Source organism: Oncorhynchus masou, chromosome 22, assembly GCF_036934945.1.
Source record: "Oncorhynchus masou masou isolate Uvic2021 chromosome 22, UVic_Omas_1.1, whole genome shotgun sequence".
Lineage (NCBI taxonomy): Eukaryota > Metazoa > Chordata > Actinopteri > Salmoniformes > Salmonidae > Oncorhynchus > Oncorhynchus masou.
Genome location: NC_088233.1, coordinates 59,682,579 through 59,754,667, shown reverse-complemented (window position 1 = coordinate 59,754,667; position 72,089 = coordinate 59,682,579). Strand labels below are relative to the sequence as shown.

The window sequence follows — 72,089 nt, the reverse complement described above, 5'->3', positions numbered from 1 at the left end:
GCCTAACCAATTTGATTAAACCACAGCCATGTACTCGGTTCCTTCATTGTCAAAGACAACTCTATCAAATGCAGCTAAAACATCGCTCTTTCCTTGGCTCTAATGTTTATGTTAGTGATAGGTCCTTGACTGCAACTAGATGATGCATTACCTCTCTTGACTGCTTCATTATTCACAGACATAGCCTACATTGGCATTGGCATCTGAGGTAAAGTTGTGACTGGCTCCAACTGCAAGGTACGAGCGAGAGTGAGTCGAAGGGGGATCGTTTATTTTGTATTGATTTGATTTTTTTTTAAATGCCCCCTGTCGATCCTGTCCCATCTCAAGCTTGACTAGAACTTTAGTCCCATTCCTGCCAGAGTCCCACAGGGCCGCAGTAGCCACGTTCACGCATCAACCTCTAATTGGGAGACCAGCAACAGGTAACCCTCACTAACTCTTGTTTCAACCCACGTCCTTGCTCGAGGCATACTGTAGACCAAATGGTTCAGTTCTAGACAATCTTGTGCCTATACCAATTCAAAGCAATCCCATGGTATTTTCTAATAACGGGTTACCTTGTATTAGAGACTCCATCTGACCTGAAATCCCGCAGCTGCGGTTTTGGATTTGTTCATGTAAATGCCAGAAGTTTGATTTCAAATAAGGATTTTATTGAAATTCTGGCTTCTCTATCCAATGTGGATATTCTGGTAATTTCTGAATCTTGGTTGAATATTCTGTGCTGGACTCTGACGTGTCTCTGTCTGGTTATAATGTTTACAGATCAGACAGAATTGGCAGAAGTGGGGGTGTTGCCATGTTTACAAAGGACAATTGAAGTGTTTCTGTATCTCTTGCTACCTCTATCCCTAAGAAGTTTGATTGTCTCATTGTTAATGTGAGCCTTGGTCATGATAACCAGCTGACACTAATAGAAGAGTATCACCATCCCTCTGCTACCTCATGTGCTTTTAGCAATTTTTTCTGAATTGCTATCTAAGCGAGGTTAATCTGAACTACTAATTATGGGGGATTTTAATATTGATTGGAGGACGCCAGTGCCAGAGACGGTGAAGGATATTTGTTCTGAGCAAAACCTACCTCAGTTGATAACCAAGCCTCCATGCCTGAATCCTAATCTACCCTGAATGATCTTATTTTGACGAATACACTAGATAAATATGTTGCTAGTGGAGTTTTCACACTGGATTGTTGTGACCATTGCCCAGTTGTCTGTGTCAGAGATGTGAGAATGCATAAATCTATATGTTTAAGAAGAACTTTAAAAACTTTTGTGAACAAGCTTTTTTACATTATCTTTATTTTAATTACATTTATTTCAGTTATCCCTGAACATGATTTACCATGATGATCAAGCTTTTTTGCAAATGTCTATTGTAGATAATCATGCCTCCTTCAAAACTCTGAGAGAATAAGGTACTGTAGATCGAATGCCTGGTTACCTTCTGACTTATCCGTACTCATTCATAAGAGAAATGTTGCCTGGGACAAGGCCAGAAACACAGGCTTAGGTCCGGAATGGCAATCTTTTAGGCATTAGAGGAATCAATGTGTAAAACTAATCAGAAAGGCAAAATCTGATTAATATGTAACCACTCTTTCTAATTGTAAGGGGAGTCTGTCTAAATTCTGGAAAACTGTACAATCTCTGAAGGATTGCACTTCCTCCTCTCTGCCTCAACACTTAATTCAGACTCATCATTGATGCATTTTAGCTTCATTTAATTTAAATGGGCCACCTTTTGGAAATATCGTCTAACTCTACTTTCTCTAAGAATTTTCCAGATTGACTTGGAATATAGTCGTTAAGTTTTTGCATTTTGGCAATTCACAGAAACAATCCTTGATGTCCTTAATGCCTTTCTTGAGAGAGGCTGGTAATGCATACAATGATGCAATTTTCTTCCTGTAAAACCTGTCATTTAACCTTTATTTAATCAGGGAGTCCTGCTGAGACCATGGTCTGTGTGTGTTAATATGTGGTCTTTCCCACTTTACTGAGTTGGTAACACTTTATAATAACTTACACGAATAATCCATTATAAATACTTACAGAGGTTTACCCTCCCATCACCCATCCAATACATTTTAAGTTGGAGCTCATTTACTGCATTTATATACAATTTTAAAAACTCTAAAATGCTATTTGGAAAACAGCAAAAACAAGCAAAAATTACCCCAGCCATGATGTCACGTTCTGACCTTTATTTCCATTGTTTTGTTTTTATTTAGTATGGTGAGGGCGTGAGTTGGGGTGGGCAGTCTATGTTTGTGTTTCTATGTTTTTCCATTTCTGTGTTTGGCCTGATATGGTTCTCAATCAGAGGCAGCTGTTTATCGTTGCCCCCGATTGAGAACCATATTTAGGTAGCCTGGGTTTCACTGTTGGTTTGTGGGTGTTTGTTTCCGTTTGAGTGGTTTTCTCCACACGGTACTGGTTCGGTTTGGTTATTTCACATATTCGTTTATTGTTTTTGTATTTCATAGTGATCAGTGCTTTTCTTATTAAAATTGTCATGAACACTCACCACGCCGCATCTTGGTCCGATCCTTGCTCCACCTCTTCAGATGAAGAGGAGGAAATCTGCCGTTATCACATTGGTTGCTGAAGCTTCATTCACATGGCTGATTAGCTATGCAATTAGCCGCTACACATTATCTCACATTAAAAACAATAATAGAATACATACAGAGGGATCTATTAGCAGAAAAAATATATATTAACAAAGTTGTCAGGGTTTTTGCTGCTGGTCATTTGAGTGAAGTGCAGGAGAGCAGAGATAGGTGATCAGGTGACTTTATTTGCCAAGAGCAATAACAGACAGGCACAAACAGCTACAACTCAAGCCAAACGGCAAAAGTGACAAGCGCAGAACACCGTCACGAATACAACCATAAGTTTCACCAAAATTTCCCCAATAGGGTACAGGCAATGCCCAGGGTGAAAAACCCAGACTGGGGCGATACAATAAACACAAAACAAAACAATTCCACACAAAGGCATGGGGGGAATAGAGGAATATATATTGTATATGCAGTGTGATTAGGGAATGTAAACCAGGTGTGCGGGAAACAAGACAAAACAAATGGAACAAATGAACAATGGAGAGGCGATGGCTAGTAGTGTCACGGCTTTCATTGTGGGAAGGAGGAGCGGACCAAAATGCAGCGTAGTTTTGATTCATTTTATTAAATACGGAAACTATACACGATAAACTAACAAAATAACAAACCTACGAAAACAGCCCTATCTGGTGCAAAACACAGAGACAGGAACAATCACCCACAAACACACAGTGAAACCCAGGCTACCTAAATAAGGTTCCCAATCAGAGACAATGACTAACACCTGCCCCTGATTGAGAACCATATCAGGCCAAACACAGAAATAGACAAACAAGACATCCAACATAGAATGCCCACTCAGATCACACCCTGACCAATCAAAACATACAAAGTAAACTATGGCCAGGGCTTGACAAGTAGACCGGTGACGTTGACTACCGAACGCTGCCCGAACAAGGAGAGGAGCCAACTTTGGCGGAAGTCGTGACAAAAGGGAACAAATGAGTTTGCTTCACCGAACAATATTTTTTGCTGTTTTACAGCTAGTTTCCTGCAATTCTACAAATGTTGCAATGGCTCATGCCATGATATCTGAGTGAGAGTCACTAGCTAAATCTATAAAGCCATATTTACTACAAGTTTAGATTCTGTAGCTAGCGAGATTAACTAGACTAAGGCCTGGTGAATCTAGATCTTAGTGTAGTTAATCTAGCCAGCTACAGATCAAGGTAACTGGCGATAGCCGACACCCTCATAGCTGATGGTTTGATGGTGTCGGAGGTGTAAATGCATTGGAGCTGTCAAATCGGTGAGCAGCTGCTCTTGATCATTGTCACGAAGCCACACTCATCCCACTCATGTTAGAAGGTCCCACTAGTTCAGAACGAGAAAGTGTAGGCTATATAGAAATAATTATGCTTAAATTTAAATTATTAAATAAAATAATTTGGAGTTTTATCAGCCTAATCGAGGCGATGTAGATTATATCCCACATTCCAATGTTCAAACTTGGCTCTTAATGTGATTCCATGCAGCCAATGGCAATGTCCGCTTTAGGTATAATGTCAATTACTAAGCATCATTTACATTTACATTTAAGTCATTTAGCAGACGCTCTTATCCAGAGCGACTTACAAGTTAATTTTTACCTTTATTTAACCAGGCAAGTCAGTTAAGAACACATTCTTATTTTTCAATGACGGCCTGGGAACAGTGGGTTAACTGCCTGTTCAGGGGCAGAACGACAGATTTGTACCTTGTCGGCTCGGGGGTTTGAACTCACAACCTTCCGGTTACTAGTCCAACGCTCTAACCACTAGGCTACCCTGCCGCCCCATAAGTTTAAGCATCATTATTTCTATATAGCCTACACTTCCTTGGTATGAAATTCCCCTTCTCCTTTCGTCTGGTAAGGCTCCTCCTGCTACCTGGTGCCACTCAGAAAAACAATATGGTTTTCACTTTAGCCAGCATGTTTGAGGCAGAGGAGGCAGGTGAAGGGAGAAAGAGGGAGGAAGGGCTCATTGTAATTGCTACAATGGAATGGACAAACAGTACCAAACACATGCAAAAGTCTACCTCACTGGTTTAAGACATATTTCAAAAGTCTGATGATACTGGGTTTGTGCTAGCATGGAACTGTGATTATACCACAATGGGAGTGGGTTGGTACTGGGATGATACTGGCAAAATCCTGGATGTGTCCTTTCATTTCAGGTTCTGCAGGCAGCAAAGATATTACTCCAGCAGCAACAGAAGAAGAGTGGTTTGAACTCTGCAAAGAGCCACACTAAACCACAGCCCCTACAGGTGCGTATTAAATCAAATTAAAACCAAAATCAAATGTTATTCGTCACATGCACCGAATACAGCAGGACCTTACAACCTTACAGTGAAATGCTTATTTTCAAGCCTTTAACCTACAATGCCGTTTTAAGAAAAATAATTGTAAAGAAAGTATTTACTAAAATAAACGGAAGTAAAAATTAAAAATGTGTCACGAACCTCACCGAAGATGGTGCCTCTTCCTCTTCGGGCGGTGCTCGGCGGTCGTCGTCGCCGGCCTATTAGCTGCCATCGATTCCCTTTCCGTTTGTTTTGGTTATTGGGTAATTGGGTACACCTGTTTTGTGTTAGGGTTTGTTTGTAGGCTATTTAAGGGCACTAGGCCCGCTGGGTATTTGTGCGGGCTTGTTTCTTGTTACTCTGTTTGGATGGTGTTATTTTGTTCGTGTCTTTAGGCTGGGGTTGGAGCCGTGCTGTCTCAGCGCTCGGGCACGCCACCGAAGCTCCGTCCCTGTGCTTTCTTTTCTAAGAAGCTGGGTCCGGCGGGAGCGGAACTTTGATGTGGGGGACCGGGAGTTACTAGCTATGGCAAAGGCCCTGAAGGTGTGGAGACACTGGCTAGAGGGGGCTAAACACCCTTTCCTCATCTGGACTAACCACCGTAATCTGGAGTATATTCGAGCAGCGAGGAGACTGAATCCGCGTCAGGCTAGGTGGGCCATGTTCTTTACACGTTTTAGATTCACGATCTCTTATATACCAGGTTCCCTCAACACTAAAGCCGACGCGCTGTCCTGTCTCTATGACACCGAGGACCGGTCCATCGAACCCACTCCCATCCTTCCAGCCTCTCGGCTGGTGGCCCCAGTGGTATGGGAGGTGGACGAGGACATCGAGCGGGCGTTGAGGGTTGAACCTGCGCCTACACAGTGTCCGACCGGTCAAAGTTACGTACCGCTTGGTGTCTGTGATAAATTGATTCGGTGGGCTCACACACTACCGTCTGCGGGTCATTCGGGGATTGATAGGACAGTGCGGGGTCTTAGGGGGAAATACTGGTGGCCCACCTTAGCTAGGGATGTGAGGCTCTATGTCTCTTCCTGTTCGGGATGCGCCCAGAGTAAGGCTCCTAGGCACCTTCCTAGAGGGAAGTTACAGCCCCTCCCGATTCCACAACGGCCATGGTCCCATCTCTCGGTAGATTTCCTTACTGATCTTCCCCCATCTCAGGGGAACACTACCGTTCTGGTCGTTGTGGATCGGTTCTCTAAGTCATGCCGTCTCCTCCCATTGCCTGGTCTCCCTACGGCCCTACAGACTGCAGAGGCTCTATTTATCCACGTCTTCCGGCACTATGGGGTTCCAGAGGATATCGTCTCCGATCGGGGTCCCCAGTTCACGTCCCGGATTTGGAAGGCGTTTATGGAGCGTCTGGGGATCTCGGTTAGCCTTACCTCTGGTTATCACCCCGAAAGTAAGGTTTCTGAGGTCGTATTGCCAGGACCGGCCAGGAGAATGGGCGAGGTACGTCCCGTGGGCAGAGTTGGCCCAGAACTCACTTCGACATTCATCCACGAATATGTCGCCATTTGAATGCGTACTGGATTACCAGCCGGTCCTGGCTCCGTGGCATCAGAGGCAAACCGAAGCTCCTGCGGTGGAGGAGTGGGTACAGAGCTCTAGAGAGACCTGGCAGGCAGTCCAGGATTCTCTCAGGCAGGCCAGTGAACGGCAGAAGAGAGACGCTGACCGCCACCGCAGTGAGGCCCCGGTGTTCGCACCAGGGGACAGGGTCTGGCTCTCGACCCGAAACCTGCCCCTCCGCCTGCCCTGCCGGAAGCTGGGGCCGCAGTGTGTGGGGCCATTTAAAGTCCTGAGGAGGATAAACGAGGTGTGTTATAGATCGCAACTTCCTTCTTATTATCGCATTAACCCCTCGTTTCATGTGTCTCGCAGGCCGGTGGTAGCTGGTCCCCTACAAGACAGTGAGGTACTGGAGGTCCCTCCACCCCCTCTGGACATCGAGGGATCCCCGGCGTACACAGTACGAGCGATTCTGGACTCAAGACGCCGGGTGAGGGGCCTGCAGTACCTCGTGGACTGGGAGGGGTACGGTCCGGAGGAGAGGTGCTGGGTACCGGGGAGGGACATTTTAGATCCTTCCCTCTTGAGGGATTTCCACCGCCTCCACCCGGATCGCCCCGCGCCTCGTCCTCCAGGTCGTCCTCGAGGCCAGGGTCGGCGCGCTGCAGGAGCCGCGCGTCGGGGGGGTAGTGTCACGAACCTCACCGAAGATGGTGCCCCTTCCACTTCGGGCGGTGCTCGGCTGTCGTCGTTGCCGGCCTATTAGCTGCCATCGATTCCCTTTCCGTTTGTTTTGGTTATTGGGTAATTGGGTACACCTGTTTTGTGTTAGGGTTTGTGTGTAGGCTATAGGCCCGCTGGGTATTTGTGCGGGTTTGTTTCTTGTTACTCTGTTTGGATGGTGTTATTTTGTTCGTGTCTTTATTCTCCGGACTATTTTGTCCTGTTGTTTTGGACTGAGAACTTGTACACACCCTGTGTGTTGGCATGACCGGTTTTGTTGCGCCGGTGAATAAAATTGACAAACGACTGAACCCCGCTCTCTGCGCCTGATTCCACCCACCACTCCTAGTTTATCGTAACAAAATGTCAAATATAAAATTAAAAAATATGAAAAGTAGACATTTAAATTATTTAATTATACTGAAATTATATTATTATTATACCAAATATTAGTTTTTATTTTATTTAACGTTTATTTTAACAGGGAAGACATTTTGAGACACTGCACTGTATAATACAACAAAAAATACACATTATACTATATTGTCACAACCTAAACTTAGTATTGTTTGTTTTCCTTGTTATTTTGGTTAGGTCAGGGTGTGACATGGGTGATGTACAGTGGGGCAAAAAAGTATTTAGTCAGCCACCAATTGTGCAAGTTCTCCCACTTAAAAAGATGAGAGGCCAGTAATTTTCATCAACTATGACAGACAAAATGAGAAAAAAAATCCAGAAAATCACATTGTAGGATTTTTCATGAATTTATTTGCAAATTATGGTGGAAAATAAGTATTTGGTCAATAACAAAAGTTTATTTTCCACCATAATTTGCAAATAAATTAATTAAAAATCCTACAATGTGATTTTCTGGAATTTCTTCTCTCATTTTGTCATCATAGTTGAAGTGTACATATGATGAAAATTACAGGCCTCTCATCTTCTTAAGTGGGAGAACTTGCACAATTGGTGGCTGACTAAATACTTTTTTGCCCCACTGAATGTGTTTTTTGTTTTGTCTGTTTATTTTTTTTACCTTTATTTAACCAGGCAAGTCAGTTAAGAACAAATTCTTATTTTCATTGATGGCCTAGGAACAGTGGGTTAACTGCCTGTTCAGGGGCTGTTTCCTTTCTAGGTAAATTGCATGTCTATGGTTGCCTAGATTGGTTCTCAATTAGAGGCTGCTGTCTATCATTGTCTCTGATTGGGAACCATATTTAGGCAGCCATATTCTGTGGGTATTTTGTTGGTGATTGTCTATGTTAGTTGTTTGTGTTCTCTCAATGTAATTGTCTAGGTAAATATATAATATATTTATATATGTTTTTAAATATTTTCCTTCTTTATTATTTTCCCTCTTTGTAGCACCTGACCACGCGACTGAACAATAGTCCAGTAAACTAATCGACAACGATACTTGCGCTAACACTTCCAGCTTATACGTACTACATACATTTCACGGACAGTATATTTTACATGAGTCATTCTTTGTTCGTTTTTAGTCCGAGTCCTCAGCTACCCTCAACCCCTCGCATCTCTGAAGACCATAGAAAAGTTTTGATTCTGGCGGCGCTTTATTTATCAGTTCATACACCATGTGCTATCGAATCGGTACATCAAAAATCTCCTCCCAACTTCAAATTTTTGGCCCTTATCCCTTGTGTAGTCTTAACATTATGTATACTCCCCTTACTGTATACTCCCCTAAAAATGACCCGCCTTCAACAAACCCCTAAAATGAAGCAGCTTAATTGAATTTTAAACCCCAAATCTATTTTGCATGAAGAAACAACCTGTCATTCATCACAAACTTTGTGAATATCTAAGTTTTCCCTCTTCACAATACAGAAAGACTGCATTTAATCAGTGGAAACCACTCATTTTTATTACAACACCTGTCATAATTGTGTTCTTTACTAAAGTACAGGTTTATTAGTATTGCTAAAGGTACTGCAAAGGTGTAAACATACTTTTTTGTAGCAAGCGATAACACTTGTATAGCCTAAGAAAGGAGCAGAAATGTGCAGAAATTTGTTTTGCATGCATTTTATTGAAGGGAAACATTGTCTTGAACTTTTTTGGCAACATAGTGATATTTCTTATATAAGGTACAATGAGGAATTCAACTACAAAATTCTAGTCTTCTCCCATATTTTTAAACATTGTCCCCATCCAAAAGGTGTGTAAACAACAACAATAAATAAGAAAAAAGTAAGATAATAGATAAAAAACAAAAACGGGATGAACATAAATCAAGCAACTCTAATTAGCACATGTACGACAGTATGCAAGTGTGTGTGCATGGACTTTGCAGATTTATTTCTCACATGTGCAGCACATAGTATTTATTTTACACTCCTTCTTTGGCGGACAGATTTGGAATCCTGTCCTCTTGCCTGCCCCAGCTGCAGCCTCAAGTGGATCAGGACAAGATTCAGCCCCCTGAACAGCTTTCACAAGAGCTGCAGAGGCTGCTGTGCGGGGGAGGCGCTCCCTTCTTTGAATGTGTGGGGTTACAATTGCCTTTCCCAGCTGCTTCAGGAACACCCTCCTCTTGTTCCACTTATCAGGCATCCAGGTAGGATTAATCTTGTTCCATATCACGAAGGCATTGTATGAGGACACATCAATGATGTCATGTAAGATGACCAGGGGCTAGCAGGCAGTCATCCTCCTGCAGCTGTAAGTGCCAATCACCTTGTCCAGGTTGTCCACGTCTCCTTTGTTGTGGTAGTAGTCCAGGATGATGGCTGGCTTTCTGTCCTCATGATCACTGATCTCAGCCGTTTTGTTTTGTGCAGTGTGCTCAGGAGGACCACATTCTTGTTCCTCTTTGGGAGGTAAGAAACTAGAGTGGTGGTGGGGTTGAAGGCAAACTTTGATGAAAAGGCCTCTCTCCCCCTTGTCGCGCAGAGGGGCACCTTTTATATTTACCATCTGGGTCCTGTTTCAGTAAAAGTGAAATCAGACCTTCTTGCTCGGTATCAGATAGTCTACCATTGTTTTAGGAGTGGTTCAAAATTCTTTAATTTGCGTCTATAATTTCCTCCTCTGTAATTAGGCCTTTTCATGAGTCTTTCTACATAGCTGTTCATTTTACACTATTAATATAAGAAAAATCCTTACAATTAACTTCAGTTAGTGGACATGGAGGAGACTGAAATGAAAACATATACTTAAGGCACTATGCTTCACCTTTCAAAATATTGTTTAAGGAATCATGGACTCTGTCATTAGTAACAAGGTTCTGTATATTATTTTTGGTAATAATTATATGTTGAAAATTAAAAACGTTTTTTCTGTATTTTTCACCATATTCCATCCAGTTCACTTTATTCCACTTGATCGTTCCTCCATTATTATTATTGTTTCATCTAACTTATTCTGTGCCTCTGTTAGTTTTTATTGCAATCTATCTGAACTCTTTTGACTTCAATAGTTTTTGTTTAAATATGAGTGTTGACTTGTATGGCCTCTAAAGGCACATTTTAAAGTGTCCCATACAATAAGGGGATCTGTTGTACCTACAGTGCCTTGCGAAAGTATTCGGCCCCCTTGAACTTTGCGACCTTTTGCCACATTTCAGGCTTCAAACATAAAGATATAAAACTGTATTTTTTTGTGAAGAATCAACAACAAGTGGGACACAATTATGAAGTGGAACAACATTTATTGGATATTTCAAACTTTTTTAACAAATCAAAAACTGAAAATTGGGCGTGCAAAATTATTCAGCCCCTATCACATCCAGTGGAACAATTTGTAAGTCGCTCTGGATAAGAGCGTCTGCTAAATGACTTAAATGTAAATGTAAAGTTGGGTTGTCATTCCAGTGACTGGCTGACCTGAACACATGGATCCTAGGGCCTTTAGCCCATCTTTTAAAACAGAGCACATAGTGCCACCTATAGTACAGAACCAGATCTGCAGCCAACATAATTTTGAATAGCTTCGCCTCGGGTATAGTGTATCGAGTGATTTAAAAAAACATATACACACACAGGCACACACACAAGCACAAACTCAAATATTTAACAGTTGTTCAATCCCCGAGGCCAACTCAACAGAAGACTTGATGTGTTAATGCGTATACAGTTATGCTGTTTAAGAAGGCATGCCAAATTGCAAAATTGAACAGGAATGGAAAGATTTGATTAACCAATATCTCGTCCTAGTTGATGGAGCTTGGATACCCCCCAACACCCACACACGTTGGTCCCTCATTGTGACAAATTTTTACAAGTACCTGTGTGCAGTCAGACCGTTTGACTATTCTGTACCGCCAGGGCCACAATAATTGTTGCCAGCACTGCCGTTACCTTGGTATGGGACTCCACCAGAATTCCTAACAGCTAGGTACAAGGTTATCAAGGTTCTCATTAGCAGCTTTAAGATAATCCTTGTATATTATGCTCACTCATCTGGGGACTTTGGCTTTTGGCCCAGGCAGGCTCAGACTCTCGAGGGGGCGGTGCTGCTTTAGTGGGTCTCTGACCGCATCCACCTTTCTGTCATTGCTGCACAAGTTTAAATTACCAAGGGATTCCTGCATAGCTATAGAATCGGACTGTAGTTTTGACACAGACAGATCAACAGTCGGGGCATTAGCATACACAATAGTCTCATCCGCATATAGGTTAACCATTTTTAACATAATGACCAATAGTTTTAATACAAATAGTGACGAGAACAGGTCCCAAAATTGACCCCTGTGGTACACCTTCATGTACTTCAAGAAACTCCCATGAAACCATGATCAGGCCTATAGAAGACAACTTATTCAATAAAATAGCATGATCAACAGTATCAAAAGATTTTGACAGGTCCTCAAACAAAGCAGTACATTTTGTTTTGTCTAAAGCATTGTCAAGATCATTAACAGCTAAAGTGGTTCCTGTAATAGTTGCTGTAATAGTGCTATGCCCAGGCCTTAAATTTAAAAAAATGACATTTACCAGATAAAGAGCAAAGTTGTACATTTACCAAGGATTCAAGAATTTTAGCTAGACAAGGAAGCCTTGAAATGGGGCGATAGTTATGAAGATCACTACTATCCCCGCACTTATGGAGTGGCAGCACAAGAGGTGATTTCCATACTTTCAGAATATTTCATGATATCAATGTTAAATAAAATTATTATTAGTCAACAATGATTATTATTTCATCATACCAGAATCATAGTTTGCATCATTTGTGTGTTTTCTTAACAAAAAAGTACATTTTAAGTGTGTTTGCATTACCAAAATATTGACAGTGTACATTTTTGTTTGATATTCTGTTTTGCAGTCTTTTATTTGATGTTTTCTTGCAATTGAAACACTGATAAAATATTTATTTCCAATTGGCATAAGATCTGTCGAGGTGTAGTTTGTCCTCAGATTGCATAAGACATACATTTAATTTAGTCATGTCAGTTGTTTAGGTTCCTGATACAAAATAAGATAAAACATGCTGCTGTTTATTCTTTATCACTGTGGCCATTCACCGGTGTCATTGGGCACTGGTCAGTTAGTATTCAGTGTGTATTTGTCTCGAATAATGTCCATAAATTCCCATTAGGAGTGACATCATGCATGTAATTATGTTGTTAATTAACCGGTGAACACAGCTCCTTCTCATTCTAGGGTCACCTTTAGAAATAGACGCAACCTATTGTTATGCAGTCATATAGTCAGACATTTATGAATATGTCTGTTATCTTGTGCGCTACCCCTGTGTCTTCAAAATTCCATACTATTCCATATGGTTTATAGGTGCAAATTCAAATGAAATAAAATATAAAATAAAATTGTATTGTCACATGCGCCGAATACAACAGTGAAATGCTTACTTACAACCAATAATGTAGTTTTAAGAAAAAAAGTGTACTAAAAAAACAGTAGCAGCAGAGTAAAAATGGGGGGGACAATGCAAATAGTCCAGGTAGCCATTTTATTAGCTGTTCAGGTGTCTTATGGCTTGGTGGTAGAAGCTGTTAAGAAGCCTTTTGGGCCTAGATATGGTTCTCCGGTACCGCTTGCCATGCGGTAGCAGAGAAAACAGTCTATGACTAGGGTTACAGGAGTCTTTGGCTATTTTTTGGGGCTTCCTCTGACACTGCCTGTTATAGAGGTCCTGGATGGCAGGAAGTTTGGCCCAAGTGATGTACTGGGCCGTATGCACTACCCTCTGTAGTGCCTTGCGGTCGGAGGCCGAGCAGTTGCCATAGAACTTTTTGAGGATATGAGGACCCATGCCAAATCTTTTCAGTCTCTTGAGGGGCATTGTCGTGCCCTCTTCACGACTGCCTTGGTGTGTTTGGACCATGATAATTTGTTGGTGATGTGGACACCAAGGACTGCTTTAGTTTTTGCTTGTATGCAGGATAATGTTATGAGTTATGGTCAGATTTGCCAAATGGAGGGCGAGGGAGAGCTTTGTACGCATCTCTGTGTGTGGAGTAAAGGTGGTCTAGAGGTTTTTTCCCTCAGGTTGCACATTTAACATGCTGGTAGAAAATAGCTCAAACGGATTTAAGTTTCCCTGCATTAAAGTCCCTGGCCACTATGAACGCCGCCTCTGGATGAGCATTCTCTTGTTTGCTTATACAGCTCATTGAGAGCTGTCTTAGTGCCAGCATCAGTTTGAGGTGGTAAATAGTCAGCTACGAAAGATATAGGTGAAAACTCTCTTGATAAATAGTGTGGAGTACCACTTTTCATGAGATAAGAAACATTGAGACTTCCTTAATATTCAATTTTGTGCACCAGCTGTTATTTACAAATAGACACAGACCACCACCCCTAGTCTTAACGGAGGCAGCTGTTCTAGCTTGCCGATGCACTGAAAACCCAGCCAGCTGTATGTTATCATTCAGCCACGGCTTGGTGAAACATAAGATATTACAGTTTTTAATGTCCCATAGGTAAGATTGTCTTGATCGGAGCTCAACCATTTTGTTATCCAATGATTGCACGTTGGCTAATAGGACTGATGGTACAGGGGGATTACTCACTCGCCGTCGGATCCTTACATGGCACCTCGAGCTATCTCCGTCTCTTCTTCATGCAAATGAATGGGATTTGGTCCTTGTCTGGTGTCTGAAGTAAATACTTTGCGTCCGACTCATTAAAGAAAAAGTCTTTGTCCAGTACAAGGTAAGCAATCGCTGTCCTGATATCAAGAAGCTCTTTCCAGTCATAAGGGATGGTGGCAGAAACAATATGTATCAAATAAGTTACAAATAATGCGAAAAAACATAGAATACACATAATAGCACAATTTATTAGGAACCCGTAAACAACAGCCTTCTCCTCCGGCGCCATCATATGCATTTTGAGTGTAAAGTAGTGCATTATACAGGGAAAGGTGGTATTTTCTGTCAAAATGAGTGGACAATATAATGAATATATGCATGTGGAAAGTCCACAAGAGCATGGTACTATGTTTTCAATTCTAGTCAAGGTAGTGCAATATATAGGGCAACCTTGTTACTGGAAAGCTAGTCCTGTAGGTTTTCGCTCCAACCCTAATCTAGCAGACATGATTCTAATAATTATCTGGTTGATAAGCTGAATCAGGTAACTTACAACTGGGGTTGGAGAGAAAACATACAGGTGGGTAGCTCTCCAGGAAAAGGGTTAGAGACCCCTGATATAGGAAATAGGGCATTTGTAGGTGCTGCAAATTAGTCCGAGCCAGGAAGTGCTGCTGGTTTTGTGTTCTACCTGATAATTAATTGCACTGACCTGCTGTCCCAGGTCTAAATCAGTCCTTTATTAGTGGGGAAGAAAACATATTTGCCGTGGAACTGGCTTTGAGGTCCAGTTTTTAATTTGCCTGGAATAGGGTGTAATTTCCTATGCAACACTTTTACACTGAATACGCTCTCTCTCCTCACCTGTGTGTAAGACAGGGGTCATGGAACGCATGGCGCAAATTAGTCTGAGTCATCAAGGAGCATGTATTGTTTGACGGGATTAGCCAAAGTGATTAATTATCCTGAGGTGAATTACTTCATGAATGTGTATTGTGTGACTTAAAGAAGTTATGGCACAAGTTATTGAAGTCTTTGTTTATGTAAAACTGTTGTTTAGGATGTTATATGTCCATGAGAAATTACATATTTATGGTAGAACTGTGTTATAAGGCTGTCATAGTGGAACATTCCTACTTGAAGGAAGGGAGTTCCTAGAAAGAGTACTAGGTGCTAAGTTGATTTTGCCTGAGGGAGAGCAGTCGAGGCAGTACGAAGTTTATGGGCCAATTAGTCCAGCACCTGTTAATATTGTAAATAAAAGCCTCTAAGAGAGGTAAGCACCAGAACATCCTGTCTCCTCATTGTCTGATCCGCCGCTTCTTCTTCACACAGGTCTCAATGACTATGATGAGTCCTCAGCAGATGCAGCAGCTTCTGTCCCCGGGTCAGCTCCAGGCTCTGCTCCAGCAACAGCAGCACGCTATCCTGCTCCAGCAGGTACAGCACGATCCAATCCAAATTACTATACTATACTATATTATACTACAAAGGTTTTCAAACCTTTTCTTGCCCAGGGACCAACGCCCAGGCAATTTGGCGACCCAGGGACCCCCATCATGTGTTTTTTTCAAAGGTCTTGTCTTATTGTCCGGTGAATGGTAATGGCAAAGACAAGTAATCAACATTTTAAACTGAATATATTTGGTTTTCATTATTTTGACCTCCCCACACTATAATTGGAAGAAGTGTAAAGTCTAACAGCCTGTTGCTAGAAAGGTAACTCGGGCTGTGACGATTATGTAATTTGGGGTAACGATTAATTGTCATGCAAATGCCCACAATTGTCATAATTGTCATTTTTGTTGAAAAAAGTTGAGCTTGTAATGCATCTTTGAAAATTTGCTAATTAGACACTCCTGTCTCATAAACCAATGGTTTGGACCGCTTACAACTTTTGGAAATGAAGCTTCTCCTCCCAACTGTGCCACTCTGCTTGTAAAATGAATACCAACTTCACCCACTTGAAAAACTGAAATTGGGTAAACTATATCTACTTGATTATAAAGTTGAATCCACCTGTCTCCTAAACGAATATTATAATATCAGCCCAAACACATCTTCACTAATAGCAGCTGTTTAGCTTGTTAAGCAAGGTTAGTATTTTTATTTGTATTTATTATAGGCAGCTAGGCTTCCTGGAGTCCGGCAAAATTAAGGCATTTACTTATACAATTTTAAAAACATTACAATACATTCATAACAGATTTCACAACACACTAAGTGTGTGCCCTCTGGCCTCTACTTGAGGATTTCATTCCTATGCTGTTTGTAACTACCCTGGTTAGCAATGTGTATGTCCAACTGAAGAGTTTTTGCCAAAACGCTATACACTGAGTGCACAAAACATTATGAACCCCTGCTCCTTCCATGACATAGACTAACCAGGTGAATCCAGGTGAAAGTTAGTCAATGTATATGACGGGGAGGAGACAGGTTAATAAAGAAGGATTTTTAAGCCTTGAGACAATTGAGACATGGATTATGTTTGCCATTCAGAGGGTGAATGGGCAATACTAAAGATTTAAGTGCATTTGAACATGGTATGGTAGGTGATAGGCACACTGGTTTGTGTCAAGAACTGCAACACTGCTGGGTTTTGCGACACTCAGTTTCCCTGTGTCTATCAAGAATGGTCCACCACCCAAAGGATATCCAGCCAACTTGACACAACAGTGGGAAGCATTGGAGTCAACATGGGCCAGCATCCCAGTGGAACACTTTTGACACCTTGTAGAATCCATGCCCCGATGAATGGAGGCTGTTCTGAGGGCAAACGGGGGTACAGCTCAATATTAGGAAGGTATTCCTAATGTTTTGTATACTCAGTGTATATCAATTTTCGGAAATATTGGTAAAAAAGCCTTTATTTGTTTAAATAACTTATGAAAGAGATTGGTGTGTTTTTTAAGTATCAAATCATGGCATGGGGCTGTTCAATGAAAGATATATTTGTTTGAAATCTATCACTTGATGGTTAAATTTCAGAGAGACAAATGTTTTTAGCAAAACACTATATATATCTGCCTCACTCTCAAAGAAATACATAGTTCTGCTGGGTTTTACACAGTCAAATGTATCAAATAACTACATTTGTATATGTAGTTGGGCTCCCGAGTGGTGCAGCGGTCTAAGGCACTGCATCTCAGTGTTAGAGGCGTCACTTGGGAGGCCGATAGGGCAGCGCACAATTGGCCGGTGTAGGTCATCAGTTTAAATAAAAATTTGTTTTTAACTGACTTTCCTAGTTAAATAAAATACCTAAATAAAGAACTGTACAAATAATACATTTGTGATGGCAACATGTTTTTTTAATCAATCAATACAGAAATGAGATATGTACATAAAACATGTATATTTGACATTTTAGTAATTTAGCAGATGCTCTTATCCAGTGTTACTTAGTGCATTAGTGCATTAATCTTAAAATAGCTAGGTGGGACAACCACATATCACAGTCAAATATAGAGTAAATGATTGTATGTATTGTATTTATTTATTTTTAATCTGAGCACATATTTTACACACACATGAAGGTACCCATGAGTAATGCTATTTCTTGTTAAAAAAATACATTTAACATTTCAGAAATAAACTCAAGTCAAGGCGGCAGGGTAGCCTCGTGGTTAGAGCATTGGACTAGTAACCGGAAGGTTGCAAGTTCAAACCCCCGAGCTGACAAGTTACAAATCTGTTGTTCTGCCTCTGAACAGGCAGTTAACCCACTGTTCCTAGGCCGTCATTGAAAATAAGAATTTGTTCTTAACTGACTTTCCTGGTAAAATAAAAAGAAAGCTTTCCAGTAGCCAGGCAGCATCACTTCAGGTGCTTTTTGAAAGCCTAATTCAGATACCCCAGTGAGTGCAATTATCTCACTGGGATAAGTGTAATTTGCTCAATATTCAGAGTTGAGAAATAAAGTTGATGTCATTAGAAATATGATATTCCCCTCTTTTATACTGTAGGTAAGTAATAAAAATATATTTTTCTGTTGTTGCTAGTGATATTCATAAAAACATTGCAATAAAATAAATCCACTTTTTATAATATATATATATTTTCTCGGACCCCCTGCAGTACCTCCGCAGACCCCCAATTGAGCACCCCTGCTATACTATATGATATTATAATGTAATGTCCATGTCCCAGGCTGTAGTCCCCACCTGCTTTAAGGAAACTACCATCATCCCAGTGCCCAAGAAAAAAAATGACATGCCCAAGTGACTATCGCCCCACCTCGCTCACCTCGGTCATCATGAAGTGCTTCGAGAGGTTGGTCATGGCCAACATCAAGGCCAGGATGCCAGGCACACTGGACCCAGTCTAATTTGCCTACCGCACCAACAGATCCATGGAAGATGCCATTTCCATCTCTATTAATTCGCTATTGACAAGAGGAACAACTACTGTATATGAGCATGCTGTTCGGCATTCAACACTATTGTTTCCTCCAAGCTCGGGGCGGCAGGTAGCCTAGTGGTTAGAGCATTGGAACAAGGCAGTTAACCCACTGTTCCTAGGCTGTCATTGAAAATAAGAATTTGTTCTTAACTGACTTGCCTGGTAAAAAAAATAAAAAATAATACGCTCATCACCAAGCTTAGAGCCCTGGGTCTGGACATCACCCTCTGCAACTGGATCCTGGACCTCCTGAAGGGCAGACCACAGGCTATGAGGATTGGCACTTCCTCCACACTGACTCTTAACACAGTCCTCTGTTGTACTCCCTGTTCACCCACGACTGCGAGGCTTTGCACGACACCATGCTTGTAGGCCTGATAACCAACAATGACGAGGGAGTGAACGCAGCATCATCAAGGATCCCACACACCACTGCCATGAGCTGTTCTCTCCTTTACCGTGGGGCAGATGGTATCAAAGCATAAGGTCTGATAAGAGGCTTTGAGAAAGTTCCTATATACAAACCATCATGCTCTGATGCTCCACACATTAGCACACATGCACTCATTCATACATATACATTGATGCTGCACACACATCACAACTGCTGCTAACAGAGTCTTATTATAATGCTCAGTTTATGCACTGCCCCCTATTCCCCCTTTCTCCAATACACATGTAAATATTGGACTATAAATGGTGCCTTCCTGTATTATACTTATGCGAAAATGTTTATTCGATTCTACTAAGCCATTTACTTTATGTTCGTATTCTTATATTTTATTATTTCTTATTGTTGTGGCATTGTTGAGAGGTAACCTACAAGTAGGTAGGTGTTGCAGTACTTGGAACTTGTCTCGCATAATCTATCCAAGTAAAATGTTATAGTTATTTTGTGTGTTTCTATGCTGATGGACAATGTAGCCAAGATGTGGTGTCTATATATGAGTTCAGAGTCACTCGGACTACAGCACCTGCTTCAAACTCCAAGTGACACAACTTCTATGGATGTGTGAATATGAGCACTGTAAACATAGACGCTGAACCCTTAGCATGTCTCACTCACTCTCTCACTCAGCTCTCTAGGCAGCAGCTAGTGTTCCAGCAGATCCTCCAGCAGGAGCTGTTCAAAGTGCAAAGACCAGGCGTGGCCTCCCACACCTTGTTTCCAGGTAAATCCTCTCTACTCTAGCTAACTCCAAGTTTACTTAGTGCAGGGGTTCCCCAAACTTTTTTGGTCCATGACCATATGTTGATATTTAAGAAAAAATTGAGACCACAACAAAAAATGTTGATGAAATCAACAGCCAACGTATACCTTTTTATTTGGGGCTATGAGAGTCTATAACAAATCAGTCTGACAGTACTTTCAATCAGAAGAAAGTATGGTTTGAAGGGTAACGTTTTACTTTGACCTCATAGCCATAACGCATTCAATACATATCTATAAGCATTTCATTAACGTGCTATAACAGATCCCAACTGCATTATTAAAGGTTCATGAAATATTTACAAAGCATATCTATTGCGTATTCATGTCATGCTATGCAAGAGCTCATATTTAGGTATCTTGATACATGTAGTGTCATCATTATGGCTGTTCTCAAAAGTGTGTTTTTTAAAATTATGTTGATACCAGCCCCATTTCCCCCACCGGCCATTTTACCACTACTACTACTCCCCGAAGTCAATTGTGGATGAAGATCTGCACAAGGTTACATCTTCAGGACAAACTTTACAGATCAAATCGCAAAGTTAAGGATCATATCAAAACTCTTTTCTAAGTCATTACCAGCCCTCCTCCTCATCACAAATTAGTTGGTCATACTAGTCTAAAGTAAAATCTATTTTCCCATTCATAAAGCATTTATAAACATTACTCACATATCAAAAAAAATATGGACACAACACAGAATGTTAATACAATATTAACTTTTCCTTACAATTTTCCAGATGTAACATAGGTAGTGTTGAGGACTTCACCAAAGACTCCTAACTACTATTGACATTTTGGGGTTTTATTTTCTTACAGCTAGCTAAGCCCCTGGCACAATGTCAACACTTGTTTTAACTCTGTCAATAAACATTACAAAATGTAATACAACTCATGAGGCATTTAGTTAGTGATGTTTTTTCACTATCTCCATTGTGCATTTGCACATTGTGACAGTTATTTAAAACGGGACAAATTAAGGGACTGGTATGGTAGAAACACACATTTGAGAACAGCAATTATGATGACACTACACTATCATTGAAATAATGCAGCTATTAGGAAGCCTAAATATGAGGTCTTTCATAGCATGACATGAATGCACTATGCTATGGATATATTTCATTAACCTATAATAATGCGTTTCGGACCTGTTATTAGATGTTCATGAAAATCTTATAGATGTGTAATGCATGCGTTTTTGATGTAGTCAAAGTAAAAAATCATTACCTCAGAATATCATCCGGCATTTGTGTATGAACTTCTGTGTAGAAATGAACACAATCATTGTTTTCAATTATGATGTTTTCTTTCCCCCAATCTGATTTGGTGCTGTCCACTCTGTTCTAGCATTATAGAGGGAAACAGCATATATTCCCGAGAGTCCTAGCTTTCAGGAAAGGGGTCATACTAGTGTATAGCTCCAACCGATCAAAAGTTAGAGCCACATTTGTCATTTAGTGGATATCGGAGGTTACTCACAGTACCCGAGTTTAATGAACCAAGCAGTCCATTTACATTTTTTCCAGAGTTTCTTTCGCGGCCCCATTTTCAAATCAGGCGACCCAAAATATTCTCATCAAGCATACTCTTATATCTGACCTTACTTTCACGGCTCAGAAAGACTCAAGTAAAGCTATACCCCTACCTACACATACTCTCTCCCTGAAGCTATAACCTTTAACCCCAGTGTTGCAAGGTAATATTGTACATGTATGTCTATGTGTTTCAGCTGGCTTGAGTACTATTGAGCTCCAGCAGATATGGAAGGAGCTAACCAACAGCACAATCGAAGATAAAAGCACAAAGGATAGCTGTCCAGACCGTATCATCACTCTGTCCCCTACTGAACCCGTAACCACAGCCAAAGCATCAATGTCAAACACCCACAACTTCCCTACCAACGGCCAATCTCTTAGTTCCAGCCCAAGAGAAGGGTAAAGCCTTCTCCATAACACTTTACAATAAAGGTATATGAATTAGAATCCTTAGGGCACATGTGTCAAGCATAGCCCAGCCGGCCAAATCCGGCCCATAACACATTTCTCTCCGGCCTGCGCAATTATATGGGTTGTCAATTAATTATGGCCATTTACCATATAGCCAGCAATAGTCTCCTCAAAAATCACAGCAAGCACTGCCGATGTGCTGCACGCCAAATGGCAGTGCATTGCCACACACACATGCCAGCTATCCAGTGCACTGTGTCATATCATCACTAATGGCACTGACGAAATCTTCTACCAGACCGAAGTTTAAAGGTGTTGTAGGGTAAGTGTCCATGCCAAATTTCGATTCCAACAGTAGCCTACAGCAAATATAATCTTGGTTGTCAAAAAGTTAGAAGATACAGTAAAGGACTAACAGTAAAGGACTAAATTACTATACTACTAAAGGAAAATAGGACACCCAAGTGAGTATAAATGAGTCAACAGTTGAGTCATTTACTTTATGACATTACAGCCTGATGTGCTCACATCTGTGAATTCAACATCAATTGTGCTGCATTCACGTGTCCTGTTTACATCGAGCAGTAGTGCAGTCCACATGCCACAGTCCTAGCTAGGCTACTAAAATGTTGCACTCCGGCTTTGGTTTTTAAAGCATGACAATGAATAACCAAAAACTAAACCTGCAACAAAACACCATGCAACGAAAAAATATCTAGGCCTATTACAGCAACATTTGAGCAGTAACCTAGGCTGGCTAGTCAATGACAAGACATTTTGAGTGCACCATACAGAAATGCTGCAGTCAACCACACCAGTGATCAATGCAGTGCAATTTTTTTTCTTAATGTTACACCAACCTAGCAACATTTGTTATTTGGAGTTAAATACTTTTTGATTAGGGTCGCAGCACTTTATGCAAGTATAGCAGCAAAGGCTGGACAAATAGTATTGATATTCTTTTATTAAAATATGTTAAAATTGTAATATGTTAAAATTTATTCATACAACAGGTGGGTCTAATACTGAATAATGATTGGTTAAAATCACATTGCAGCCGATGTCTATTCCACAAGAAACCAAAGGCTAAATCTATGACGTTAAAAATGCCTATTTACTATGTTACATCTGACAGTGCAATCCACTGTCTCACTTAATAAACTTGATCTCCACTATAAAAAGCATCTAGACATTATCTCACATTTCTTTTAGACTATTTAGTTTTCATGATCATCCTATTGTCAGGCTGTGGGTAACTGGTGGTGAATGGAATCAGGCGCAGGAGAGCAGAGATGAGTGTACAAGGTGATTTATTCTACGAAAAGTCCCAGTATAAAACAAATACTATAAAGGTGCGTGAAAATACCGGTCACTCGTAAATAACGGGCGTAATAATGAACCTGGCAAACAATACCAGCCAACAAGTAAAGCATCGACCAAGCACCTTGAGCACCAGGGACACGTGCTCGGCACGTGTAGCGGAGTATATCAGAATGTTGTCGATATACACCACTACACCCTGCACGTGCAGGTCCCGGAAAATCTCCTCTACAAAGGCCTGGAAGACTGATGGAGCATTCATCAACCCGTACGGCATGACGAGGTATTCATAGTGCCCTGAGGTGGTACTAAATCCCGTCTTACACTCGTCCCCCTCCCGGATACGCACCAATTTTGTGAAGAAGCACATCCCGTACATTGACTCGATCGCACTGGCGATGAGAGGCAGCGGGTAACTGTACCTCACAGTGATTTGGTTGATGCCTCGATAGTCAAAACACAGACGCAGACCTCCATCCTTCATTTTAACAAAAAATAATCTAGAGGAGGCAGGTGAAGTGGAGGGCCGAATGTACCCCTGCTCCACGGATTCCATAGCCGCCGTCTCCTCTTGCGACAGGGGATACACATGACACCTGGGAAGATCTGCGTCTACCAGGAGATTTATTGCACAATCCCCCCGTCGATGGGTTGGTAATTGAGTCGCCTTCTTTTTACAGAAGGTCGAGAGCCAAATCGGCGTATTCAGAGGGATGCGCACTGTGGAGACCTGGTCTGGACTTTCCACCATAGTAGCACCAACGGAAACCCCTAAACACCTCCCCCAGCACTTTCGTGACCACCTGTGAGAGCCCTCTGTTGCCACGAAATAGTGGGGTCATGACAGGCCAACCAGGGTAGGCCCAGCACCACGGGAAACGCAGGAGAATCAATAAGGAAGAGACTGATTCTCTCCTTGTGACCCTGCTGCGTAACCATGCCCAGTGGAGCGGTGGCCTCCCAAATTACCCTGACCCTAACGGTCGACTATCTAGGGCGTGCACAGGGAAAGGCATATCCATAGGAACAACGGGGATCCCTAAACTATGGGCAAATGATCTGTCAATAAAATTCCCAGCTACGTCTGAATCTACGAGCGCTGGGAATGTGGGGAAAACTCAGGAAAATTAATAAACAAAAACATGTGAGCAACAGGGGGCTCTGGGTGAGCCTGGTGCCGACTCACCTGGGGTGACACGAGAGTGCCCTGCCTGCTGCCTCGACTCCTAGAGGAACCTCCCCACAGCACCGACCGGCAATGTGCCCTCTGCGGCCACAGATGGTGCATGGATCGGCCCCTCCTCCGGTCGCCCTATTTGCAGCACCTCCCAGCTCTGTAATGGTGCATGGAATCAGGTGCAGGAGAGCAGAGATGAGTGTACAAGGTAATTTATTCTACGAATAGCACCAGTATAAAACAAATACTTAAGGTGTGTGAAAATACCGGTCACTCGTAAATAACGGGCGTGATAACGAACCCGGCAAACAATACCAGCCAACAAGTAACCACCTGAACATTATATACAAACACGCACACAAACATGGGGGAAACAGAGGGTTAAATAATGAAAATGTAATTGGGGAATAGAAACCAGGTGTTTAGATAACAAAGACAAAACAAATGGAAAATGAAAAGTGGATCGGCGATAGCTAGAAAGCTGGTGATGTCGACCACCGAACGCCACCCGAACAAGGAGAGGGACTGACTTTGGTGAAAGTTGTGACACCTATATACATAAGTGGACATTATAAAGGGCCATATTTTTTTTAATTAAACAATGACCAGTTTGGGTAGCAGTTGTATGCAATAATACAAAATTAATACATGTCTGGCAAACATATTCGTTGTATTTTTTCAATTTGGCCCTTGAGCTGATTGATTTTGACACCCCTGCCTTAGGGTAAAGTAGTACCACTTTCTCTGTGCAGCCTACAGAAAAAATAAATGTAAAACAGTCTGTTTTTAAACATCAATTAAACTGTTAGCCACAGACAGCTTCACTTCCCCAAGTCGTTTGTTCCCAATTTTAGTAAGAGTCCCACTGGGACAACTTATTTTGTTTGTTTGTTGTTTTGCTTTAGGTTTTTTTTATCAGCAAAATCTGTAGTAAAGTTTATAGTAAAGCACTGTAGCAGCTTGTTCAAAATCAAAAGCAAGGTGATTTTCATTTTTATTTTAACCCCTTTCTCTTTGTTCCTCAGACAGTAAAATAACATTTTTTTTCCTGTATTTTTTTTTATATGATGGTGATGCTCTTCTGTATGTGTAACCCTTAAACCCCCCTCCTCTACCTACAGCTTGCTGGATGTGGATCAAACAATCACACACTTCCTCTATGGATATGGTGTGTGTATTTGGCCGGGCTGTGAGACTGTTTGTGAAAACGTCAGCCAGTTTATCAAGTAAGTTTTCCTATGGAGAGTGTATGTATAGTGTATAAAGCAGTTTCTGCGTGTGTGTATCACCCCAGTAACTCATGTGAGCGTTCACAGGCACCTAAGTATTGAGCACATGCTGGATAAAAGGAGCACAGCCCAGTGCAGAGTCCAGATGCAGGTGGTGCAGCAGTTAGACCTCCAGGTAGGTAGGTAGTGTGTGTGTGTGTGTGTGTGTGTGTGTGTGTGTGTGTGTGTGTGTGTGTGTGTGTGTGTGTGTGTGTGTGTGTGTGTGTGTGTGTGTGTGTGTGTGTGTGTGTGAGAGAGAGAGAGACTGTGGTGACGGCGTACCTCAGCTCAAACTACTTTGGGGTTTCTTCACCTCTTCTTGCTCCCTCCATCCCTTGGTACCTCTCTCTCTTCCCCCCCCCCCTCTCTCTCTCCTCTTCTTGCACTCTCTCCTCCTCCTCTCTCCTCGATCCGCCTCTCCTCTATCAGCTCTCTAAAGAACGGGAGCGTCTCCAAGCTATGATGGCCCACTTACAACTGCCAACTTTGCAACCACAGTCCCCTTCCAAACCTGTAAGTATACAGACAGACCACCGCTACAGTGTCTCACAGAAAATGACCTATTCAGTCAACATGTATAACGTGCTTTGAAGAATGATGAGTTGTGAACAACAGATTCTAAATAGTATGGTTCTTTAGAAATAATGCCATACCATAAAAGTTCCATCAGAAATCCAAGTGTAAGTGTAGGTGACACTACACATGAGCATGAGCAGGCAAATTATATTTCTGGAGTCCTTTGGTATATTGCTCTAGCTATAATATGCATCCCAAATAAAATAAAATAAAATGTTATTGGTCACATACACATGGTTAGCAGATGTTAATGTGAGTGTAGCAAAATGCTTGTGCTTTTTGTTCCGACCATGCAGTAATATCTGACGAGTAATCTAACAATTTCACAACAACTACCTTATACACAGTGTAAAGGAATGAATAAGAATATGTACAAATATATGGATGAGCGATGGCCGAACGGCATAGGCAAGATGCAGTAGATGGTATAGAGTACAGTATATACATTTGAGATGAGTAATGTAGGGTATGTAAACATTATATAAAGTGGCATTGTTTAAAGTGACTAGTGATACATTTATTACGTCCAATTTTTTATTCTTAAAGTGGCTAGAGATTTGAGTCAGTATGTTGGCAGCAGCCACTCAATGTAGTGATGTTCTGTTTAACAGTCTGATGGCCTTGAGATAGAAGCTGAGCACAACTTGACACCTGTGGGAAGCATTGGAGTAAACATGGGCCAGCTGCCTTGCGGAACGCTTTTGACACCTTGTAGAGTCCTTGCCCCAAAAAATTGAGAATGTTCTGAGGGCAAAAGTGGGTGTTTTAGATTAAACTGTCTTCAAAGTATTGACTCGGGACGTCAGGTTTGATATGAAAGCTTCTTTTAGTAATAATCCTTGTTCACGTTACGATTAACAACTTTAGATTCTACAGAGCAATGCAAACAAGATGCTAGCAGAAAGTCAGCTTAATCAACTTTGCACCTGCACATAACTGGCGCGTTCTCTCTCTCATTCCTGTCGCAAGGCATTCTGGAACTTGCAGTCAAAAGCGTAATTCAATACTAACCAATACAATTACATATGTAAATAACTGTATAGAAATATCTTTAGATACAGCTCAATAATTAACTTAAACATTATCTCTGTAACACATTAAAGTTACAACAGGGTGCAACTCAATAATAGGAAGGTGTTCCTAATGTTTTGTACACTCAGTTGATATGAGTCCAGATCTATAATAAGTTAGGTTATATCTGATTTTAAAAGGTGCAGCATGGGATGAAAGCAATAATAGTTCTGACCCTTTGGCCTGGAGTGAATGAGGGAAACCATTGTAGTCCTTGTGAATCTCTCAGCAGCCTATAAGGGGAGTCAGACGTCTCTTATCAGGTTCGTGGGCCTAGAGAACACTAACAGAAGCTATTATAAAGATATGATATGTAAGCAATTGTTGAGCAAAAGGTGCTTGTGTGTGTGTGTATGAAAATCTAAGGTGACTTTTGACCTCTCCCAACCCCATCAAGAATGTTTTCGAATGGACTCAATAGGTTACCCACATTCAATTGGTATTGCTTTTTCTTGAGATTACTGTCCTTCATTACATTTCTTTATTAGGATTTCACAGCGAAAGTAGAGGCCATAAGTATCTTGGTCAAAAATAATGTCATTGATTGGCCTATAGCTGGTGTAGTTATAAGCAGTCTCACTTAAAACCTCATATCCGCTGCCCCATTTGACCTAGAGACTTGAAACGTTGTATGTAGGTGTCTTTACTCATGCTGAACCAATTTGGCCATAAGGTCCGAGAGGATAAATTTTCCTCCATATTGGACATTTTGGAAAGCATTTGCAAAAAATATTTTCATTATCCATTAGTCCAATTAACACAGGTATGGTAGATCTCTTAACTTAGTTTGAAAAAATATAAGGGATTGGTTCAGAGATGGCTGTTATTGATATATCAGGAAATTTGATTTTACATGTCACGTTAAATCCTTTGTTAATCCAATCGATAATGGTCTATCAACTTGAAACTTTTTATGGTAATCAATGACATGATGAACGATGTTAAGTTTGGCATTGATATCATACAAAATAAGGTAACTAAAACAGTGCTCCTTTGAAAATAACATTGATGCATTCAATGATGTCCACACTATACCAGTAGATGCACATATACTAATACTTCTTCTCATGAGCCATAGGACAAAATGACACCAAATTTGAAATGTAAGCCCATCAGTGAAGGTTCCTCAGAGGAGGAAGGGGAGGACCATCCTCAGTGAATTTATTTAAAAATTGTAAAAAGTTAAACTTTTTAGATAAAACTATGCTAAATATATTAATGTCACCCAATCATTGGTTAAAACACACTGTTGTGTAATCACAGTAGCCTCAACAGCACTCTGTAGGGTAGCACCATGGTGCAGCTGGAGGACACCTAGCTTCCGTCCTCTGGGTACATTGACTTCAGTACAAAACCTATGAGGTTCATGGTTCTAACCCCTTTCCACAGAATTACACAGTAATTATGACAACTTCTGGAGGATATCTGCCAAACTATCAGAGCTCTTGCAGCATGAACTGACACGTTGTCCACCCAATCAAAGGATCAGATAAGGATCAGAAAACAGCTTACTGAGTATACACTGCAACGTTAATGCATGTTTGTAGCGGGTTTACTTTGACGTTAATTTAGCTGAAATGGTGACAACTGCAGTGCATTCAGAAAGTATTCAGAACCCTTGACGGCCTTACTAAAAATTAATTAAATTGTTCCCCACCACCTCATCAATCTACACACAATACCCCTTAATGACAAACAAAAACAGTTTTAGAAATGTTTGGAAATGTATTACAAATAATAAACTGTAAAATCACATTTACATAAGTATTCAGACCCTTTACTCAGTACTTTGTTGAAGCACCTTCGGCAGCGATTACAGCCTCGAGTCTCTTGGATATGAAGATACAAGCTTGGCACACCTGTATTTGGGGAGTTTCTCCCACTCTTCTCTCTTCTCAAACTGCACAGCTATTTTCAGGTTTCTCCAGAGATGTTGGATCAGGCTCAATTCCGGGCTCTGGCTGGGCCTCTCAAGGTCTTTCAGAGACTTTTCCCGAAGCCACTTCTGTATTGTCTTGGCTGTGTGCTTAGGGTCATTGTCCTCTTGGAAGGTGAACCTTTGCCCGAATCTGAGGTCCTGAGCGCTCTGGAGCAGGTTTTCATCAAGGATCTCTCTACTTTGCTCCATTCATATTTTGCTTGAGCCTGACTTCCAGTCCCTGCTGCTGAAAAACATGACACTGCTACAACCATGCTTCACTGTAGGAATGGTGCCAGGTTTCCTCCAGACATGACACTGGGCAGTCAAGCCAAAGAGTCCAATCTTGGTTTCAGCAGACCAGAGAATCCTGTTTCTCATGGTCTAAGAGTCCTTCAGGTGCCTTCTGGCAAACTCCAAGCAGGCTGTCATGTGCCTTTTACTGAGGAGTGCCTTCCGTCTCTCCACTCTACCATAAGGCCTGATTGGTGGAGTGTTGCAGAGATGGTTGTCCTTCTGGATGGTTATCCCATCTCCTTTGGTTATCTCATTTTTGGTACCCTTCCCCAGATCTGTACCTTGACACAATCCTGTCTCAGAGCTCTACGGGCAATTCCTTTGACCTCATGGCTTGGTTTTTGCTCTGACATGCACTGTCAGATATGGAACCTTATATAGACAGGTGTGTGCCTTTAACACAAGTGGACTCCAATCAAGTTGTAGAAACATCTCAAGGATGATCAACGGAAACAGGATGTACCTGAGCTCAATTTCGTGTCTCAGAGCAAAGGGTCTTAATACTTATGTAAATAAGGTATTTATTTTTTCTATACATTTCTCAAAATTTCAAAAAAACTGTTTCCACTTTCATTATGGGGCATTGTGTGTAGATGGATGGGATTTTTAAAAATCCATTATAGAATAAGGCTGTAACCTATCACAATGTGGAAAAAGTCAAGGGGTCTGAATAATTTCTGAATGCACTGTATGTAGGTTGTGTGTAGCGGTTATGATATGGTTTGGCTTGTAAAGGTTTTTTGTCTAGTCACATGCAGCTGATGTGTTGTACATTGAAGTCCACAAACAAAGGGGAGAGAGCATAGACGCAAGAAGGAATACAACGTTTATGCTGTGAAAGTGAACTGTGTTTACAGATGATCAGTGGTGTATTTATTCCGCTGATTCTGGTGAAAAACATTTCTTAAACGGATGCAAATGGAACGAAACGGAGGTTTCCATTTGTCCAATAAACACTCTTGTTTGCAACTGTTGGACTAACGATTACACACAAGATCAGCTAGATGCAGGCAAGAGTGTGCAATGTAGTATTGAGTCAATATTGTCTGTACATGTGTCACCAAAAAAATGTATCTTGATCTGTGTGCACCTACAATGTAAACTTTCATTCATAGGCTCGGTTGTAGCAACCTCGTGATGGGTATAGGGAAAATTAGAGTATCATGTTGAAGCCTAAACCTATCGATGTTACACACTGGATGAATGGAATTTGTATGACAGTCATCCAATATGCTATAATATAAATAATGCCATGCTCAGGAGAAAATAAAATCACCCTCCCTCATCAACTTCTTTGGGATAGGGGGCAGCATTTTCACTTTTGGATAAATAGCGTGCCCAATTTCAACTTCCTGCTACTCATCCCCAGAATATAGGATATGCATATTATTATTAGTGTAGCGACCCACACAGACAGTGTGTTATGTGTTAGGCTAGTAGGTGGTTGTGTTATACTTACCAGTACCCAGTGTTCGCGGGGTCCGACATGCCAATCAACCTGCTATCTGCCAATCACGGGAATGTCTGGAATGTTCTGATGCCGGGCATCCTGGCGGTTGGCAGAGTGGCGTGGAGGGGGGTTGGGCAGGGGGATGGAGCATTGGAAGTTAAGACCAGGTTTAGCCTTTGTTCTCTCTCTTACGTCTGGCCTTCACAAGAGAAGGTCATGGTTGGCTTGTGGGGTATCTTTAGTTTATTTGGCGTGGGCTACGGCCAAACAGTAGCCTGTGTAAAATTGGGTTAATAAACCGTCAATTTGTAAACTCAACCCTCTGTCTGGACAATTGTTCCTTTATGATCTAGTCAGGTCATTACAGTAGATAATATTAGTAGATAATAATTAGTAGAAAACACTCTGAAGTTTCTAAAACTGTTTGAATCATGTCTGTGAGTATAACAGAACTTATGTAGCAGGCAAAACCCAGAGGACAAACCATTCAGATTTCTTTTTTTTTAGGTCAATGAGGTTTCATTGGGAAACTCGGTTTCTAAGGGACTTGTTCTCAGTTCCTTCCACTTCCACTGGATGTCACCAGTCTTTAGAAATTGGTTGAAGATATGCCATGTAATGAAGAAGTACAGCCATCTTGAATGAGTGTCATTTGAAGTGTACTTTTTGAGAGAGGCGCATGACTCGAAAAATAACGTCAGTTTGTTGTCTTCCTGTATTGAACACAGATAGTCCCTTCTTCAATTTGATTGATTATTAACGTTTAAAAATACCCAAAGTTGTATTACAAAAGTAGTTTGAAATGTTTTGGCAAAGTTTACAGGTAACTTTTGAGATATTTTGTAGTGACGTTGCGCAAATTGGAAGCTGTTTTTTTCTGGATCAAACGAGCCAAATAAATTGACATTTTGGATATATATCGATGGAATTCATCAAACTAAACAACCATTGTGATGTTAATGGGACATATTGGAGTGCCAAGAAAAGAAGCTCATCAAAGGTAAGACATGATTTATATTTTATTTCTGCGTTTTGTGTTGTGCCTGCAGGGTTGAAAAATGCTACTCTCTGTTTAATGTTGTGCTATCCACAGATAATAGCATCTTATGCCTTTTTAAAATCTGACATGTTGGCTGGATTCACAACAAGTTTGATTTGATTTTTATGGTGTATTTTTTTTAAATTTGGCGCTCTGCATTTTCCCTGGCTATTGGCCAAGTGGGACGCGACTGTCCCGCCTATCCCAGAGAGGCTAAACAGCATGAAGCCTATAGAACACTTCTTAAAAACTTCATAGGGATAGGCATCCCATCTAAGGGATAGTTGTAAATCATGCAACACCTTGTGTCGCAATCGCAGATTTTAGAGAAACAACGGAATTCATCAAACTAAACTAATATTTGTGATGTTTATGGGACATATGGGACATATTGGAGTGCCAATATGTCATACAAGTGTACATATAAGTATCTTATATCAGCTGAAAGCTTAAATTCTTGTTACTCTTGGAACTACCCATCCCGGATCCGGGAGAATTGTCATCAACTACATAGCGCCATGGTCAAAAAATATTACTAGAAAATATTCATATTCATGAAATCACAAGTGAAATATAGTGAAACACAGCTTAGCCTTTTGTTAATCACCCTGTCATCTCAGATTTTGAAATTATGCTTTACAGCCAAAGCAAGACAAGCGTTTGTGTAAGTGTATCGATAGCCTAGCATAGCATTATGTCCAGCTAGCAGCAGGAAGCTTGGTCACGAAAATCAGAAAAGCAATCAAATTAATCGTTTACCTTTGATGAGCTTCGGATGTTTTCACTCACGAGACTCACGAGACTCCCGTGAGTCTCTCGAGACTCCCAGTCCTCACGAGACTCCCAGTCCTTTTGTTCTATAAAAAAAAGCTATCAAATTAATTGTTTACCTTTGATGAGCTTCGGATGTTTTCACTCACGAGACTCCCAGTGAGACAGCAAAAAAAATATTATTTTTATACCCAAAATACGTTTGTTGGTCACGTTATGTTGAGAAATCCACCAGAAATAGCGGTCACAACAACGCCCCAAAAAAATCCAAATTATGTCCATAATATCGACTGAAACATGGCAAACGTTTTTCATAATCAATCCTCAATGTGTTTTTCAAATATCTATTCGATAATATATCAACCGAGACAATTGGCTTTTCAGTAGGAGCGAGAGGAAAAATGGCTACCTCTGTCTTTTACGCAAGAATCACTGAGAGCTCTCAGCTGGCCAGTTACGCAATGTAGTCGTTTTAGGCTCATTCTTCAACATGAAGGCGTGAAACTACGTCAAATGCTGTAGACACCTTAGGGAATACGTAGAAAAAGGAATCTAGTTGATATCCCTTTCAATGGCCAATAGGGATGCATAGAAACACAACGGTTTCAAAACATGAGTCACTTCCTGATTGGATTTTTCTTAGGCTTTCGCCTGCAATATCAGTTCTTTTATACTCACAGACAATATTTTTACAGTTTTGGAAATGTTAGAGTGTTTTCTATCCTAAGCTGTCAATTATATGCATATTCTAGCATCTGGTCCTGAGAAATAGGCCGTTTACTTTGGGAAACTTATTTTTCCAAAAATGAAAATAGTGCCCCCTAGCTTCAAGAGGGTAATTACTGCACTGTCCACTTTATAGTAGCTAGTACTGTGAAAGAAATGCCATGCTATTGTTTAAGGAGAGTTCCTAACAACAAAACACTTTTTTCACCGTGATAGGTTTGATAAATTTACCGCTGAAGGTGAAATGTGTACTTACATTCTGAAATCTTGCTCTGATTTATCATCCAAAGGGTCCCAGAGATAACATGAAGTGTTGTTTTAGATTTTTTTTTAAATCATTTTTCATATCCTAAAAAGGTCCATATATCATGCACGATTGATTTTGTATTTCCACTCGTTCAATTTGTAAAGAAAGGAATCTGTGAAAATCTAAACCTAAACTTTGTTTCAACCAGTCAAATCATGTTCGTATTTATTCCTCAGAGATCCTAGAACGTAACCAGACTTCACTATATCAGTACGGGTGTAGTATATCCTATAGGACACCAAATTTGGTCAGAGAGCGACACCTTCGTGGCACACCGATGACGTGGGCGGTCTTCACTTAATTGGGGTCCCTTTAGCGGGATCATTTTCATCAACAACCGCTGAATTGCAGTGCGCTAAATTCAAATTAAATTACTAAAAATATATAATTTTCATGAAATCACAAGTGCAGTATTGCAAAACCCAGTTTAGCTTGTTGTTAATCCACCTGGCGTGTCAGATTTCAATGAGCTTTTCGGCGAAAGCATAACAAGCATTTATACCATAACATCTCTCTCAGTAGACAAAATATTACAAACACTAGCAGCCAAGTAGATTGGTCAAGAAAGTCAGAAAAGCAATATATTAAATCACTTATTTTTTAAGATCTTCTCATGTTTGCACTCACGAGACTCCCAGTTACACAATAAATGTTCCTTTTGTTCCATAAAGATTTATATCCAAAATACCTCCATGTGTTTGGCGCGTTATGTTCAGAAATCCACAGGCTCGAGCAGTCATGACATCGCAGACGAAAATGCCAAATAGTATCCGTAATGTCCACAGAAACATGTCAAACGTTTTTTTATAATCAATACTCACGTTGTTTTTAAAATATATAATCGATAATATATCAACCGGGACTGTCGCTTTTTCAATAGGAGAGGGAGAGACAATGGCTGCCCCACTCTGTTGCGCAAGCAAAACTCTGCGAACACCCAGCTATCCACTGACGCGATGTTCTAAATAAATAACAATAAAGAAGAAAAATAACAAATAATTAAGGAGCAACAATATACAGGGGTACCGGAATAAGGAGGAGGTTACATTATTATGTGGTCTGAACGTAGTGAAAGTGGATATTTTATTAGGAAAAATTTGAAACCGTCAGTCTTGCCACTTCAACAGTCAGTGTGTTACATATGTATTGAAGTATTTTGAAACGCTAATGTAGAGTGTACAAACTGAGATTTAAATCCTTTACAAACAGATTGACAAAATAAAGTCCCAGAATTCAAAGATGACCGCAATATACCAATACACTAATGCTGAAATTATTTCACTAATCTTAACATAAACCACCAATCATATTGACCCCAGAATTGGTATATAAACTCAATAATGAACTACTTTAACACTCGTTACCTGCTGCATTCTAAGAACCAACCTACAGCACTATACTAAACTTCCCTTGCATCCTCCTTGTGGTACTGAGAGATGAATATGGTAATAATTTCACTGATTGCACCTAAAGGAAGATAGTTCCTACATGATAGAGTGCTTGCTTTGTTATCCAACTGATCTTGCGTCCTTTTAGTCATCCTGTGAACCCCATTCATTGCTGCTGCTCACGGCTATATTTGATCTTTATTGTCTGAATGATATTTAGAGGCATGATATTTTCAACCTGAACATGACATAGAGTGCTTAAAATATCAGCGATGCAAAAATAAAGCTGAAATAAAGCTGACATTAAATTAACGTCATCACAGTAACATTTAGTTTTTGTGAATTCTGTTTACATCAGACATTGATCAGACATTTTGAAGACAGCAGGCTAAGACACAAGCTTGGATAATAGAGAAGCTAATTATTAACTAATCAAGCTAACATGACGCTGTAATGACAATACTTATGATACAATTTCACCCTTTAATTACTGACGATTGACTTCCTTCTCCAAAGGATATTAGTGGAAACACCAATGAAGAAGCAAATCCAATGGCATTGGTCACACCCATTTAAAAAGCTCCCTCGCCTTCTGGTCTTTTTCTTTCCTCTCCTCTCCTTTTCCACCCTGGTCTGTGTTTCTACTTCTTCATCTGTGTGCAGCTGAGTTCTGGGTCCGGTGTCACCATGTCTAAGAGCCTGCCACCACTGTCCCCTCAGATGCCCCCAACGGCCCCTGTCACCTCCCCATCCTCACCCCGGGGGCCTGCTGGACTCTGCCCCACAAGTGTGGGGGCAATGCGAAGACACCACTCAGACAAGCACCCCTCTCTCTGCTCTCTGTCTTCAGGTAACAACCCGCACAGATGTCAACACAGTCCATACTGAATAGATGTACATAGCTTTGTCCCTGCTTCACTGTTGCTCCAGTCTTGTACTATGAAAAACTCAATATTAGCCTTTGCATGTCCTTTTCAATATCATATTTGACACTTATTTAATACTCAGGATTTTTGCTGAATATTAACCAACCTAGTTGAAATATCTGTGTGAATGAAATTAACCAATTGTACACTGTAATTTTTTAAAATAGAATTGAACCCAAATCATGAGATGTACAGAAATGCGGATATCAGGCCACCTTTTACCTATGCTACTCTGATAAGACAGGTAAGAAGACATGGATTTAACTTGTAGTTTCCCCTGTAATCCCTGCGTAAAAAGGGGTATATCAGCATTCACCCCATTTGATGGATTACAACCTACATGTTTTTTGTGGTTATCGTTTTAGGCTATAATGGATGCATCGGACATGCAGTTAACACTTAATGAGATATACAGCTGGTTTACACAGACCTTTGCCTACTTCAGACGCAATGCTGCAACGTGGAAGGTACTGTATTGACTTTGTTATAATGTTGATTGTGACTTACAAGTTCAAAATAACAAAGTGTACAGCATCCATATTAGGAAGTCATCAGTTTTCAGTTTTGTCAGACGTGTCGACTTCCTAATAGGGATGCCATAACTGTAATAAAGCCTCCCTTGAGTTCTATACGTGAAGCCTTTTCTGACCCTATTGCCTGTCAAACACACACAGAATGCAGTCCGCCACAACCTGAGCCTGCACAAGTGTTTTGTGCGTGTGGAGAACGTGAAGGGGGCCGTGTGGACAGTGGACGAGATGGAGTACCAGAGAAGGAGGTCTCAGAAGATTACAAGGTATTGTATATTGGGTTGATACCTTTATAAAATGATATAGAGCATATGGTTATTTATTTATTTCACCTTTATTTACCCAAGTATGTCAGTTAAGAACACATTCTTATTTACATGAAGAGTGTTATATCTCCAAATAGGTCTTTTATACAGTATTTTGTACACATACTGTATGTATTTCTGTTAAGGATGTCTATTCTAGAAATCTGGCTTTTCAGATTTGTTTTACTTTGTTTTGAAAAGGAAAGAGATCGTACCAGTCAGATTTAATTAGTGTTAGCTAAACCTTGCCTCTAACTACATCAGTTGCTTGGAATTGTATTGATTTATGAGAATACATTACTATAAGACCTTGTCATTTTGTAGAAGCCCAACGCTAGGGAAGAACCTTCTCTCCAGCCTTGCTTATTGGACTGCTCTTAATACCAGTTTACAAGTGAGTGTACCTTTATTATTAATCTTCAGAACTGTTACAAAAGGCATTTCACCATACTTGTGCATGTGATTTTAAAACTTTAAAAAGCAAAACTATACAAACTCCTACTCTGGCAAAAAAAAATAACAGGGAGACAAGGAGTCAAAGCTGAGACCAAGGTCTCGTTTTCAGATGAGCCCTGTATAACACAACGCAACGATACAGATCAAGATCCAATATACACCTCAAACTACACATCCATAGACACATTAATATAAACAACACAAAACCCCAAATAAAATCAATCATAAAAAAACATTCTTCTTCCATAAAAAGGTATCGTACCCCCTAAAAGAATACCAATCCAAACTCATCTCTCAGCATGTCCAGCCCATCCATCCTCTCAGCCAATCATGGCTAGAGTTAGGATTCCGTCTTTTTCTGTGGCAATTTAACAATTGTATTCTTATTTACGGATGGAATACAAGTTTGTTATTAAGGCACAAGAAAGTTAACATGTTCCAGAAGGCATTTCTGCCCCAAAACATATATATATTTTTTATCCTGTGTGATGTGTGACATACGCCTAGCTACCTGTAAAGGGTCACATTTGACAGTTTTCCAGAATTTAGCTAGATTCGCCTTACAATCAGAAAGGGTAGAATAATAATAATAATCTGATTTAGCCTTTCTGATCAGTTTTACACATTAATCCTCAATTACCTAATAGATTGCCAATCTGGGTCCAAGCCTTTGTTCCTGGCCTTGATTTAGGCAACAATTATTTTATGAATGATTTCAGATAATTCAGGAATTAACCAGGCATGCAATCTATTTAACTCTGAGTTTTGAAGGGGGAATGATTATCTACAATTGTATTGAATAGATTTGCAAGTAGCTTAAATTAGGTTCAGGGATAGATTAGATACAATCAAGGACACTAAAATAAAGATAATGTAAAAAAATATATATATATTTTTTTTTAAAGCATGTTCACTAAAGTTTTTAAAGTTCCTCTTAGTGTTGCCATGAGGTTCCTGAGTGATACATTGTGTCATCCATTCCCTCCCAATCACATCTACTCAGACTCCACTGACTGAGAATGCTCTGGCTGTATTAAAGAACAGGAGCCCTGCAGGCCTGATAGGCAGCAGTTATTTGGGTCGGGTACACCGGACCAAGTCACTAAAACATCTGGACCTCCAGGACACCAATGGACAACGCAGCCCACACTCCACTTCACTGGCCCAGCTGTGAGTATGTCACAGTATATCACTGTTATGGTAAAGACATGACAGGTGTCATGTTGTCCCGGAAATCCCAGACCTGGGAGTTTTATTGGCTACTTGGACAGACAACTCCCCAAAGAAATCATGATTTTGGGTAGGGGTTTAATAAAATGTGGGCAGGAATTGGGCTTTTGAAAAATGATTGCACCAGAAACATGACAGAGGCGGACACAATATGGACGCAGAAAGCTAGGCTAATTATAGCCACAGCCAGTCAGTGGTGATAAACTTGTAATACTAACGTTAGCTGTCCATAGCGCATGCGAACTACTCACGTGTGAAATACACTAATTGAAAATATCCTCCATGATTTCCATTTAGCTAGCTATCAACATTGTATCCGGGGGGGGGGATGTTTATGCCAGGGCATAAAGCTGTGGACAGATTTCCTGCACGTCTATTTAGGCCTATAATAACCGGACTTTAGTATCTGATCAGACGTGTATGCTGGAACAATGCAATTGCCCCTTGTTTTTAAACAGTTTGGGTGGCATCAATATGAGCCAGAAACATTAATTACAGTGTCAAAATGAACTACAAAGTGTTAATAGGATAACTTTGGTCATAAAGTCAGTCTCGTTCAAATGTTGTTTTGTGAGTTCGTCGCGATATACTGGAGGGTTGGGTAAGAATTACTTACTTGCCCACTTTTGCCAATGATGCCCCAATTGCCCAGAGACAAAACATTGTGGTCTGCCCCCAGCTGCCATGTGGACATTTGTTGTGAAGTGTGCATATGGATGTAATGCAAGAACATTTCATTCGGCAAATAGGAGTGAAAATGGGCTTCCATAAAGTTGGTGCAAACTTCCTATGCATTTGGTCTGGAATGGATTACATCTGACAGAGTCACTTCTGCTGCCTGTCAACTGTCAAACCACTGGTGTTGGTGAGTATGTTAGCTAAGTAGATATCTGCTTCAAGCTAGCTAGTGCTACTTTTGGTTATACAATATTGTATGATATACTGTAGACCTCTGCAACCCGACCAGGGCCCGACATTATACAATGGATTAGGGCCTCTTTTTCATAAATAACTAGGGTACGTACAGGGCTCTGATATCACCGAATTGATCACTAACATTTTGAAGCTGACATTTGCGCATGTTCTGCTGCGCAGTATAGTCATATCTGACAAAGAGCAGAACATGGTGTCAGAAGTGCTTCAACCTCAAATATGGAACAGGGGAGATTATTTCACAGAAAATAAAACTGTTCCTTAACTTTTGTCAGAGTTGAAAGTAACTGCTCTCTCTTCACAAAGTCAGTGCACCATGAGCTGCGTGCAGGGAACAAGTCACAGACCGAGAGGAACAGCTAATGGATTTACTAACGGGGAAGTTATTTCTGATTTTGTGTTTCAGGCAGGGCCTTAAATTTGGCAGAAGCAATTGGGCCTGCGGAGGGTAGGGCCTGAATATTGCGGACATGGTTAGGGCTAGAGGGTTTAAAATTCATGCCTGTGCAGGGTTCTTGTAATCCAAGATGGCGTAGCAGTGAAGATGTGTTTGTTTTGTCCTTTGTATTTTTTCATATTTTTTGTATATATATTTAAATGTATTTTCAATCTCTTCTTGATTTTTTATTCGATTATACCTTCCGGTAACCTGCCTCACCCAATGTGATATGGCATCGCTATTATTTTCAATTTTAGAACACATTCAAGAATCTTCAGAAGCTAACCAGCTAATTAGCTACAAACTATTTAGTCATTGTTAGCCACTGCTAGCGGCTTTTACCTTCTGCACAGATACCAGCCCTGTTTTTAGCCTGGACAATACTCGCCTGTCTACCAATATCGCTTGTCTACCAATATCGGACTGTCTCTCCACAACAACACCGGATTCCACTTGCAGCTAGCTAGCTCACAGCTAGCTTTCACTCACCGTGGCACCTAGTACCGAAGCTATTCCCTGAGGCCCACCTCCCGGCCTACTCAAGCTGTTCACCCGAACCCCACTCATACACGGCTAGAGCACAAAACTCCACCGGATCCTTGCTGTAAACTCTGGACCTTGGTACCGGATCACCGCTGCTATCGATTGGATATGGTGGCTAACGCCACTGCCATGAAGCTAGCACCAGTTAGCCGTGAGCCAGACACATCTCCCGGCTAGCAAATTAAATTCCACAATACCTCTTTCGCCATCTGGCTTGGATTCTCTGTCGACACGGCACCCCGCCGCACCACCACGACTGGTCTGCCGATGAATACTCCATCTGCTGTGCCTTCATTCGGCCTCCGTCGGAGCAGACGTTACTAACTTTAAACGCCGTGTCGCTAGCGTAGTGGGGCTCCCCTGTTCCATCTACTGCTGCCCCCTGGATACTATGATCACATAGCTGATGCCTACTGGACTGTCCATTAATCACGGTACTCCATTCTGTTTATTTATTTTTTATCTGTCGGCCCCAGCCGCGAACTCAGGCTCTGTGTGTAGTTAATCCGACCCTCTCTGTCTAGTCATTGCCATTTTACCTGCTGTTGTTTTAGCTAGCTCTCCCAATCAACACCTGTGATTACTTTATGCCTCGCTGTATGTCTCTCTCAAATGTCAATATGCCTTGTATATTGTTTTTCAGGTTAGTTATCATTGTTTTAGTTTACAATGAACCCCCTAGTTCAACTCTTCATACCTCTGATACCTCCTTTGTTAACTTCTGTGATCGAAAAAGCCTTGGTTTCATGCATGTCAACATCAGAAGCCTCCTCCCTAAGTTTGTTTTACTAATCTCTCCAGAAATAAGTCTCTCACTGTTGCTGCCTGCTACCGACCCCCCTCAGCTCCCAGCTGTGCCCTGGATACCATTTGTGAATTGATCGCCCCCATCTAGCTTCAGAGTTTGTTCTGTTAGGTGACCTAAACTGGGATATGCTTAACACCCCGGCAATCCTACAATCTAAGCTAGATGCCCTCAATCTCACACAAATCATCAAGGAACCCACCAGGTACAACCCTAAATCTGTAAACAAGGGCACCCTCATAGACGTTATCCTGACCAACTGGCCCTCCAAATACACCTCCGCTGTCTTCAATCAGGATCACAGCGATCACTGCCTCATTGCCTGTATCCGCTACGGGTCCGCAGTCAAACGACCACCCCTAATCACTGTCAAACGCTCCCTAAAACATTTCTGCGAGCAGGCCTTTCTAATCGACCTGGCCCGGGTATCCTGGAAGGATATTGACCTCATCCCGTCAGTTGAGGATGCCTGGTCATTCTTTAGAAGTAACTTCCTCACCATCTTAAGCATGCTCCGTTTAAAAAATGCAGAACTAAGAACAGATTTAGCCCCTGGTTCACTCCAGACCTGACTGCCCTCGACCAGCACAAAAATATTATGTGGCGGACTGCAATAGCATCGAATAGTCCCCGCGATATGCAACTGTCCAGGGAAGGCAGGAACCAATACACGCAGTCAGTCAGGAAAGCAAAGGCCAGCTTTTTCAAGCAGAAATTTGCATCCTGTAGCTCTAACTCCAAAAAGTTCTGGGACACTGTAAAGTCCATAGAGAACAAGAGCACCTCCTCCCAGCTGCCCACTGCACTGAGGCTAGGTAACACGGTCACCACCGATAAATCCATGATAATCGAAAACTTCAACAAGCATTTCTCAACGGCTGGCCATGCCTTCTGGCTACTCCAACCTCGGCCAACAGCTCCACCCCCCCCCCCCCCTCCACCGCAGCTACTCGCCCAAGCCTCCCCAGCTTCTCCTTTACTAAAATCTAGAGAGCAGATGTTCTGAAAGAGCTGTAAAACCTGGACACGTACAAATCAGCTGGCCTTGACAATCTGGACCCTCTATTTCTGAAACTATTGTCATTGTCATTGTCGCAACCTCTATTACCAGCCTGTTCAACCTCTTTCATATCGTCTGAGATCCCCAAGGACTGGAAAGCTGCCGCGGTCATCCCCTCTTCAAAGGGGACCCAAACCGTTACAAGTCAACAAACAGATCACTGACCATCTCAAATCCCACCGTACCTTCTCCGCTGTGCAATCTGGTTTCCGATATCATAACCGCCATCGATAATAGACAGTACTGTGCAGCCGTCTTCATCGACCTGGCCAAGACTCTGTCAGACTCAGTAGCCTCGGTTTTTCTAATGACTGCCTTGCCTGGTTCTCCAACTACTTTGCAGACGAAGTTCGTGTGTCAAATCAGGGGACATGTTGTCCGGTCCGCTGGCATTCTCTATGGGGGTGCCACAGGGTTCAATTCTCGGGCCGACTCTTTTCTCTGTATATATCAATGATGTTGCTCTTGCTGCGGGCGATTCCCTGATCCACCTCTATGCAGACGACACCATTCTGTATACTTCTGGGCATTCCTTGGACACTGTGCTATCTAACCTCCAAACGAGCTTCAATGCTATACAACACTCCTTCCGTGGCCTCCAACTGCTCTTAAACGCTAGTAAAACCAAATGCATGCTTTTCAACCGTTCGCTGCCTGCACCTGTATGCCCGACTAGCATCACCACCCTGGATGGTTCCGACCTAGAATATGTGGACATCTATAAGTACCTTGGTGTCTGCCTAGACTGTAAACTCTCCGTCCAGACTCATATCAAACATCTCCAATCCAAAATCAAATCTAGAATCGGCTTTCTATTTCGCAACAAAGCCTCCTTCACTCACGCCGCCAAACTTACCCTAGTAAAACTGACTATCCTACCGATCCTCAACTTCGGTGATGTCATCTACAAAATGGCTTCCAATACTCTACTCAGCAAACTGGATGCAGTTTATCACAGTGCCATCCACTTTGTTACTAAAGCACCTTATACCACCCACCACTGCGACCTGTATGCTCTAGTCGACTGGCCCTCGCTACATATTCGTCGCCAGACCCACTAGCTCCAGGTCATCTACAAGTCCATGCTAGGTAAAGCTCCGCCTTATCTCAGTTCACTGGTCACGATGGCAACACCCACCCGTAGCACACGCTCCAGCAGGTGTATCTCCCTGATCATCCCTAAAGCAAACACCTCATTTGGCCGCCTTTCCTTCCTGTTCTCTGCTGCCTGTGACTGGAATGAATTGCAAAAATCGTTGAAGTTGGAGACTTATCTCCCTCACCAACTTTAAACATCTGCTATCTGAGCAGCTAACCGATCGCTGCAGCTGTACATAGTCCATCGATAAATAGCCCACCCAATTTAACTACCTCATCCCCATACTGTTTTTATTGATTTACTTTTCTGCTCTTTTGCACACCAGTATCTCTACCTGCACATGACCATATGATCATTTATCACTCCAGTGTTAATCTTCTAAATTATAATTATTCGCCTACCTCCTCATGACTTTTGCACACAATGTATATAGACTTTAAAAAAATGTATTCTACTGTATTATTGACTTGTTTATTGTTTACTCCATGTGTAACTCTGTGTTGTTGTCTGTTCACACTGCTGTGCTTTATCTTGGCCAGGTCGCAGTTGTAAATGAGAACTTGTTCTCAACTAGCCTACCTGGTTAAATAAATGTGAAATAAAAAATAAAATTAAAATAAACAAGTACTATGATATCACAGATGAAAAGGGAATGATACTGTAGATAGATAAATACATCAAGCTGCCATGTCAAAGGAGATGCATAGCTAACGTTAGCCAGCTACCTTGCTAAAATCAGCAAACTGTAGCCCATTGGCATTTAGGGTCAATAAATGTACACTTAGATGCTAGCTAACAATAGGATGTAGTCAGCTTGATTTCAGTAATGTTTCAACTCAAACTGGCTAGCTAACGTTAGCTAGCTAGCCAACTCATTTCAACTCAGACAAAGCTATGATAACTATCCTGGATTTGCAAGTTAGGTAGCTAGATAGATAGCATTTGGGGGCTAACCCATGACATCTCTGTTCTCATGAAAGTGTGTGTATTTTCTAGAGCAAAGATAAATGAAGGATGGTACTTGTCTACTACAAATATAGCTACTGCTCTGGGAGCAAATAGCAAAACGTATCAGCAAGCATTCGGCAACGTACACAGCTTGTTACATAGTAATGGCATCAGCAGTCTGAATTTATTCTGAATCTACAACAGTCCCTCCATTAGCATATACACCGTTTGTGTGATGATATTTTATTGCATTCACAACATACATACAAAATCTGGTGTATTTGTTGTTCAGTGGCATCATGGGAACCCCCCTACCATATCATGAGTTGTTATAGAAGGCTCAGGCAGTGGCCAGACACAAGTCCCACTGCAGAGTAATGGAAGACACTTTAACCAGGTTGGTCAAATTTGATCTGGTCAAAATTCTGTCTATCCTGGAATTCACCTAACCACCATTGATATTGTAATCAGTGCTGTGTGTATATGTTTGTCTGGTACTTTGTAAGGAGGTCCCCTTCCACTGTGCCATTGGCCTGAGTGAGTAATGCCAACCAGTCAATGCCATGCTGGCACGTGTCCATTGTGAATTAGGATCTCTGATTTTCTATGTTCAGCTGTGTATTTACTGTTGGCTTCCATGACTGTATGGTGACTGTCTTCCTCCCTCACTCACACTAGGAGCTGTGTCAGATATAGGAGCAGAAGTCAGTCTCCTTCATGACCAGTCTCTGTGATGAGAGGGGCCTGGAGCTGATCTATGCTGCCATGACAGCAGATGTTCGCAAACACCTCAGAAGGGACAAAAGGTGATTACTACATTGCACATAAATATAAATGCAACATGTAAAGTATTGGTCCCATGTTTCATGAGCTGAATAAAAGATCCCAGAAATGTTCCATACGCACAAAAATATATATTTCTCATGTTGGGCACAAATTTCTTTATATCCATGTTAGTAAGCATTTCTCCTTTACCAAGATAATCCATCCACCTGACAGGTGTGGCATATCAAGGTGTTTAAACAGCATGATCACATGTGGACCGTGTGATGGCGACAATAAAAGGGCCACTCTAAAATGTGGATTTTTGCAACACAATGCCACAGATGTCTTAAGTTTTGAGTGGGGGTGCAATTGGCATGCCGACTGCTCGAATGTCCACCAGAGCATTGAATGTTAATTTCTCTACCAGAAGCCAACCGGCCTCACAACCACAGACCAAGTGTATAGCATCATGTGGGCGAGCTTTTTTCTGATGTCAACGTTGTGAGTAGAGTGCCCCCGGGGTTATGGTTTGGGCAGGCATAAGCTACGGACAACGAACACAATTGCATTCTAACGATGGCAATTTGAATGCACCGTGACGAGATCCTGAGGCCCATTGTCATGCCATTCATCTGCCGCCATCACCTTATGTTTCAGCACGGCCCCGTGTCACAAGGATCTGTACACAATTCCTGGAATCTAAAAATGTCCCAGTTCTTCCAAGGCCTGCATACTCACCAGAAATAACATACATTGAGAATGTTTGTGAAGGGCTGGATCGACGTGTACGACAGCGTGTTCTAGTTCCCGACAATATTCAGCAACTTTGCACAGTCATTGAAGAGGAGTGGGAGAACATTCCAAAGGCCACAATCAACAGCTTGATCAACTCTATGTGAAGGAGATGTTGCACTGCATGAGGCAAATAACATTCACACTGACTGGTTTTCTGATCCAAGCCCCTACTTTCTTTTTGTTTCTTTTTGTTGGTATCTGTGACCAACAGATGCATATCTGCTTAAGGGCTTGTAAGTAAGCATTTAACGGTAAGGTCTACACCTGTTGTGTTAGGCACGTGACAAATAAAATTTGATGTGAAATCCATAGATTAGGGCCTAATGAATTTATTTCACTGTAACTCAGTGAAATCTTTGAAATTGATGCATGTTGTATTTATGCTTTTGTTCAGAATAATAAGATAGTACATCACAAGTGTTTAGTAATATCACCCTTTCAATGCGTGTCACTCATCAACTCTTCCTTGTTTTTCTACAGATTGGCAGAAGAGATGCTTTTGAAATGGATTCCTCTGACTTGATACTGATGTCTGAATTGGGAGAGACCTTGCCCTCAGCATTAAAAATTTAAAGACTTAAAGATCATCTTTTTTTATTATTTAATCATAGTACTATCAATGTGTTTGAGGGGGGTGTATTCTTCAAACCTGTCAGAGAACTCCTGTTTTAAATGGGACAACATACAGGAATAATATTTGCACATTGTTTTATTAACAGAACACTGCTTCTACAATATTATGTGGCGTATGGTTTACATGAAACTGTTACACTTGAAAGTTATCAAAACACTTTTAAAAATATCTACGTAACTTTAGCAATTGCACTCATTTTACTAGGTAGACTACTGAATGATGCAAAGTTTCCTCTTGCTATCTTGCCATAACTGATTTGTCAGAGAAATATCAGTTAGATAGGAAATAGCTGCAGCTGGCTATGCTTGCTAGCTGCTGCAAAACGCAAGGTCAGTCCAGGCTTTAGCCTACACATAGAACTGAATTAGCTGACCATCTTGATATGGTGAGTGAGGAGGGGAGGAGGGGACAACTTCAAAACTGTGTTCTCTCCATAGCAAAGCTATCTTTGCTTGCCTTGCTGTACTCACTACTGCTTGTTTGTTGTGATTGAAAGGCAAACACACACCCAATAAACACCCACTGGGCGTGAGACACGCATTTGACCCTCTTCGCATACAGTAACAAATTTAAACGTGATTGGTTTAGTAAGGGTCCGAGACCCAAGGCACGTTTGTAAAGAAATGGAGCAGCATGGTAACTTCTGTTGTGTCAAAAGAGCAGCATGGCAACTTTTAGCGCTGTTTTGTACACATACTTGTCAACAAATTAATTTGCTGTCACTCCTGTTCCTGTCGCAGAATGCTTCCTTATTTATGTCAGCAGGTGATGATAGGCTATAGCCTAATACTAGTGATTTAATCCACCACTTGCATGAGCCCAAATACATAGGCTACATTATTTACCTTGTTTGGTCAATGTAAATTTAGCAATAGGTTCATTAGGCTGTAACATCAAAAAGGCAGCATTCGGCAGGAATTTTGGTAGGATGATCAGATTTGTGAAACTGTTATGAACGTTATTTTGCACAAACAGATTGTGCACCCAAATGTGTTACTTTTTCTTGCGGGAGGACAATGCATTAATTTGTGTTGGGTTTAGGGGCAGATTTGTCATCTTCAGGAGATTTTATGTATTTATTTTATTTGTTCTTTCACAATAGCTGATGTAAGTCATTAGAACAATTCTCATCCCCTACTCTGGGCTATAAGACTAATTTGTGCGCTTTTCTCAACAAGAACACTACTGTTATTCCACAGACTTATTATTTCACTTATTACTAATATTGCTGGTGTAATTTGAAATCTGATATGCTTACTCGTGTCCATGCATTTGTGTAAGAATTTATGAACAGTGTTGAGTACAGGCTGAGTCATAAAATGAGAATAGGTTATATTGAAATGCCCCTTGCTCCAATATACTGTTTGTCTTGTTAGTGTTGTGCACAAGCCTGCTAGACAAAAATGGGAGTCAGAAATGCAGAAGATGTTGCCCATGTATGCAGTGTTTCCCAGCTCCACCCCTTGAGTACCCCCAAAAGCACACATTTTTTATGTTGCCCCGGACAAGCACACCTGATTCAACTAATCATCAAGCCCTCAATCAGTTGAATGAGAGGAGTTTGTCTGGAGCTACAATAAAACTGTGTGCTGTTGGGGGTACTCAAGGATTAGAGTTGGGAAACATTGAGTAGAGTAAGATGATTAAAAGTTTTGCAAATCAGACTCAAACACCTGAAGATTTACATTATTTAGATTTTTCTTAAATGTGGAGTAATTTGTAGAAATCAAATGTCACATGAACATAGATCAGAGGTAGCCAACCCTCTTGGAGAGCTACCACTAGGCAGGGATAGCCAATTTCACCCAAATTAATTATAATTATATGTTAATTTAACATATTTACATGTTTGTTTCTTATGGACAAGGAGAGACTGCATGTTTAGCCACTGCCACCAACTGTTAATATTAGCATTTTCTAACCAAAAACCAATGACAGTTAAGAACAAATTCTTATTTACAATGACATCCTACCCTGACCAAACCCTAACGACGCTGGGTCAATTGTGCGCCACCCTATTTAATATCCCCCAGTTAGCATACTCTAAATGGCCAAATAATGGCCAAATAATCTCAAAGTAACTTCAAATTTTTAGTATGTATTAAATTTTAAAAGAATGATTTTTAACATGTTTATTCCACCCTGGTCAAGGGCCTAAGCAATGTGAAAATATGTAGAATTGGAGGAAATTATAGTGACCGCACTATAACTTTCCCAGTTGGGACAATACATATATTGATTGACACACATCGTTTGGTTGGTTGGTTGACTGAGAAGAACTAAGTCATCTTGATAATGTATGTTTTTTTTTTATCGCAGGCCCCTCGTTGTCAAGGAAGAGGAGACACCACCAGTGATTAAGAATTTGGAGGATAAAGAATGTCTGATGTAATTGATGACAACAGCAAATCCCAGTACAGAGATGCAGCAGGACATGGAACAAAAGAAGGGACATCAATCAGATCTGGAATAACAATGGGAACCTCAATGATTGAATATGGCTACAACTCAACATCCTGACTCTGACACCAACGCCTTCTAACTCTGAAGCTGTCCTAATTTGGACACCGTAATTTGGAATGGACTCCACCCTACGGTCAGAAACCTTACTGACTGGCCTTTGTTGCCCAACTCTATTTATTGTTAATAAGACTTACATTCCATGACAGTGAGAACTCTCAACTTCCAGTGTGTCCAGTTTGCATTTGTTTCTCTAGCTGGAAAAAAATCTCCTTTATAATCACTTAATGTAATAATGGCTCACAGATTATGTTCATTTGTTTACAATATTATGAGATGTGCAAACTATTGCATTGTAGTGATTTTTTATTAATGATTGTCTTCTCTGTCAAAGTGTTTTTTGCAGAACTGTAAACATATTATTGTAACATGCACCCAAGGAGCACATCAAAACAATATATTGAATATGATTGCTTCTCTTGAAATCTTTAGCCCACAACACAAAAAACATGCAAACCAAACATAATAAAATCTGAATGAGCCGTTGTGGTTTGACCAGGACCGTGTTCTTTAGGCACACAACAGAAAATGTTTTAAAGCTATTGCAATGGAAAGTGTAAATGAGAATTTCTTATTGGACATGTCCAGGTATTCTATCCCTGTTTCAGTCCATTTTCTTCCATTTGGTGCCTAATGAGCACAACCCAGATGCAAATATGTGATCCGCAGAGATACGTAAGCTTGTTTAATGTTTAATCGTTGTTTTGTCTTTGACTTGCTTCTAAAAGTAAGAGATGTAAATGTGACAAGTATGTTCTATGTCTACTTCTGCTTGGCTCATGCAATATAGTAGTTATACAAATGCAAAAACACCATTTTTTACGACACAATAAATTAATGTGAATTACAGTGTGTGTTTGAACAGTGGGGAACCATAATGGCCTATTTTTTTTATTTTACCTATTTAAATAGGCAAGTCAGTTAGGAAAAAATCATATTTTCAATGACGGCCTAGGATCAGTGGGTTAACTGCCTGTTCAGGGGCAGAACGACAGCTCGAGGATTTGAACTTGCAACCTTTTGGTAACTAGTCCAGCGCTCTAACTACTAGGCTACCGTGTTAGTAGCCATGTTAGTCTTTGATGTTTTAAATTATATTATGATTTCTTCACTTCAGTTAGTGTTGGAAAAACACTGAAGAGAAAAAAAAATATCCAATCAGGATTTTTCTTTGGTGCCCTTTAGGGAGAAAAATCGAGCTAGCTATGTCAGCCACTGGCTAGGTCCTCAGAAGGTAGACCAGGGATGAGCAACTTTGATGGTGGTGGGGGCCACAAAAAAAATCTAAACTCATCATGAGGGGCCGCAGTTGCTCACGGTTTTGTGTACCCATATCCCCAAAATGTTACGATTTAGAGTTAAATTCGTGCAATCTAAATATTTTGCCAAGGGGTGTAAAGAAAAACTTGCCGTTTTAAAGCAATTTTGCTACTATTCTGACCTGTTTCAGGAAACTAGGCGTATGTCGCAGGTCACTTCTTCACAGGAGAGCCATTTGAACTTTTTTTGGCAGAAATGCCTTCTCGAACATGTGAACTTTCATGTGCCTTAATAACAAACGTGTATGCCATCTGTAAATACAAATAAAATTGTTAAATTATGAGCCTAGTTGGTTTTGCCGCAGAAAAAGTCAGCAACCTTCCCGCAAGCCGTGATTGGCTGAGATAATGAGTGGGCTGGACATGCTGAGAGATGAGTTTGGACTGATCTGCCATATAGCACGCTGCTGTCTATTTGAGCTGGTCAGTATGTGTAGGTAATCCGGTCTAACGCGGCTTTTACATTTTTTGATCACATATTAAAACTGCATGAGTGTTGCTCTCCACTTTCTGGAGGCCCGGGTTTTGAAATCAGTGGAATTTGAGTATGATGGCTATAGAGATGGAGAAAACACCTGTCTCCAGATTACACCTTCAAACTAAGGCATCCGTGACAGGAGACGCTAACCCCATAGGATAACCCAGATAACCCAGGCACTGTTTTGGTTCCAGGTAGAACCCTTTTGGGTTCCTTGTAAATCCCTTTCCACAGAAAGTTCTACATGGAACCCAAAAGGGTTTTTACCTGGAACCAAAAAGGGTTCTTCTATGGGGACAGCCAAATAACCCTTTTGGAGTGTATACACAACTCTAATCCCGTCCCCTGACAGGAAAAGTGGAAGAGTTGCACAATTATTGCATCGACACAATTACACTTGGCTCCTCAACAAAAACGTGTTTGGTGGAATCATAAAATCTACTTGAGAATAGATCTTTAGGAATCTCCAGGGGGTGACCACAGCCCCTACACAAATGTGTATTCAAATAGTAATCCAGTCAAACAGAGATAGACATAGCCCCTACCAATTTACAATTCCTACTAATTCATTATAGGGCATGGTTTAACCACTACACTCTGAAAATAATTATAGGACAGGAAAATGTTCTGCCAGGACTTGGTGTGGGTGAGAAGTCAGCAGGTGGTGGTTAAAAGTGTTGGGCCAAAAACTTAAAGGTCACTGGTTTGAATCCCTGAGCCGACCTTGGTGAAAAAAAAATCTGTTGATGCAAGGCACTTAACCATAGCCGCAGGATGATATATGGAGGTGGGTGTGGAAGAATATATTTTTCTGCATGTGCTACAGATCGCTATATCAGTCCGCTCCTGTAAATTGCTCTGGATAAGAGCATCGGCTAAATGACTAAAATGTCAAATATACATGTAGAAGTCTGGCTGTAGAGTTTTGAACCATTTGGAGTTTATGGAGGGTGCTTGTGTTGATTTCAAAGAGTAGTGAGTTACAGAAGTCTAGTTGTGCAGAGATTAATATATGAATGAGGGTTTTAGTGCCAAGACAGGAGAGGGAGGATCTGACTCCAGAGATGTAGCAGTGGTGGAAGAATGAGGTTGACAGTCTGTCAGATGCTAGGTGGTGGGGCTGCCCGCAATTTTTTTTGCCCAAGCTACAGACGGACATATTAGACGGCTACAACAGGACTAGTAATACCTTTGTGAGAAATAAATAAATAAAAATGCAATTAAATATACATATATGTATTTGACCGACCAGTTTGATTCGGTCTTATATTGAAAAATGTGAAATTGTATTTTTTACATTGGATAAAAGTAGAGACTGAGCTACAAAAGTGTATATCATCCACTACAGTTGAGGAACAATGGGAAAGTTATTCTGCTGTGAATGTTGATAAACTTGTAACCCCACTTTTGAGAAAATGGCACTTAAGTGTTTTGGTACACCTATAGTCACTTCGCCCTCACCTACATGTACAGATTACCTCAACTAGCCTGTACCCCTGCACACTGACTTGGTACCGATGCCCCCTGTATATAGCCTTGTTATTGTTGTTCTTATTGTGTAACTTTTTATTTTAGCCTACTTGGTAAATATTTCTTCTTCTTATATCTTCTTGAACTGCACTGTTGGTTAAGGGCTTGTAAGTAAACATTTCACGGTAAAGTCTACACTTGTTGTATTCGGCACAGGTGGCAAATAAAGTTTGATTTGATTTGTATAGCACACTATTACTTATACAGCCGATATAAGGACAGGACATGAGACAGGAGTAGAAACTAATATGGGCATGTTTAATGCTTTCCAGAGGACAAAAAAAAATCCAAGCATTGCAATGTACGTAAAAAAGGGGGGTGTTAGAGATCCATAAAGGGACAAACTAGAATATCAATACACAACATATTCCTCCCCCTTTACTTTTGATACCTTGGGGTGGCAGGGTAGCCTAGTGGTTAGAGCGTTGGAGTTCAAACCCCCGAGCTGACAAGGTACAAATCTGTCGTTCTGCCCCTGAACAGGCAGTTAACCCACTGTTCCCAGGCCGTCATTGAAAATAAGAATTTGTTCTTAACTGACTTGCCTGGTTAAATAAAGGTAAAAAAATAAAATAAATAAGGAAAACTTAAATATTCACCGTTTTTCATATTATTTTATTTTCAACATAACTGTTCTCTTTATGTACATAAAGGAACTTTTCAGACTAACCTTTTCTGACCTAGGGAAAGAGGGAAGACTGCCTCATTTCCCAGACTTCACCCTGGGGTGTATTCTGCCCCAATTTCAGAGGTTAGTCTGAACTAAATATTAAACTTTTCACCTTTCAGGGGTCATCTTTCTTTTGCAGGGTAATGACGATGTACAGTTGAGTCTAAAGTCCCATGATGGTGGTGTATGCCCAGAATGGGGTGTAACAATACCCTGAATAGGCACTCTGGCTGTTTCAGGTGAGTCAGGTGCACTTTCCACATTTGTAGGTTGCTGCTGTGGATGTTCAGGTGATGGCTCGTAGTCATGGTAGGTCTCCAGTAGCTGATCTTGGTTTGCCACTTGACATGAGTCATCTCCGAGGTTGGTTCCTGGCAACATTTGATCCACATGTCTCCTCCAGATTATGTTCTCCGGTGTGGGAACTGTGTAGGACACAGGCCCTGTTTGTGCGACCACTGTTGCTGGTACTCACTTTGAACTTTTGTAGTAGCTCTGAACAAGAACTCTCTCTGAAGCTTCTGTCTTTTGTCACTCCACCTGTGCTCTCTGTTGTGTCTGTACAACCTGTTTAGTCTTTGGAAGTCTCAGGACATCGAGTCGCGTGTGAAGCAGTCTTTTCATCATGGCTGACACAGGTGTCACTTTGGTTGTAGCATGAGGGGTGTTTTTGTAGGTCAACAGGAAGGTGTTTAGGCACCCATTGAGGGACCTGTTGCCTTGTGATGATTTTAAAGCTTGCTTCATCGTCTGAATAAATCTTTCAGCTAGGCCGTTCGTTGCAGGTTGATACGGCGATGAATTGATGTGCTGAATTCCATTTGCCTCCATGAATGACCACAACTCTTCAGACACCAGTTGGGGGCCGTTATCGCTAACGAGTTGAGTTGGCAATCCGAAGAGACTGAAGATTGACCGTAGTGCTTCGATGGTTCTCTCTGCTGAGGAGCTCTTCATCATTGTGACCTCAGGCCATTTGCTGTGAGAGTCAACTATGACAAAGAACATACCAGTGGGCCTGCATAGTCTATGTGGTCTCGCTGCCAAGGCTCCTCTGAGAAGTCTCATGGGTGTAGTGGTGCTAGCTGAGGCATGTTAGCTAATAGCTAACATGGACTGTTAGCTAATAGGTCCATCGGCCAATTTCTCGTGCCACTATTTCTATTTTGCCAATCGGCCTGGGCCCCTTTTACCACACAAAGCCCTGCTTATCCATCACGACTGGACTACTGGCGTAATCTAACCGAGGTTTTTCTTTCCCAACAGGCCCCTTCGTTGCGATGTCCCCTGAATGACCATCTGCTAGCCGTTAGCTGTCTAGAGCATATTGGACTGTTAGCTGAATAGATCCATTTGCCAATTGGACTGGACCCCTCTGCTACACGGAACTCTACTAATCCATCACGACTGGTCTATTGACGGAGCCGCACGAGGAGGCTAAAACAGACTTCTCTCCGTCGCGACGTCCCTCTAAGGCCCTTTCTGCTAGCTTGCTAGCCCTGGCCTGCTAGCTGTCTGAATCGCTGTGTCTCCAGCCAGCCCAACCATTCACTGGACCCTTATGATCACTCGACTATGCATGCCTCTCCCTAATGTCAATATGCCTTGTCCATTACTGTTCTGGTTAGTGATTATTGTTTTATTTCACTGTAGAGCCTCTAGCCCTGCTCAATATGCCTTAACCCACCATGTTGTTCTACCTCCCACATATGTAATGACATCACCTGGTTTAAATGTCACTAGAGACAATATCTCTCTCATCATCACTCAATGCCTAGGTCTACCTCTAATGTACTCACATCCGACCGTACCTTTGTCTGTACATTCATTATGCCTTGAATCTATTCTATCGCGCCCAGAAACCTGCTTCTTTTACTCTCTGTTCCAAACGTACTAGATGACCAGTTCTTATAGCCTTTAGCCGTACCCTTATCCTAGTCCTCCTCTGGTGATGTAGAGTTTATTCCAGGACCTGCAGTGCCTATCTCCACTCCTATTCCCCAGGTTCTCTCATTTGTTGACCTTTATAGCCGTAAAAGCCTTGGTTTCATGCATGTTAACATTAGAAGCCTCCTCCCTAAGTTTGTTTATTCACTGCTTTAGCACACTCTGCCAACCCAGATGTCCGAGCCATGTCTGATTCTTGGCTTAGGAAGGACACCGAAAACCCTGACATTTCCCATCCCTAACTATAACATTTTCCATGCTTCTACTTTTAAAAATCCACCTTTCCAGAAACAAGTATCGCACCATTGCGCTTGCTATAGAACACCCTCTGCCCCCAGCTGTGTCCTGGACACCATATGTGAATTGATTGCCCCCCATCTATTTTCAGAGCTCATGCTGCTCGGTGATCTAAACTGGGACATGCTTAACACCCCGGCTATCCTACAATCTAAGCTTGATGTCCTCTTTCTCACACAAATGATCAATGAACCTACCAGGTACAACCCCGAATCTGTAAGCATGGGCACCCTCATAGATATCATCCTAACCAACCTGCCCTCCAAATACACCTCTGCTGTTTTCAACCAAGATCTCAGTGATCACTGCCTCCTTGCCTGCATCCGTGATGGGTCTGTGGCCAAACGACCACCCATCATCACTCTCAAACGCTCCCTAAAACACTTCGGGGAGCAGGCCTTTCTAAATCGACCTGGCCAGGGTATCCTGGAATGATATTGACCTCATCACGTCAGTAGAGGATGCCTGGTTATTCTTCAAAAGTGCTTTCCTCATCATCTTAAATAACCATGCTCCATTCAAGAAATGTAGAAACAGGAACAGATATAGCCCTTGGTTCAGTCCAGACCTGACTGCCCTTGACCAGCACAAAAACATCCTGTGGGGTGCTGCATTAGCAACAAATAGCCCCCTGTGATATGCAACTTTTCAGAGAAGTTAGGAACCAATATACACAGGCAGTTAGGAAAGCTAAGGCTAGCTTTTTCAAGCAGAAATGTGCATCCTGTAGCACAAACTCAACAAAGTTCTGGGACACTGTAAAGTCCATGGAGAATAAGAGCACCTCCTCCCAGCTGCCCACTGCATTGAGGGTAAGAAACACCGTCACCACCGATAAATCCACTACTATTGAGAATTTCAATAAGCATTTTTCCACGGCTGGCCATGCTTTCCACCTGGCTACCGGTCAACTGCCCGGCACCCCCCACAGCAACTCGCCCAAGCCTCCCCATTTCTCCTTCACCCAAATCCAGATAGCTGATGTTCTGAAAGAACTGCAAAATCGGGACCCCTACAAATCAGCCAGGCTAGACAATCTGGACCCTCTCTTTCTAAAATGATCTGCCTAAATTGTTGCAACCCCTATTACTAACCTGTTCATCAACCTCTCCTCCGTATTGTCTGAGATCACCAAAGATTGGAAAGCTGCTGTGATCATCCCCCTCTTCAAAGGGGGAGACACACTAGACCCAAACTGCTAAAGACCAAAATCTAACCAACCCTGCCTTTCTAAGGTTTTCGAAAAGGCAAGTTAAACAGATGACCGACCATTTAGAATCCCACCATACCCTCTCCACTATGTAATCTGGGTTCAGAGCTGGTCATGGGTGTACCTCAGCCACGCTCAAGGTCGTAAATGATATCATAACCGCCATCGTGAAGAGACATTAATGTGTCGCTGTATTCATTGACCTGGCCAAGGCTTTCGACTCTGTTAATCACCAGATTCTTATCGGCAAACTAAACAGCCATGGTTTCTCAAATGACCGCCTCACCTGGTTCACCAACTACTTCTCTGATAGGGTTCAGTGTGTCAAATCGGAAGTCCTGATGTCTGGACCTTTGGCAGTCTCTATGAGGGTGCCACAGGATTCAATTCTCGGCCCGACTCTCTTCTCTGTTTACATCAATGCTGCTGGTGATTCTCTGATCCACCTCTACGCAGACGACACCATTCTGTAAACTTCTGGCCCTTCTTTGGACACTGTGTTAACTAACCTCCAGACGAGCTCCAATGCCATACAACCTCCAACTGCTCTGAAATGCAAGTAAAACTAAATGCATGCTCTTCAACCAATCGCTGCCTGCACCTGCCCGCCCGTCCAGCATCACTACTCTGGACGGTTCTGACTTAGAATATGTGGACAAATTCAAATACCTAGGTGTCTGGTTAGAATGTAAACTCTCCTTCCAGACTCACATCAAGCATCTCCAATCCAAAATTAAATCTAGAACCAGCTTCCTATTTCACAACAAAGCATCCTTCCTTCATGCTGCCAAACATACCCTCGTAAAACTGACCATCCTATCAATCCTCGATGATGTCATTTACAAAATAGCCACCAACACTCTACTCAACAAATTGAATGCAGTCTATCACAGTGCCATCCGTTTTGTCACCAAAGCCCCATATACTACCCACCGCTGTGACCTGTACGCTCTCGTTGGCTGGCCCTCTCTTCATACTCATCGCCAAACCCACTGGCTCCAGGTCATCTACAAATCTCTGCTAGTTAACTTCATGCGACGAGCAATCCCGGATTTCCGGGATCCTATTTATAGCCTCAAGCTCAATAGCATAACGCAACGTTAACTATTCATGAAAATCGCAAATGAAATGAAATAAATATATTTGCTCTCAAGCTTAGACTTTTGTTAACAACACTGTCATCTCAGATTTTCAAAATATGCTTTTCAACCATAGCTAAACAAGCATTTGTGTAAGAGTATTGATAGCTAGCATAGCTATAAGCCTAGAATTCAGTCAGCAACATTTTCACAAAAACAAGAAAATCATTCAAATAAAATCATTTACCTTTGAAGAACTTCGGATGTTTTCAATGAGGAGACTCTCAGTTAGATAGTAAATGTTCAGTTTTTCCTGAAAGATTGTTTGTGTAGGAGAAATCGCTCCGTTTTGTGCATCACTTTTGGCTACCAAAAAAAAAGGAAATTCAGTCACCAAAACGCCGAACATTTTTCCAAATTAACTCCATAATATCGATTGAAACCTGGTAAATGTTGTTTAGAATCAATTCTCAAGGTGTTTTTCACATATCTCTTCATTGATATATCGTTCGTGGAAGTCTGCTTTCTTCTCTGAATTACATGGAAAAATACTTGCAGCTGAGGTTTACGCACCAATTTCGATGCAGGACACCGGTCGGACACCTGGTAAATGTGGTCTCTTATGGTCAATCTTCCAATGATATGCCTACAAATACGTCACAATGCTGCAGACACCTTAGGGAAACGGCAGAAATTGTGGGCTCATTCCTGGCGCATTCACAGCCATATAAGGAGACATTGGAAAACAGCGCTTCAAAAATTTGCTCATTTCCTGTTTGAAGTTTCATCTTGGTTTCACCTGTAGCATCAGTTCTGTGGCACTCACAGATAAGATCTTTGCAGTTTTGGAAACGTCAGAGTGTTTTCTTTCCAAAGCTGTCAATTATATGCAGTCGAGCATCTTTTCGTGACAAAATATCTTGTTTAAAACGGGAACGTTTTTTTATCCAAAAATGAAATACTGCCCCTAGAGTTCAAAGAGATTAAAGTCCCACCTTATCTCAGCTCACTGATCACCATTGCAGCACCCACCCGTAGCACGCACTCCAGCAGTTATGTTTCACTTGTCACTCCCAAAGCCAATTCCTCCTTTCCTTCCAGTTCTCTGCTGCCAATGACTGGAACGAACTGCAAAAATCACTGAAGCTGGAGACTCATATCTCCCTCACAAGCTTTAAGCACCAGCTATCAGAGCAGCTCACAGATCACTGCACCTGTACATAGCCCATCTGTAATATAGCCCATCCAACTACCTCATCCCCATACTGTATTTATTTATTTATTTATCTTGCTCCTTTGCACCCCAGTATCTCTACTTGCACATTCATCTTCTGCACATCAATCCCTCCAGTGTTTAATTGATATATTGTAATTACTTCGACACCCTGGCCTATTTATTGCCTTACCTTGCACACACGGTATGTAGATTTTTTTCTACTGTATTATTGACTGTATGTTTGTTTATTCCATGTGTAACTGTGTTGGTGTATGTGTCGAACTGCTTTGCTTTTTTCTTGGCCAGGTCACAGTTGTAAATGAGAACTTGTTCTCAACTGTCCTACCTGGTTAAATAAAGGTGAAATAAAAAAATTATAATAAAAAAAGTTTTTCTGTTGACATGCGGAACTTGACTTGGCCTTGTCTTCGATAGCTGCGTCCAAACCTGGACACCAAAAGTATAGCTGCGTGCAACCTCCTTCATTCGCACCATGCCACAGTGCCCTGAATGGAGTTCTTCAAGCTCCTGCCTTCTCAGTGGTGGCGGTATGATGACTCGAAAGCCCCATAGCAAGCATCCAGACTGAACTGTGAACTAATTTCTCCTCACTTGGTAAGGTTTTAGACTAGTCAGAATTGGGGTAAAGATGAACGGAGCAAAACACAAAGGTCCTTGATGAAAACCTGCTCCAGAGCGCTCAGGACATCAGACTGGGGCGAAGGTTCACCTTCAAACAGGACAATGACCCTAAGCACATAGCCAAGACAACGCAGGAGTGGCTTTGGTAAAAGTCTCTGAATGTCCTTGAGTGGCCCGGCTGGAGCCGAAACTTGAACCCGATCTAACATCTCTGGAGAGACCTGAAAATATATGTGCTCCAAAGCTCCCCATCCAACTTGACAGAGTATGAGAGGATCTGCAGAGAAGAATGGGAGAAACTCCTCAAATACAGGTGTGCCAAGCTTGGGGAAAAAGTCTGAAAAAAACAACAAAAAACAATAGATCATATTCATAGAAATAATAACAACACGATATTATAAACTCATGCTCATATTTAGAAAGTCCAAGCAAGCCTTTAGGCATGTCAGCCCAGCCTGCTCATTTCAGTGGATCCAATTAAGAGAAAACTATCTATATACTGTATATCGCAAGACCAGTTCTTTATGTTGATTACATGCAAAACATATGTCATGTAGTCCTCATTATATCCTGTTTTATTCTGACAAAAAAGGAAGGAGGAAAAAGGAACATAGATTCTAACGTCCACTAATGACTGCCAGTAGAAATGTGTCTTAGGCATCACACTACTTATAAAGGAATACGTAAGTTTAACTTACAATCAACCCAGACACTGCCATGGCACAATAGCCAAGAATAGATGGAGTTATGACAATCCAAAGCGAATAAACATGTAAAAAAAACAATCCTCTCTCCACCCACACACATTTTGTTTTTATTCCAGGGTCGTTGCTTTATCACCTCGGCTGTTTTACATCTAGGCCTATGTCATTAGGATCAAGAAAATAAAAAGTAGTTTAAACAGATTATATAGAATAATAACCTGGGTGGTTCGAGCACTGAATGCTGATTGTCGGAGAGGTGTGGCACATCAGACCTTTTAGCACGAGTATGACAAAGCATCATTCTTAGACGATTCTAACTGGAACATCCCCCCTCATAAGCAAGCTATGCAAACCAGCCAATAAGATGCCATGTTGAGTAGGTGAAGGCAAGACAAACTCAAACCAAAAACCCATTGGCTTAACAATAAAGTGGCAAGGGGAATCACCAATATAACCCTGTTACACTCCCCCATACTGAATTCCACTTGCCAAACAAAATACAAAACGGCACTGTGCAAACATACCAGATACAAAGACACTCAACATATGTACAGAATAATCCAGAGAACAAATATATATATATACTACCTAATAGAGAAAACTAAAAGGTAAAGCTGTGTATATCAAGGATGCAGACCCTGCTTTAAATCAGTCACTAAATATTCCAGTCATTAGACTATTCTCCTTGAGAATTAGAGTGAAAAGCGGTTGATCAATCCCCTTAGCCCTCATAGGTAAACATGCCTGACACATGTTAAGTACACTCAGTGACTTTAAAACATCAAAGTAATAAAATAAACCACCATAAGAGACTTTATCATATGTCACATTACCATCCTGCAACCTCTAATCATGGTCACAATTATGTAAAAGCAAAACAAATAAAAGATGTCAATACCATTGACCCTCTATTCACATATTTAACCTTCAAGAGCTAACTTTCTGCTGATTCATAATCTCAATCAGTCTTGACACTGGTTTAAATAACCTTCCTGCCCTTGACCTAATATGACCCTGACTACCTTCAACTGCAGGAGGGGTAACAGTGTTGTGTACTGTTGCAATAGTGTGTCCGTCAACACAGTCAGTACGTAACTGATCAGGTAAGGAATGGTCCACATTTGGTAGGTCAGTACGGATATCGTAAGCAGACTGGTCAATTAGCTCACTCACTACACTGTTACAGTCTCGGTCAGATTCTTGAAGACTCTCTGATCGAGGCAGACCTTCCAGCTGCAGTATATCATCCACGGAATCCAAAGGTGGAATATCCTGAGCATCCAAGGATCGCACATCACCCTCCAGGCTTGTGTCACCTGTTCCTTCAGAAGACAACTCTGACACCCACACTCTGGTTCTGTACTCAGCACCATCATCCACTGCAGTGTCCATGGCAGCTGAGACCACAAGGCTGTCATTCATGTCCTCAGACTCTGTTAATCCAGACATGTCTGTTTCCTCCTCAACAGCAGCATGGGGAAGAGGAAGAAAGTTGACTGGCATTATCAGGTTGCGATGTACCGTCTTCTCCCGTCCAGTGGAGCTGTTCTGAATCTTAAAAGTGTGACTGTCAGCATTCAATCCAGTGACAAGGTAGACAGTATCCTCCCAACTGTCAGCGAGCTTCCGCTTTCCCCGCTCCCCCTTGTTAGCCAGCAATACTCGATCGCCAATCTCCACTGGTGCTCATCTGACTCATCTGTCATAAAGGTCAGCATGCCTCTCTCCGGGATGGTCTTCTCCCCCTCTCCACAAAGAAGATGACTTTGCTGATCACGTTGTCATCATGCTGCTTACTCATCAGTAGGTTGTGTGGCAGAACATCGACATCGGTCTGCTCTGATGGCATAACAGCCTGTGGGAGCTGTGGCAACAGCAGTGCATGTGAGCCCACTTCACCCACCCAGCACCTGTGTGAATGAAGAACAGCTGCAACTTCATGTCTTGATAAAGCACCAGATGGGGGGTCAACAGTAGCCTGACAGCTAATGATCACTTCGTTGGAGTCAGAGGCTTTGTCAAAGGGGTGGCTGGACCAGCGAAACACATCTTGCACTCTGTCTGTGTGCACAGCATCGGCTTCAGCTAGTAAGGTCTCGTACGGGACCCTTGTCAGGCGATGGAGTGCACTGGGTCGTACGAAGGGCTCTCTGCTCAAAGCATCTGCAACAACATTTATTTTTCCAGGGATGTACTTAATATCAAACTCGTACGGTGCCAGCTTGGCGACCCATCTCTGTTCACAAGCATCAAGCTTTGCTTTGGTCAGAATGTATGTCAAGGGATTATTATCCTTCCATAACGTGAAGTGCTGTCCCCGTAGCCAGTGGTGGAACTTGTCACAGATAGCCCATTTCATGGCAAAGAACTCGAGCCTGTGCGCAGGATACCTCGACTGTGCATAACTGAGGGACTTGCTCGCGAAGGCTATAGGTCTCGCTGTAGCTCCCGGTTCCTGCACCTGAGATAGCACAGCACCTAAGCCATTGCTGGATGCATCCACCGAGAGTAGAAAGGGTTTTTCGAAGTTGGGGTGGGCCAAAAAAACCTGGTCCAGTAAGGCTTGCTTTAGCTGGAATAAGGCCTGTCTGCATTCTGTTGTCCAGTCGGCAGCCGTCAACTTCCTGACAGGTGAGCTTCGTCTCTTTTTCCAGTGTGGAGCCTTGTGTCCAGTAGTCAATCCAAAGAGAGGCTTTGCAATGGTCGAGCAACCTTCAATGAACTGTTGATAATACACCACCATCCCAAGGAATGACCTCAATTTCTTCTGAGATGGAATGTCAGTGCCATCTTTCATCAGATCAGCTTCTGTTACTCCTGTAATGGCCCTCACCTTCTCAGGGTCTGTAGCTACACCATCCGCACTGATGATATGCCCCAGAAACTTCACAGACCTCTGCAGAAAGTTACACTTTTTTTGGCGCCAACTTCAGGTTGTGAGCCTTGAGACGCTCAAAAAACATTTCCAGGCGCTGCATAGCCAGATCTTCAGTGGGTGCATAGACCAAGACATCGTCAAGGTAACACAGCAGGCTAAGAAAGTTCTGATCCCAAAGATGTTTAGCATCATCCTCATAAAGGTTGCAGGACTATTACACAACCCCTGTGGCATTCCATTGTATTTGTACAATCCAAATGGCGACGTAAAAGCTGTGAATCTCCGGTCATCCTCATGCACTTCCGCATTGTAGTAGCCAGAGGTAAGGTCCATTGTCGAGAAAAAGGCATTTCCACCTAACGCAGCCAGCGCGTCAGCCTGGTGAGGGAGTGGGTGGGCGTCTTTGATGGTGCGAGCATTGAGCAAATGAAAATCAGTACAGAGTCTCAGGTCTCCAGACTTCTTCCATACAAGGACAAGGGGATAGGCGAACTCACTACTAGACTTCCTTATGATATCACGTTCTTCCATCTCATTCAATGCTTGTTTGAGCTTCTCATAATTATTTGGTGAAAGGCATCGGTAGGGCATCCGAAAGGGTTTCTCATCACTCAGTTGAATGCGGTGAAGACATCCGGAAGCTTTTCCACAATCCAACTTATGCCTGGAAAAAATAGACTGGTACTCAGCTATGAGCTGGATGAGTTTCTTCTTACCAGCAGGAGACGCTTGGCGGGAGGAGACATCAATATCAGTCAAACCTAAGTCACGTAAGACCTCAGGATCGCTTGAACTGTCAGGTCCGTCAGTGTCGTGAAGTTGGCTGGAACCGTCAGTCAGTGTCAAGTCATCTTGGCAGTCAGTGAGTATATCAGCTGTTCTCTGCACTTGCTGCTGGAAAGCTGCTGATGAATCATCATTCACACACGAACAGCCAAAATCCTCTAGAGCCATGCAAGGAAAGACATCGGCTAGAGTGGCGTTGTCTCAATGTCACTGTATTCTGAGAAGGGTTTATCACTCTAACAGGGAGCCACCCATCCCCCCGCAATAGGGCTACTGTCCTCCCTACCAGTATTGACCTTGGTGTTGACCTTGAACTGCTGGGCTCAATCACAACAGCACTTCCAGCTGATAGATTCTGAGTGTTTTGTAGTCTGCCCCAGACTAAGTGCTCCTGCATAGGCTCTAGAGTCACAGCCCCTTTTAGTCTCACAGTTCCAACTTTGTCAGGTACTTCACTGTCTCTCCATCTCTCCACATTAGCCATCATATCGATTAGCTTGCTCTCCTCACCCCCATCACACACAGGAGTATAAACCCTCTTCCAGAGATCTCCATCCGTCTTCAGGTGGCGAATCAAGTGCTTTAGGAGATTGCTGCCCAAGATGAGGTCATCACTCTGGCCTTCAACCACCAGTGTAGGCACAGCAACTCTACATCCGTACACCTCCATCTCCAGCTCACATACTCCCAAAGGCCTCGTCTTCAACCCACCACAACCAACCAAGACTACCTCTGTAGGACTCAATGATGGACTTTTCAACACTCCTGCATGCAACAGTTCAGTTAAGACCCTAGAGCTCAAGGTACAAGCCATGGATCCACTGTCAAGCATAGCTCTCACTTCTACTTCTCCTATTAACACCTTGGCATAGAATAAATCATCATACGGGGAAAGTCTCTGTGTGTTCTGCATTATGATACTCTTCTCAGTCTCCATTTCGTCACAAACACTTTTATATATAGACTCCAAATCAACAGCTCTCACTGATGGGGACTCTACAAAAGGCCCAACACTCTCCCCTTCTACATGCAAGCCTACTAGTTTTCCGGGAGCTGAGCAGTGATTACTGTAGGGACTCCACCAGCTGTGCTCAGAGCTGCGGCCTTGGGGCACTGAGAGTGTGCGTGGCCAGCTACATGACAAAGAAAGCAGAGGTGATTGGTCCTGCAGTGAAAGTAAGTATCATGTCCAGCATCCCCGCACACGTTACATGGCCCATTAGACTTCACTTTGCTCCTATTCCCTTTTTGGAACTTATGGTCAGACTGTTGTGGCCTCTGCTCCAGCACACGCTCCAGCATTGCAAGGATACGTTCCATCGGCTCAGCTGAGCCCTGAATAGTCTGGGCTGGGTAAGGCAACGTATTGGGTACTTCCATGTGGGTTCTCACAGCAGGCATGGTGATCGGCATGACAGCACCAACTTCCTGCTACATTGTTGCGATGGCTGGGGTCAACTTAGATAAGTGAGAGTACCTCCGCTCCCTCCTGTATTCATCCAGCCTCTCATGAACATCTGTAGCAGTCCACTTTGCCAACTTTAACAACATCGCGGGCCCTTCCCATAAGCCTGCCCATAACCTCAACTGCTTGGTCCATCACAGACACGCCCCTCTTACACATGTAAACCATTACCATATCCTCCCATTCATGCATTGTGCACTTTTCAGAGCCATCCCCCCGAAAGTACACCGGTTCCCTGATATCAGACTTCAATACCAGGTTCAGGCCTGTCACATCCATACCCCTCGAGCTGCATACACTCCCCATAACATTGTCCCCAACATGCCCAACAATTGCCTTTGACTCCAAACAGGAGGCAATGTTCTCCCCAATGGAATGACCAATCTGCTGTACTATGTCTGCTATGAAATCCATTTAGACCTCCCCACTCCCTGTATTTGGCAAAACTCTTTCATACACATCCTTGGGCGTGTCCATGGGTAACCTATCATCAAAACCCTCCAGTTTGGGCATAGGTGTAGAAGTAACTGGAATTTTGGCTGAACCCCTACCAACAGATGGTGACAGATTAAATGACAGGAAACCCCTACCTCTCCCAACACCTTCCATTTTAACAATGGGAAATCAACACCCTAATAAAAATGTAAATAGCAAAACATGTATATATATATATATTTTAAACCTCACGTCAAAATCTAACCTATATCTAGTACACTGGTAAAACTCACCCTACTTATATCAGATATACATTAGAATTACAATTAAACAAGTAACACAATAGTTATCGTTTATCTGTGAAGAGCCTCAGCCAGAGAAATCATCAATTTCGATAATAAAACTCTAGTGGCGCCCTCTTGTGGCGAAATGCGATATCACCATAAACTGCACCAGCAACGTCTTATCTAATTCTTCAACAGCAACCACGGCGAAGTTCTGAGATGAAAATCCAGCGAAGGATGATCCGATCCAGAAGAACGGTCACGGCACCACTGTAACAGTACTCTTCTTGCGTTGTGTACAATCAGTCATCGACACGGAACTCCAACATGTAGCACCAGTCTTGTAGATTTATTCTTTACAACAAAATGCACAACAAATATTCTCCAAAAACCGCTGCATCTTATGTGTGATGTTCAAATAACATTTACAAACAATTTGATATAAATTGTACATTTAAATCATCACTTGAGAGTATAAAAATCACTTTTGATGTACAGTGCTTTGCAACCAACAACTTACCGCTGGTTTGGTGCTTGTTCACTGGGACGATTCTAACTGGAACATCCCCCCTCGTTAGCAAGCTACGCAAACCAGCCAATAAGATGCCATGTTGAGTAGGTGAAGGCAAGACAAACTCAAAGCAAAAACCCATTGGCTTAACAATAAAGTGGCAAGGGGAATAACCAATATAACCCTGTTACATATGTCAACTTCACCATCAGACTATTTTATTGGGAAACAACATGCTAATGTAAAAGTTGTATTTTTTAGTTGTCCATTAAGTAGTATGGTCCCGTGTGGCTCAGTTGGTAGAGCATGGCGCTTTCAATGCCAGGGATATGGGGGACCAGTATGAAAAAGTACACAAATGTATAACTGAGCAATCCTATTGAATTGCATTACCTCTGAAGGCATATTTAGAAGTGTCACATACAATAAGGAAATCTGATCTACCTTCAGTATGTTACGCAGGAAAAAGTCATTTATAAAATCCTTTGTCTTGGTTAAAAACAGTTTGTCATTCAGTAGCCTTTTATTACATCTCCAATATCCTCGCCCATGTGGAAATTCTGTAAGAGTGATGTGGATGCCAATTATTTGATGGTCCGACAACATTCTGTCCCCTATCAAAACGTGTTTTACTTTTGATGCCAGCACGAAGGAGTACAAGAAAGTAATCAATGTACTGTATATATAACTAGGTCTGGATTTTTATGCAACCATATGTCCACTAGTTCTGATGTGTCCATGAAATTCATTATTTCATCTGAGTGATAGTTTCTAGTGTGACTTCCTGTTAAACCTGTATTATTATAATCTCCCACCATAATAGTAATGTGTTGCTTGTGAGCTCAATAGATTAGTATATACATTTTCCAATCAGTGTGCATCATCATTATTTGGATCATATAGATTAATTAGCCAAATATGTTTATGGTCCAATAACATAAAGGGATTCACCTTCCTTGCGGATCTGTTGGACAGATTGCCCATTCGGATCAAAAACCTTTACAATTATAACTACTGTAGCTATACTTATTTCACCACTTACCATAATGAGTTTCAATTATGCTTACTGTAATATATGCCTGTAAAATTACTACTCACAAGTACCATGATGATCAAGCTGGTAGACACCCTGAATGTATCCATACTTACCAATACTACCAGAATCAATGTCTGACATCTATCCATGTATAGCTGTACCTTAATATATGCACTACTAAGCATACTGTAGCTGCAAATTAGTAACCCTCCAATTGTATTGCAATATCTCTCCTGTCATAGCCTCCCCCATCTCAAATAGGGGTGTTGTCCCTGATACTATCATACCACCCACGTACCCGTAACATGCCTTTAGCGTCCTAAAGCACACCTTCAACCATCAATTGGCGTGGCCCGAGTAAGAAATTGTGACTGTCCCAAAAAGCTTTTTCAATGCTGCCACCCCTCAAACGTAAGCCCATGGCATGACCATGAGGGGAGTATCATTTTGTTTTGGAATTAGCTACAAAACAAATGGGAAATTAAAAAAAAATGAAATAAAGAAATGGATAAATCAATTAGATAGTACTGAGGACAACAAGTTAACCACATATCAGCAAAAAGTGGAACATAATACTAACGACAATAACTAATTGCATCAATAGTGATAATCATAATAACAATATTAGCCATTAAATAAATATACCAACAATAATATAATAGTACTCACCTTCCCAATATTCAACAACATCCAATTATGGTTTTCACCAATTACAGCAATTTCAATAATAATAATAGCAATAATGATAACAATAAACATATCACCATTACTGCTGTTAGATCAATTCCAATACTGACAATGACAATAACAATCATAGCCACCAAATCCTACCAATTATTCCATTGTGATCTTCGCCAATTAGTAATAATAACAATATTTATGATAATGATACTTATATTGGTATTAATCACAAACACTATCATATTAATAGCTACAAAAACAGTAATAAATTGTAAAAATAATAATAACAACAACAATCCAATCATCATCCTCATCACTGGATTTTTTTGTTGTTGCAAAAAACAGTCATGTGCAAATATCCATATACAGCGGCTCATTATTGTCTCACTTTGCAAGTTTTCAGTTGTTAAATTCAACAAAAGAAAGGCATGTCGGGCCATTTCGTTCAGCTCATTAGATCCGTTTGCAATTCTTTTTTAAAAGTTCAGTAAAACATTAGGCTCACTTATTCCCATTCCTACAATCACAATAGAGGTAAAATAATTTGTTAACTTCTTTAGATCAGAATTTCAGTAAAACAAGATTTAAATTTTTTTAACAACAAAAAAAGTTATTGAATTACTCACACATTTCCAATTTGGCAGAACATAAATTAAAAAGTCCACATTTTATCCTTCTTATATTCTAGCATTACAAATATAATTTGAAGAACCTGCAATAATTGATGATGGGAATCTGATTTACACATCACAAAACCCTTGAAAATAATACATAATCCTAATTTTCTAATTGTACTTGACCTTAAATGTCACATACGTGACGAAAGACGGACCAAGGCGCAGCGGATATTGAGTTCCACATATATATTATAAAGTGAAACTGAGCAAGAACAAAACAATAACTCATAATGAAACGTGACGACGTGGTGCACATACACAAAACAATATCCCACAAATGCAGGTGGGGAAACCACCTACCTAAATATGATCCCCAATCAGAGGCAATTGGGAACCATATTAGCACCCACATAGAAATATCTATACTAGATCACCCCCTAGTCACACCCTGACCTACTACACCATAGAGAACTAAGGACTATCTATGGTCAGGGCATGACACTAAAGGACAAATAGCACTGTATGCAGATCTGGCAATTATAGTGATTGTTATATACAGTACCAGTCAAAAGTTTGGACACACCTACTAATTCAAGGGTTTTTCTTTATTTTTACTATTCTAATATATCCCATTTAGCAGACGCTTTTGTCCAAAGCGACTTACAAGTCGGCTGGGGCCACTACTTTTACATATGGGTGGCCCCAGCGGGAATCGAACCCACGACGCTTGGCGTTGCAAGCGCCATGCTCTACCGACTGAGCCACACAGGAAATTGTATGATAATAATGAAGACATCAAGACTGTGAAATAACACATATGGAATCATTTAATAATCAAAAAAGTGTTACACAAATCAAAGTATTAAGTTGAGATTCTTCAAAGTAGCCACCCTTTCTCAACATCAACTGCTCAGAGGAGAATGTGTGAATTAGGCCTTCATGGTCACATTGCTGCAAAGAAACCACTACTAAAGGACACCAATAATAAGAGACTTGCTTGGGCCAAGAAACACCAGGGGCCTGTTGCACAAAAGTAGAATTAAGACATCCGGGATAAATGACTCAGCTGAGCTCAATGAAGCCAAAACATGTGCGTCCAGGCTTAATTGGTTGCACAAAGACCAAGCCAGGATGAGCAGACACGGATTCATTAAGCCAGGTGAAACCAATCCTGGATAGGTGCGCGCTCACGGCTCACTCAAATAGACCCCGCCACAGATCACAGATTAACTGATTTACCATGGCAACTAGAGCCGCGTACTTTTCCCCGTCGGAAGCACAAATCCTCATGGAGGCATACGAGGAGGTAAAAGATATAATTAAGAAGAAAGGCAACACCGCCACAGTGATAAAGCAAAGAGAAAAGCGTGGCAAAGTATTGCAGACCGCCTGAATGCGTAAGTAGTGCACAATTACACACTCACCGCTCCGCTGAAACATCACAATTACAATTCAAATATTTAATTCACATCTCCAAAAATGCAGTTGTACTGTAATTATGAAACGGTTAAATTTTTAATTGAAATGCACTGCAGATATGAGTGAAATTGTGTAAAGTAACTCCATCACACTGTATAAAGCTATGATAAATTTTTTGATATTTTTACTGAAAACAAGACAAAAATACCAAGTAATTTTTTGCAGTGTGACTCCATTAAATGTGTGTGTGTGTGTGTGTGTGTGTGTGTGTGTGTGTGTGTAGATTAAACATGAACGGGCCAAAACGGACATGGCAGCAGGTCAAAATCAAATACAAGAATATTCTGCAGAATGGTATGGTCCCTGACTAATATTTAACAAAGCACAAGCATATATTGTACCCAGAAGGTGCCTGCTCACACATTGTCTGTACTGTTTTAGCAGTGAAAAAGAATACCCACAGACAAGGCACGGGTGGTGGGTCACCAAAGGCTGACCTTACCCCAGCAGAGGACATGGCCTTGGAGCTAAATAAAGGCAGGCCCGTCTTAGAGGGGATCCCTGGGGGAAAGAGACGAGCATAGGTTCCTCCCAAGATGCCACCCGCTTCATTCAAGGTATGTCCTTCCATCTCTACATGGGATACAACCACATTCATATTGAATCAATTTGGACTGTCTGACTTTGGTTTACCTATTGCCTTGCAGTGTCTGGCAGCACTGTGTTCCTGTTAGAGCCACCAGCACAAGCACCAGACGATGCTGATCCAGTGAGTACTCCATCAAAGGCATACTGTAGGCCTGGCATGTCTTGTCTACTAGCTTCAATATGAATCCGATTAAATGTGATAGGGTGAAGGCCCCAGTGCAGCAGCAACAGCACATGATGGAGACGATGATGAGGAGGAGACCATCTCTCTGGATTCCAGAAGGCATGAGGTATCATGTTAAGACTGTGAAAGTACTATTTACTCTACAATGGTGAGGAGTCCTCATCAAAATCAAAAAATCTAATTTATTTTACAGGACCCAGATGCTATACAGTGGGAAAACCAGCCTGGCAACATAGTGCGTATTAATAAAAGGACACCACATCCTGCCAAATTCCAGCTGCGCTAATTGTATTGTGTTCACAGAGCTCACAAGCTATCAGAAAGTTGTATGGCAACCACCTCCGGCACCAAATAGAACTGGCAGACATAGACATTCAGTACAAGAAGAAAAAGATGGAAAATCTTGCACTGGAGTCCGAAATAAAAAAGAGAACAATTAGGAAACTGGACCTTGAAATAAAAAAACTTGAGAGGGAGGTGAGATATGCCTTCAATGTACACTGTATGCTAACTGTAACACAAATGTATTAATCATTATTTTTCTTTCCTCCCCCAGCTCCAAGAAGATGACACAGCTCAAAATAAAAATTAGGTTTATTCTCGTAAAGTCAAGTGAGCCATGACATATGAGCTCTTATTGTGAGCACACAGGACGGTGGCATCTTTCTAAGTTTTTTTTTATTTTCCCAGCAATCAGTACAACCAAGTCATCGTTATAAGGCATCGCCCTCTTTTGCCCACCCCCCCAGCACCAGGTGTGGCCACTAGCCTATATGAAGGCCCAAAATTGTGTGTTCCTTTCTGCTCTGACAATGGCATGCCCATTCGTGCGAGATGTGGTGGATGAAGAAGCACTTGTGCTGAGGAGAGCCTTCAGGCGAGAAAGGGTCTTCAGGGACCGGTTGGACCCACTGGCCTTCCCTGATGACCATCTATATGAAAGATACAGGTTTTCTGCAGATGGCATCAGGTATCTATGCAGACTACTGGGTCCCAGGATTAAGCACCGCAC

The 72,089-nt window shown here is 41.6% G+C and overlaps 1 protein-coding gene across 1 annotated transcript; it reads left to right on the top strand.

Moving 5' to 3' along the window:
* The first annotated feature begins 15,523 nt into the window (after positions 1 to 15,523).
* On the top strand, positions 15,524 to 37,608 carry LOC135508865 (forkhead box protein P2-like). Its single transcript, XM_064929067.1, has 12 exons — positions 15,524 to 15,622; positions 19,662 to 19,755; positions 21,529 to 21,733; positions 25,364 to 25,468; positions 25,559 to 25,646; positions 25,940 to 26,023; positions 35,717 to 35,903; positions 36,147 to 36,223; positions 36,345 to 36,446; positions 36,654 to 36,775; positions 37,139 to 37,208; positions 37,543 to 37,608. The coding sequence occupies exons 1-12, from the start codon at positions 15,524 to 15,526 to the stop codon at positions 37,606 to 37,608; spliced, it is 1,299 nt and encodes a 432-aa protein (XP_064785139.1).
* Positions 37,609 to 72,089: the final 34,481 nt, after the last annotated feature.

Coding starts and splice junctions, on each gene's coding strand:
- LOC135508865 (XM_064929067.1), top strand. CDS start 15,524: ATGACTATGATGAGTCCTCAGCAGATGCAGCAGCTTCTGTCCCCGGGT. Junction 19,756..21,528: donor CTCCCACACCTTGTTTCCAG/GTAAATCCTCTC, acceptor TATGTGTTTCAG/CTGGCTTGAGTACTATTGAG. Junction 36,224..36,344: donor ATGCTACTCTGATAAGACAG/GTAAGAAGACAT, acceptor TTATCGTTTTAG/GCTATAATGGATGCATCGGA.